General features: G+C 35.6%; 5 protein-coding genes and 1 long non-coding RNA gene across 6 annotated transcripts; 3 read left to right on the top strand and 3 right to left on the bottom strand.

Annotated features, from left to right (window-relative positions):
• The first annotated feature begins 25,322 nt into the window (after positions 1-25,322).
• LOC125498549 (uncharacterized mitochondrial protein AtMg00810-like) lies at positions 25,323-25,784 on the top strand. The gene has a single exon (XM_048646777.1). The coding sequence runs from the start codon at positions 25,323-25,325 to the stop codon at positions 25,782-25,784; it is 462 nt and encodes a 153-aa protein (XP_048502734.1).
• Positions 25,785-33,078: 7,294 nt separating this feature from the next.
• On the bottom strand, positions 33,079-34,324 carry LOC125498184 (replication factor A protein 1-like). Its single transcript, XM_057395977.1, has 4 exons — positions 34,208-34,324; positions 33,960-34,105; positions 33,670-33,790; positions 33,079-33,273 (listed from the first exon to the last, which is right to left on the bottom strand). Exons 1-4 carry the CDS (start codon positions 34,316-34,318, stop codon positions 33,079-33,081), a joined length of 573 nt encoding a protein of 190 aa, XP_057251960.1. The 5' UTR covers positions 34,319-34,324.
• A 1,768-nt stretch (positions 34,325-36,092) lies between these two features.
• LOC104886460 (uncharacterized) lies at positions 36,093-37,652 on the bottom strand. Its single transcript, XM_010670908.2, has one exon. It carries the CDS (start codon positions 37,650-37,652, stop codon positions 36,093-36,095), a length of 1,560 nt encoding a protein of 519 aa, XP_010669210.2.
• Positions 37,653-40,787: 3,135 nt separating this feature from the next.
• LOC125498381 (uncharacterized) lies at positions 40,788-47,159 on the bottom strand. The gene is made up of 5 exons (XR_007275366.2): positions 47,062-47,159; positions 46,721-46,750; positions 42,295-42,353; positions 41,040-41,255; positions 40,788-40,950 (listed from the first exon to the last, which is right to left on the bottom strand). It is a non-coding gene; the product is annotated as an uncharacterized LOC125498381 (long non-coding RNA).
• A 3,200-nt stretch (positions 47,160-50,359) lies between these two features.
• Positions 50,360-57,713, top strand: LOC104897094 (probable magnesium transporter NIPA8). Its single transcript, XM_010683915.4, has 14 exons — positions 50,360-50,756; positions 51,892-52,126; positions 53,024-53,108; positions 53,194-53,255; positions 53,447-53,532; positions 53,627-53,700; positions 55,243-55,345; positions 55,501-55,626; positions 55,733-55,832; positions 55,920-56,039; positions 56,384-56,474; positions 56,574-56,640; positions 56,808-56,907; positions 57,197-57,713. The coding sequence occupies exons 2-14, from the start codon at positions 52,034-52,036 to the stop codon at positions 57,419-57,421; spliced, it is 1,332 nt and encodes a 443-aa protein (XP_010682217.2). The 5' UTR covers positions 50,360-50,756; positions 51,892-52,033; the 3' UTR covers positions 57,422-57,713.
• Positions 57,714-65,276: 7,563 nt separating this feature from the next.
• On the top strand, positions 65,277-67,189 carry LOC104897093 (uncharacterized). Its single transcript, XM_010683914.4, has one exon. The coding sequence runs from the start codon at positions 65,703-65,705 to the stop codon at positions 66,696-66,698; it is 996 nt and encodes a 331-aa protein (XP_010682216.2). The 5' UTR covers positions 65,277-65,702; the 3' UTR covers positions 66,699-67,189.
• Positions 67,190-72,089: the final 4,900 nt, after the last annotated feature.

The raw sequence follows: 72,089 nt of genomic DNA, 5'->3' as shown, positions 1-72,089 counted from the left end.
TTTGTAAACTTCTGGGCTTTTAGTTTCCTCATAAAAGTAGGGGTAAAACTTTTCTCTTAAAGCAGCAATAAAGATTCCCAAATAAACTCTTTCATAATACGAGTCTAGTCTCATTCTCTTTCTACTATAAGTCAGTCTCATCTTTCAGATACATATAACTTGACCTACTTTCACACTCTCAGGACAGTTCACAGCCCCAAAAATCTTTTCAAACGCCCTAATCCGACTCTCTAAGAAGATAGGGTCAGCTTACCCCTTAAGGTACGACGGTTTAATCTTAGCTAGTCTCTCTAACACGTCCCCATCAAAATCGAGACACTCAACTTTTTCGAGTCAAATTCTTTGCCAAAAGGCGAATAGCAGAAGCTAAGGCATCATTATTGTTTGACACTCTACTTCGCGACTGAAACATAACTCTACTTTAGGTTCCAGCATAACTTACATGTCCATCTAATAAGGCAATATTTGATTTGATCATTAAAGATCGCATCAACAAACAATTCTCCTAAGTTTCAACTTGAAATGTTCTCTAATAATCGCATAATCGTTCATGTAAAATATATTCACATCAATGTGCAAGTAGAAACAAGCAAGCAAGAATATAATCACATGATCAAAAGATTAATAAAAATATTCCCATCACGTGCCCAGAATAAATTCTTACTCACTCATATAAAGAAATAATAACTTCTATTCCTCAATCAATAATAAGAATATTTTCCCAATCCAAAATAACCAACTTATTCCTCAATAATATAAAGAATACTCAATAAGGAAATTTAAACCATTTAGCTTGACTACTTTCCAACAACTAATCTTAAAGCATAAATAAATACTCTATAGAGTTACATTATCATTCATATCCTTATTTCCTTTATACGGAGTAAACATTTCATCTCCAAAGTCTCCAAAGTCTTCACTATAATAATAATAATAATAATAATAACTTGAGTTCCTAGATCTAGTAGATCTTCAAATACTTTTGGATTGATGTCCATTTCATCCATCTCTAAAACACTCACATCGCTCAGATAAAGTCTCCAAATAACATTGTAGATGTCTTTCAAGTTTGCACTCTAGTACAATCAAACTCTTGAATTACTTCATATATCGCTAACAGGGATCCTACTTTTAACACATAAAGCATAATGATCTCCAGGCTAATATAACTACAACTTCCAAGCTCATAACATCGAACATTCTCATCATCACTCAATATAGTTGGGTTATAATAGCTTCCTACTCTATTAACTTGCCTGACAATTCTATTAACTCGTCTGGCAGGCATGGTTAGGGATCTACAACAAATAAACCATAATGGTTTAGCACTCTCTCTAACGTGTTCCCACAATAATCAAAGGTAAAAAACAAAGGCATGTAAAATATAACACTTAATAGGCAAAAAGGATATAACAATTAGCAGGAAAAACATTCATGCATCGTTAGTAGGGAAGAAAAATAATAATGCACTTATTTGCAGGGAAGAAAATTTATAATGATGCTGAACTAAATTTTCAATGCAGGCATATAATATTTTTATCCTATATGCCCTTCCTATACTACCCATTCTCACAATGTCATGTTGTAAACTCTTAAAGGTATGAAAATAATGCAGGCACTTTTTATAAATAACATTACTTTTGTGCCTAAATAAGTTTTCTAAAAAAAAAATTTCGAACTCAAAGACATTCGAAAAAAAAATTTTACTCGACACAATTTTTTTTTTTTTTTATTCGGCTCCTAAAAAAAAATTTCCGAAAAACGAAAACGACAAAAAAAAAAGAAATTTCGAACTCCTCGACTTTCGGAAAACGAGATTTTCGAACCTTATTCAAAAAAATTTCGGTTCTAAAAAAAAATTTTGATCCTCAAAATATTTGTGTTCATTTTCGAAATGAAACGTAGGAGCAATACTAAGGTTTCTTCAAATAATCAATAAGCTAGGTAACTTAAGAAGCTAAAGTCACTTAATAGCTAGTTAGTTAGGCGCCTATAAGTCTTAAACTAACCTAAAGCTCTGATACCACTTTGTAACACCCCGATAATTCTCTTTTCAAGAAAATACTTTTATAACAATAACTAGAGAATTACCCAGGCATTATCGCCCGTGTGAAAACGTTTCGGCTTACTCAGAATTTTGCAGCGGAACTTACTAAAACAAAACCAACTTTATTAAACTTATGAAATAAGAGTCAAACAATGTTTGAACTGAAACACACCAACTTAAAGCTAAAGTCTGACAATATAAACTCCTAAAAACAACTTAAGTACTAATAACGTCACAAAAGCCTCTCCATTCCAGATCCCCAATGGTATGCATCTTCGAACCTGTAATGTCAATGCTTTCTTGACTCTGCTCCCCCGAAGGATCACCACAGGATCAATAGGCAAAGCCATGATCACAAACACAGACAAGCACGTAATCAGCAAAGCTGAGTACTACATATCAGACAACAATAATCCTAAACATGATACTACAATACAACTTGTAGAATAAAATAAAAATAACATAACAACTACAGATGACTCATACTGAACTAGACTCTAACTTTTATTTCTTCTTTAAATGGAATAGTTATTGGGACGAGTTGACTTTTCTGAAATAGGAAATACGGTCATGACTCCGTAAACCAGAATGACCTACGATATCGAGGAACCTTTGAACTAAAGAGGATGGTGATCAATCCAACCTCGAGAATACATATCACGGCGGACTATGTACTCCAACCCTTATTGTCCAACTCTAGACGTGCACCAGTCTAAAGTCTATAACCTATTCTCGTTTCGCTTTACGTTGCATTTATTTTATACTTGTGTTGACACCAACCAAGCACATAATACTCACAAATACTAATCACATAACATCACAAAACTCCTTTTTAATCTTAGAATTAATAAGTGTTCACAACTTAGCATCCAAGACTCTTTTAACTTCTTTTATTCTTTACTAACTTGCCTGTTGAACCTAGCCAACAGTAAACTGTACCTTTATATAGGTATAACTCAAAATTACCAAATAAGATCCTCGGTTCTTATAAGATAAATAGATAAACTCAAAGAATCCATGATTCCAATTTACTTACATTAATTCACTTACGAATTAATACCAAACTAAACTTAGTTGCTTGCATCAAACTTCCATACAAACAAGTCATACTTAAACATATTCTTAGTTTACATGTAGCATACAAGCAAATAACATGTAAAGCCATCTCAGTAAATCATATATATGAACTACAAGGTCCTATACATGATACTACATATTAAAAACATCCCTAAAGCATGTTTCTAATCATTTAGCACGTAGACTATGTACGTACCTCGTATAAACGTAACGGTAGGCCACTTTTAAGCACTAAAAGTCCCCTACAGTGAATTCTCCGCCTAAAACAACCAAGAAATCGAGTAAATACTTGTACTAAAAAAAATACAGCAACTTTAAAACGTCCCAAACCCTTCTAAACTTCTTTAAAAACCGTTTTTATAATTTAAACTCTCATTATTTTTAATCCCTAGTATAGATAAACTATTCTAGTGATTAAAAACCCTTAAAAACCTTAAAATATTAACTTTCTGAATTTCCAGCAACTATAAAATTTTTTAAACCTTCTGAAAATATTTTAAATGAATATAAAAATCGTATTCCAATCACAATTCATATTCATACTTTAAATATACGATTTCTAGTGATTTAAAACCCTAAAAAATCACATCTTTCATGATTAAAACTAAAAATAATAAATCTGAAAATTTTCTTTTATACATATGATCCGAAAAATATATATTTCATAATAAAAATAATAACTCAAATCGTAATCATGCAAATAATAATAAAATAACAATAAAAATTAGAACTTTAATGGAATCTTAAAGGAGAAGTAAAGAAAACAACCAAAATAAGAGGAGGAAAGAGGGGCGCCGGACTGAACAGCAGCAAGGAACCAGCGGCAGCACTGTTTTCGGCTTCAAAAATCTGTTTGTGACGTTTCTTGTTCAACAAGAAACGTTACTTAGCGAAGAAGAAACAATTTTTGAGAGAAAAGATGGAAGTCACGCTCAAGAGGAAGAAGAGAGAGAAAATGTCGAGTGAGGGGAGAGAAAGCTCGAAGTCACGTGCAAGTGAGGAGAGAGAAAATAAGTGTAGGGCAAAATTCGGGTTTTAGGATATTTAAATAGGCTAATCCTATTGGGCTTAGGAAAAGGAATTAAATAATTAAAACAATAGGCTAATCCTATTGGGCTTAGGAAAAGGAATTCAATAATTAAAACTTTGATGACTAACAAGATGGGCTTGTTAGGACTTTAGTCATCAAATTATCCTTTCCCTTTTTATTTCTTTTGGGCTTTCGATTCCATTAAGTTTCTTTTCAAATATACTTTTAATAATTAAACTCTTATTTAAAACACGCTTAATTAAAATATTACAAACTTTATTAAGCTTAGAAAAATATTTTTAGTTGACTTTTAAAATAGTCAACCCTTTTTAAAAGTCAAATCATTTTCCAAACTCATTTGGATTTAATATAATTACATAAATAACTTAATATATTTATGAAAAATCCTTTAAAAATGTGGGGGATTACAAGCGGGTAGCAGTTGGAGTATATCATGAGTAGCGGTTCTGGAACGTTAGTACAAGTAACGTTTGAGATTTAGAGGTAGCGGTCTAGCAAATAAACGCCATAAGGTAGAATTATCAACCAATGTTTTTTATTTTATTTTTCCTTTTACTGTTTATTAATTGTTTTATTTTATGGAAATTCAATGTTTGTTTTACAATAGTAGAGATGTACTTTAAATACTTATCTTAAAGATAATATATTTTACAAGTATTTTAGTTAAAACTGGTAATATAAATTTTTTGAGGGCTGAATATTTTCTTAGATTTATACATTTCTTTGAGCAGCTAAAAAGTCGTATACTCCTTTTTTTGTAACTTCTTTGAAAATATTGAATTTAACTATTGAACGAACATATGAAATTGTTTTAGTTCATTTCATATTAGAATAAATGTTATTTGTTGTCTTTTACAATCCCAACAGCTACTTTTAAACAACTAATTTAATTGTTTACCGCTGATAGCTACTAATAGACAGCTAGCAGCTACCCTCAATAGCTACAGCTACTAGAACCGCTAACATCTACTAGAACCGCTAGTTTTGCCAAATATGTCCATAGAATAACTGATAAGCTCCACTCTGAATAGGATTACAAAAATGTCCTACATATTGTATTTCGGAATTAAATATCTAGCCTTTCGCATACTTGATAAACGATGAATCAAAGTATCGAGTACCACATCCTAACTCTAAAATAGGATGAATATTATTAGCAAGGTGTGGAACCTGAGCTAATATTGCAGGGACCAATTTTGGTCTCAAAATTAAGACTTGATCATAATCGATTTTGGTTCCAAATATCTCAAAATTGTTATTAGTGGGTACTCATTGAATCAATTTTGAAATTTGATATTCAATAAATTTGGTTCAACAAATAGATAGTGTAGATACAAAATTGTATCTCCCTGTAACATTCCAATAATTCTCTCTTTTCCAAACTATTTCTTATCAATTATAAAACTTAGAGAATCATCAAAGCATTATCGCTCGTGTGATAACTAGGGATGGGCATGGGTCCAGGACCCGATCGATACCGGGTTGGATCCGGCCCATTTTTAAGGGTATGGGTCTAAAAATTTGAGACCTGTTGGGTCCGAGTCGGATCTGGGTCTAAGTGTCACAAAAAATTAATATTAAAAATTACTCACAACCTTTATCAGTTTATTATATTGGCAAATTAATATATCTAAATTCATCTAACTATTAATTTTTGACATTTTAAGTGTAATCATAGTTATAGTACGAATGGAGTATATATAATAATTTTGCCAAATACATCCCTTCAAAGTGATCACTTTGTTAAGTTATCAGTTATCGGAAGGTTTATTTTGTTTTAATCATCTTTTTTGCATGTCGCATCGTTAACACTATTCTTACAACGTTTCTTTTACAGGTCTGAACCCGAAACTGCTGACGCATCGCGAAGAATCCCAACGACTGTGCAAAAAATTTCTAGAAGCGTCGGAAGAGAACAGACAATTTAGAAGAATCTTATTCGCCAACCAAGACAGTTGTTCACCTATGGCTTCTGGTAAGTCGACTTTTACATCGTTCACTGACTCCTAATGACGTTTTCATGACTTTAACGACTTAACGTTCTTGACAGGATCTTCACAATCGCGCCCCAGAGGTTCCATGGATAGCCAAGCGTTAGCGGAAACGCTACGTAGGCAAAAGAGAGACGGAGAGATTTCTGCAAGCACAGTGTCTGCATCGATGTCGATAAAGAACGACGCTGCACTCGTCGTCCAACTAGACAACGAACACGAGACTGCACCAAAAGTGCGCAGGACCGATTTTTTGGCCCTTCCTGACAAGGGAGGGCCGTCGTATACCGTTACCGTTCTTAACGACTTCATGTCGCTGGAGAGATGAATCTGGCCGGAAGCGGAGAAGTTTCTCTTCCCCAGCATTGGGGAGAGGATAAGGGAACACACCCTCCTACGCATGATGTCAGATGATTTGGAGCTTCTTTTCCAGGTTCGACTTGCTCAGTCTTATTTTTATCTCGTTGACGTTAAGCGTAAACCGTAGTCGCTTACCTACATGTACTTAGTCATTTCGTAGGCGTCACAACATTTCCTCATGGCTAAGAAGGAAATGTCAACATTGCTGAAGGGTCATCAAACCATGAAGCTGAAAGCTGACAAAGCAGAACTCGACGTAAAGTCCAAAGAAGCAGAGTTGAAGGCTTACCAGACAGAGATGGTGAAAATGGAGGAGACTTTGAAGAAGAATGGTGAAGAGCTAGAGCAAATAAGGAAGAAGGACACTAAGCTGGAGAAGTCATCGTGTCTCGAGATTGACGTGCTCCAAGCTAAGGTCGACGCTCAGAAGAACGAGTTCGATTTGCTGGAAGATGAAGTGACTACCAGGGTAAGAGCTAAACTCATGTACCAAATTCTGATGAACAAAACGACATCGTGGTCCCCGCAAAAAGACATAGATCTTTTCCTCGAATGCCCAAGGGGAATAAAGGATCTAATGGACGAAGATGAGTTGGCAGCGACGACAGATTCGTCTCCCAGCATTGACGAAAGGGTTGCATCTTGTGCCGGTTTCGTCACGTCAGATGTGGCTCCTGAACCTGAGACATAGAAAGAAACACCAGTTGTCCTCCCATCGTCTAGTGCGCCAGTGGAGAAGGAAGTTGACAAAAATTTGGACGCATAGTCCTTCTGCTTCTTACTATGTTTATATCTTTTGAACTCTAGAAATTATTATCAAACTGTGTTTTAGGTCCCTCGAGGGAGTGGATTCTATCTTTGTACTTTTGGGTCACTCAGGGGAGTGACCATAACTTTGACATTTATGCATTTTGGTCGTCCAGTCGACTCTTTTGTTTAACGTTATAAGTTTTTATGCCTTTCGTTGTCTGTCGTTATTCTGACGTTCTATGGGCATGGTCAAGCGCTTAGTTTGTCTACCTTAGTCGTTCAGACGTAGGCTTTGGACTCAGAAATATGATGACTTAAAATATCCGAAAGAAATACGTAGATACTTACATGTAATGAGCAAGGCGAGCTTGTAGTACACTATGGATAACCATCGCAAACAATTTTAGGAACAGTCGTCGTATTGTATTTATTGGAGGGAAAAGTTGGGAGATCGTTGACGGTGACATCTTTGATCAACATTTATTACGCAGTGAAATAAATATTTTATTTGTCGCGTCGTTAGAACGTTACGACGTTATTGAGAACAAAGGTAAATAAGCCTCCTGAAAATACAACGCACAGTGAAACAAAACTAAGGTCGCTTATAGTCAGCGACATCGACATGATAACTTTGTCGTTTATTTGTTAAAAATAGGAAATAAAACATAGAATGTTACTTAGCTAGAAGAAGTATCTCTTAAGATGTGTGGCGTTCCAACTACGTGGTACAAGGCTTCCGTCGCGTCGGATCAGTCGGTAGGCCCCATTGCCTACTACTTTGCTAATCTGATATGGTCCTTCCCATTTAGGTCCTAACTTACCGGTGTTGATCTCTTACGTGTTCTGGAACACCTTTCTCAAGACCCAATCACCTTCGACAAATGATTTTACTTGGACGTTCTTGTTGAAGCTCCTTGCGACGACCTGCTGTTAGGCCGCCATACACACTAATACTGCGTCCCGCAATTCTTCTATGGTATCCAAATCGTTGAAAAACTCGTTACGATTCTGTTGTTCTGTCACTAAACCATATCTAGCAGTTGGGACGCTTACCTCGGATAAAAAACAGCTTCGCATCCATAGACTAATGAGAACGGCGTCTGTCCTATCGCGGTGCGTGGTGTTGTGCGGTTTGCCCATATGATGGATGGTAACACTTCTTCCCATTTGCCTTTCTTTGCGGTGAGTCGTTTCTTTGAGGTGTCGATGATTATCTTGTTGCTAGACTCAGCTTGGCCATTAGCTTGTTGATATCTTGGCGTTGACGTCAACAACGTGATGTTCCACTCGTCGCAAAAGTGTTTCGTCTTGTCGCTAATAAATTGCGACCCATTGTCGCATATTATTTTAGATGGGACACCAAACCTACAAATTATATTAGTGTATATAAAGGAAATAACTTCTTTGTCGCGTATCTGTTGAAAAGAGTCTACTTCTATCCACTTAGAAAATAATCGGTTAGTGCCAACATAAAGACCTTCTGTCCTGGGGCTGGAGGTAGTTTACTAACTATGTCCATTCCCCATTTCATGAAAGGCCATGGAGTTAAAGAAGGATGCAGAATTTCACAGGGTTTATTCTTCATACCTGCGTGTCGCTGACAGCTATCGCACTTGGTGACATACCTAATAGCGTCCTTCTTCATCGTTGGCCAATATTAACCCATGCGCAACCCTCTGTTGGATAGACTGCGTCCTCCTGAGTGTTTTCCGCACATTCCTTCATGCATGTCTTCTAGGACTTTGCCCCACCGATTCTTTTCTAAGCAACGTAAGTAAGGGCCTGCGGCTACTTTTTAAACAACACCCCTTGGATGATTACATACATTGATGCCTTGAAGCGGATTCTGCGCGCTTCTGCCTTGTCTGCTAGAAGTACATCGTTAGTGAGGTAATCGTAAAATGGTTTTGTCCAACTAATACTTACCTCTTCATGGCTAGGATCGTCCGTCACTGCGACGTCTTTAACTTAATTTAAGTCGTTGTCGTGAGCAGCAAGGTTGTCTTTATCATTAATTTGGGCGTGCTCCTCCGTTGTGGCGACGATTCTATTAACGTCTTTGGTGACTGCTGGACTCGCCAAATGGACTCTGGGAACGGAGGTGAATGATATGTATCTTAAGGAAGAGCCGAGATTAGCTAGTGCGTCTGCTTGAGTATTCTGGTCTCTTGGGATCTGCAAAATATCGAATGGGTTAAACATCTTACTCTTTTGTTGAGCTATTTCTAAGTACAGTGCCATTTTGGAGTATTTTGTCGCGAATTCGCCTTTGATTTAGCTGACTATTAATAATGAATCGCTGTAGACTTTTAGCGCTTTTGCGCCCAAGTCGCCTGCTAAGGTCATTCCTGCTATTAGTGCTTCGTATTCGGCTTCGTTGTTTGTCGCTTTAAACTTGGAATAGATGGCTCGTACCACCTTGTCCCCTTGTGACGACTTTAGCACAAATACCTAGACCTGCATCACGAAAGTTAGATGATCCATCAACAAATAAAATCCAAGCTTCATGGTCAATATGGTTAATTTGTGCGACTTCATCGTTTGCTAGTTTCCTAGCTCTGGGCTAAAATCCGCCACAAAATTTGCTAATGCTTGCGACTTGACAGCTTCTGAGGAGGTATTGGATGTCGTACCCACTGAGCGCTATCGCCCACTTGCTCATGCGTCCTGTTAATTCTGGTCGTCGCAAAACAGACTTTACAGGATAATTAGTCATAACTACAACAATATGCGTTTCAAAATAATGTCTAAGTTTCTTAACAACGACTACTATAACTAAAATGAGCCTTTCCAAAGAGGAATACCTGGTCTCTGCGTCTACCAGAGGCTTACGGATGTAATAAATCGAGAGTTGTTGGCTTTCTGCTTCTCGCGTTAAAGATGAGCTGACAGATACGCCACTCACAACCAAATAAAGCTGCAACGTCTCTTCGTCATAGGGCTTTGATAACAACAGGGTTGACGCGAGGTATTGCTTGAGCGCTTGCAATGCGTCTTCATGTTGTTGGGACCAATCGAAGCCTTTATTTTTTCGCAGCACGTCATAGAATAAATGACATTTCTCCGACGATCTGGATATGAAATGATTTAAAGCACCTACGTGTCTAGTCAGCTTTTGCACTTCTTTGATTTTTTCGGAGATTGGATATTGATGAGTGGTCTTATTTGGTCTGGACTGGCTTCGATTCCTCGTTGCGTCACGACATATCCTAGAAATTTTCCTGCAGCAACTCCAAACGTGCATTTAGTAGGGTTTAGCTTCATACCATATTTGTGAAGGACATTGAAGGCCTCTGAAAGGTGTTGGATGTGATCTTTTGCTTGCTTCGACTTCACCAGCATATCGTCAATGTACACCCTCCATCGTGTCGCCCAATTGATCTTTGAACATTTGATTGACCAATCGTTGATATGTGGCACCTGCATTTTTCAATCCAAATGACATAACTTTATAGCAAATATACCTTTGTCCGTGACGAACGCTGTTTTTTCTTGATCGTCGGGGTGCATCAAAATTTGGTTCTACCCAGAATATGCATCCATGAACGTCAAGAGCTCGTCCCTGTTGTTGCTTCGACCATTTCGTCTATATATGGAAGGGGAAATGGATCCTTGGGACAAGCCTTGTTGAGGTCCGTGAAATCGATACAGACCCTCCATTTGTCATTCTTTTAGCTTACGACCACGACGTTGGCTAGCCATACTAGGTATTTTACCTCGCGTATCTTACCTGCGTCGATCAACTTCTAGACTTCATCGTCAATGATTTGGTTTCACTCTGGTGCAAACTTTCGTCGTTTCTGCTTTACCAGCTTGTGATCGAGATCGGCGTTGAGTTTGTGCATAATGACAACAGGACTTATACCTGTCATATCTTCATGGGACCAGGCAAAACAATCTTTGTTAGTTTTCAAAAAGTCAATTATCTGATCGCGCATTTCTTGCGACAACGTCGCTCCGATTCGAACGACTTGGTCTGGAACGGTTGGATCGAGCACCACTTCGTCTATATTTTGCTCGTCGGGTGCTGATCCGTCCATTAATTGCAAGATTGACGCTTTTGGTGGTTTGAGTAACGAGCTGTAGCATTCCCAGGCGACTTTCTGCTCGCCTTTTATTTCCTGGACTCCCCATTTGGTAGGAAACTTCAACGTCTAGTGGTAGATTAACGGGACTGCCTTCATCTTATGAATCCATGGGGTTTCGAGGATGATGTTGTAGGCGGACAGGCAGTCTATGACGTTTAATCCGGTTGGCAAGTTGACGCCTTTGGCTAGCGTTGGCAGTGTGATCTCTCCGACAGTATGCTGGGCTTCTCCACTGAAACGAACTAAAACAGTAGATTTTTTAGTAATATCTTTTTCACACAATCCCATCCCTTCGAGGGCGTTCTTAAAAATGATGTTGGTTGAACTGCCTCCGTCGACCAACACTTGTTTCAATAGGCAATTACTGACAGTTAAGGATATAACCAAGCCATCGTGACGTTCTTCCTCGCACATATCGCATCGTCGAAGGTGATTGCCATTGCTTCCAGCCTGCGCTCTTCATCGGACCTGCAAGATTTATGAACGGCGGACGAGAGGGGTCCCTCTCTTGCTAGCCTTTTAGCTGCAGAATACGTTAGTCCACATACATCAGATCCACCTGAAATCACGTTAATTACCTTTAAATGCATCGGGGACGCGGGCGGAATTGGCTTGGCGGGGTTATTTTCGAAGGACGTCTTCCCTTTGTCTCTCAAAATGTCATGCAAATGGCCTTTGTTGAGCATGAACGCGACCTCTCGACGCAACGCAATGCATTCTTCTATTTTATGGCCATGGTCGTGATGGAACTGACACCATTTTGATTGATCTTTTTGTGCGTCAGGTCGATCACTCTTTCACGGCTAATGAATTGGTGCTTCGATCTTAGTCAAGGTGTTTACGACGCCTCCGACGTCAAGAGAGAATCCATAGGACTCAAGGTCAGGATAAGTTGGCGGCTCTGTCCTCGTGTCAGTACCTGCAGTGTCAACAACATCAGTAACGTTATGTACCTAATGCACTTCGCCAGTTGTTCTTTTTTGGAGCATAAGACTTATGATCATTGGAACTTTCAGGTGCATGACGCGTTGATATAGTGTTGAGGATAGCGTCATCTTCTTCCAATCGCATCTGCGCCGGTGCTCGGGCTTTGACTTCCTCGAACGTCTGGCATGGGTACTTCGTCAGACGATTGTTAGAGCTTCGACCAGAGAATTAGACCTTTCCTGAAACATTCAATGGCAGTTTTAGTGTCAAGATCTTTAATACTAATCATTTCTTTGTTGAAGCGATTATAATAATCGGTAGACGGATTCTCTTGGTCCTTGAACAACGCCGTATAGATCACTGGTCTGCTTCTCCAAGCTGCGGCTGCCTTTGAACTTGTCATAGAATTTGTTGACCAAGGTAGAGAAGTTGCTAATGCTTCCTAGCTTGAGGGACCCGAGCCATTTGAGAGCGGGGCCAGTTAGCGTGGCTCTGAAAGACTTGCACATGCAGGCTTCCACAAAATGTCAGGGGATTGACGCTTGCCACATTCTCTGCTTATATTGAGCAACATGCTCGCTTGAATCGGTTGAACCATCATAGGTGGCAATGAGGACGGGTGGATTGAGCTTTTTAGGGAGTGCAGCCTTTGAAATCCTCTCCACGAATGGTGATTCTGCATAACCATCAGCATGCTCGACAATGCCTGGCGTCGGTGCCCCTGGGAGCTAGGACATAAGCTTCATTAGGCGCCGATTTTGCTTCTCGATCAGGATCATCCGCTTTGCCATAGGATCCGCATCTCCGTCGCCAGGGTTCTTTTCGGAATCGTTCAGGGAACCTCTTCTTCGAACTCCGCGTCATCCTCAGATTCGACGCTGTTTAAATCGGTATAGTTTTGCATGAAAGGAATGTCTTCCATGTTGGCGCGACGTTTTGCTTTGGATGCTTTTGACGAGGCCAACTCTTCTTACAGCTTCTGGATTTTTTCCTAAGACGATGAGAAGTCAGAGGATAAACGTTCATTAGCTCTTTTCATTTCGGTCATCTCTGCTTTCATTGATCATAGAGCTTTTGCATCTCATCAAGATTTGGTGTTTCAGCCATTGGAAGAAAGTAATTAATCTAGTTGTGCCCCACGGTGGGTGCCAAATTGTTTATGCTGAAATTTGCCTTACGACAGAATTAGAGTTACGGACACAACAACCAAATGTTTGGACTAATAAAGTAAGAAATTAACGCAAGGGGAAATTCAAGGGAGTGACACAAGAAAATGGTGACGCGAAAAACCCCTATGAACGTTGGTAAAAACCGTGGGTGGAGATGATTCCACCAATACACTATATGTGATCGTCGTTCCAGATGAACAACAATCGTTCCAATCTATCTTTGTGATCTAAGTATAAAAGTGGTATGAATGTGAGTAGCGAATAGTTTTTGCTTGTATGCTTTTTCTCTGAATAATGCCTTGTGTTTTCATTGGCTTTTTCTGTGCTTAAGTACTACAATTCTAAGCTAAAACTTTACAATGGTTATTTCACCGGAATATAGGAGATTCTCCTTGTTATGCTCAACTTATTATAACTGCTTCCTTGCTTTGTGCAACTATTGCTGCTTTGTAACCCTATTTAGTCAAACATGATCAATCTCGAATCCTTCTTTCTCGGATTGTTAGTTGCTGGCTTTGTTGACTTGGTCTTTGCATCTTATCATTGTGGCTAACCTTGCGTCGTAGTGTTAAGGTCATTAAGTCATTGTGTCAACGTCAACCTGTAAAAATCAGCTATATATAACACTAAGTATTACAGTATGATCCGGTGAGCTAATGCATGCCGCTTCTCTTTTTTTTTTATATATATAAGCCATGATTTGCTCTATCTTATAATATATGTTGCTGGTGATGTGGCGCTTTTTTAACTCTTTTGTTTTGTTTTCTTTTTTTGTAAAATGTATATCATGTTACACTAATCGTGGCCTTTGGTCCTTTGCTTTGAAACAGGAAGGTGACGATAATGTAGTCTTGATGGGAACTACATAATCAATAGCTTACAACTTCGCTTCAACGCCCAACAATTTTTTTTATCAGAGAAAATATGGATCCATCACTTTGATGCCAACAAGTAAATTGAATGTTATTTTCCCAATGTTATGCATGAGCATCACCATAGAGCCATGCAGGGATCCACGCCAATGAGATTTGTAGAACAGGTTAAGCTTTTCTTGGAGGAGCACAATCATTCAATCACCACTAGGTGCACATGGAGAAGTCGACATTCTACCATGCATGATTTCCGTGGGAAGGACGCCTCGAGCACTTTGATAAAGGAATCGTCCTTTTTGACATCATTGTTGTGAAGTCGTCTTAGAGGCTGTGACACGTTTGTTTTGACCATGTAGGCGCTGCTTGATGGTGGTATTTGGTGTTTTCTTGCCACGATATTGGTGCTTGAAGCTTTCTCCAATTTTCATGTCTCTTTTTTTCAGGTCTCCAATAGAACTTTCTCTAAAGGCCCGAGACATGCTGCTTTGAAGGTGATGGTGCTTTAAAGGTTTCTCCATCATTCTAGACTCAAGATATTTTGGTGCTTATGAGCTTCTCTCCAATTCAATCTTAAGGTGTTGATGGCCGAATGTTGGTGCTTTGGAAGCTTTCTCCAACGAACTTTGATAGGTGATGGTGCTTGGAAGCTTTCTCCATCGACCTTGTTGCTTGACGCTTCGGGCAGATTTACTATGCTTGGAAGCTTTCTTGAGATCAATCTCATAGACCTTTGTTAGAAGATTGGCGATCTCAAAGATTTTTGGTAGAAGACTAGAACTTGAAAGCTTTTTGCAACTTCATGTGAAGCAAATGTGAGAATCTGTAGTGCTTGATAGCGTTCTCTAGATCTTCATTTCAACCTTTTGTGGATCACCGGTGCTTAGAAGCTTTCTCCAGACTTCCACGTATTTTATGAAGTATTGGTGTTTAGGAGCTTCCTCCAATCTTCAAACAAACGTCAATTGATTTTGTGCTCATCGTTCATCATTGTAAATCTCATATGCGAAGGCGAAACGATTTCTACGTTCCCATTCCCCCAAGTTTTTTTTGTGTGTGTGGCTGCACTCGAATAAGCTAAGATACTCAAGATGCCTACGTACCAAATAAGGAATTGAGATGTGCTTATTTGGATCAAGCCAAACGTAGTTCAAGGTTTTGATTTTTTTTTTTTGGGGGGGGGGGTTTGATTGCAGTTTAGTCTCTTGCTTAGGAGATGGGTTTTTTTGTTCTAGGTATGCAGTTTATACTCTTACTTAGGAGTGTTTTTTTGGGTATTTTTGTCCTTTTGTGAATTTCTTCTTTTTTTCACAAGGTTGCAGCAATGAACAACCATCGACATAGATGTCTAATCATAATTCTCTTCATGGTTGGCGATGGTCATCTCCATTTCGTGAGCTCGAGTTGCCAGTTCTTGGAATGTGTTTGGCTTAATTCCTTACAATATGTAAGCCAGGTCCCAGTGCATGGCTTGGGCGTATAACTCTACAGCAGACGCTTCAGAGAGGTGATATTTACACTGAAGACACAATGTTCGCCATCGATTGATATATTCTGTGACAGGCTCATCCTCCAGCTGGGTGGTTTGTGTCAACTCAGTCATGCTGACAATTCGGTGAGTGCTGAAGAAACGATCCATAAATGCTTCTTCCATTTGTTCGCAGTTGTCAATTGATCTAGCGGCTAAGTCGGTGTACCAATCGAATGCCACTCCTTTCAAGAATCGAACGAACTGCTTCACGAGTAGGTCTCCTTAAGTACCAACATTACTACAAGTTTCAATAAAGTGTACTATATGTTGCTTGGGATTGCCAATGCCATCGAAATGCATGAATTTGGGAGGTTGATAGCCCATAGGCATTCCTAGGGCATCAATTCTCTTTGTATAAGGATTGGTGTATTGGTCGTTCCCGTCAAAATCTCCACCAAGTTGGCGTTTGACAACTGTGGCTATCATATCTTGAATTTGTTGGAAGTTGAATGAATCGCCATCGATCGCTCCATCCTTTGCACTAGTCTTTGACTTTCTACTAAATTTGGATCCACCACTATCGCCTTCGCTTTCACCAGTTGGACGTTTCTCAAGTTTCTTTGTCAGAGCAGCAAGTTGTTTGCTTTGGAATTTGATTTGTGCTTCTTTTTCCTCATTCTCTTTGGCGAGTTTGTGAATGAGCATATTCATGTTTGATAATTCTTCCTCCATGGTATTTGCTTCAATGGTCATGACACTTACATTAACAACGTCCATCGCTCCAATGATTGACCCTGTTGAAGGATCCACGCTTGGAGGAAAGGATTTGTTGCTGTCATGAACAAATCTTCTCTTGGCCACCATGGTCGAATATATTTGCTTCATTGCTTGAATGGAGAAAAATATGAGAGGTAGAGATTGTCCCACCGAGCGTGCCAGATTTGTAAACACAAATTTTTTGATATGCAAAATAGAGAGTCAAAAGATGTGAACAAATGATAATTTTATTACTATAAAAATTTGAGTACAATCTCTAATATATATCCATTGATTCGATCTCCAAGAATGATTTGATTTTCTTGAATGAGGGCCTCCGGGCTTGATCTTCTTCAAGTATGGTTACTAGAACAGAACGACTTTGATGCTTGTTGTTCTTCTTCTAGGTTGGATGATTTGATTTGGATGTGCAGAGTGGGAGAGTTTATGAACTCTGGAGCAACTTTCTCTCTCTCCTTTTTAGTCATTTGTTTTTCTCTAGAGTCGGATTTTCTCCCCCCTAGCAAGTGAAGAGGAGAGCTCTATTTATAGAGTTAGGAGAAACCCTAGGGTTTTCACTTATCTTACCTCTTAGGCCTCATGGACATAGCCTTTTCATTAAGCCCATCGTTCATTTAATGGGACATGGACCCAATAATAGATGATTAATTAAAATAGGCCTAATTTAGTGATAAGTCCAAATTAATTAAGTTTGATGATCACCCATTAATAAAAGTCAATATTTGACTTTAAGACTTTAATGGGCCAATTAAATGTGTGACGTGACATATTTTAAAATTTTCATGTCTACAATTCTCAATAATATGCTTGCATCAATCTTCCATACAAACATAATATAATCTCATGAATAACATGTTTCACATAATAGCACAAAACATGCAAAACTAACATAATATAGATCATATATGAACTCAAAATAGTTCCTATACATCATACTACATGATTTCCATCCTTAAAATCATGATACTAAGCACATCAATAAATAGGTATGTACGTACCTTATGTAGACAAACTGGGTGGCCACTTTCACAACTTTAAAAGTCGCCTACAACGAATTATCCGCTTAATATAAATCAACATAACCAAAAATCTATACTCAAATAGTTTCCAACAACTTTTAAAATATTTTAAATCTCCTTTGAAAATATTTAAAAGTCGTTTCCATCATTAAAACTTTAATTACTAACACTTCCTAGCATAGTACTACTATACTAGTTATTAAAGTCCTTAAAACTCCATCAATAATATCCTTTTTAAAATTCCAACAACAGATAATCTGTTAAAACTCCCTTTAAATATGCTTAAACAAACTTAAATTTATAAGGATAATCAATTCGATAGTTTATAACATACTACTACGATTTTCCAATCTTTAATACCCTAAAAATCCATGCTTTGATAATTAAAATCATCTAAACATAATAAATAAATCTGAATTTTTATTTCTTCAATACGTAAATTATATAATCTTAGTTTCATAATCAAATCATCGAACTAAAACTTTTAAACATAATCAATCTAAAAACAAATCTTAAAAACACAATCTTTAAATAAAACTTGAGGAGGAAGAAAGGTAATCAAACCAAAACAAAGAGGAAAGAATCAAGAAGGGTGCCGGTCAAAGGTGGCGGCAGCAGCACGGTGGTTGCTCAGTGGTTTGATGAGGCCGGAGGTGAGGTTACTTGTTGAAGAAGAATTCATTTCTTGGAAGAGAAGGAAAGAAAACAGTGAGAGAGAAGAGGAGGAGAAGCGCCGGTTATTTAGAGTGAGGAGAGATAAAATAATGTGTGGGAAAAAAATTATGGGTTTGATGAATTTATACATGTGTTTTCCTTGTGGGGTAAGAAAAAGGCAATCGGGTTTAATAGAATTTAATGATCAGTAAAATTGATGTTTGGATCTCCTAACACAACTAGAAGTCCTTTTCCTAATCTAAATAGTGTTTGGGTTCCTCAAGCCCATTTAGACTCATTTTTCAAATCCAAAAAGTATTTCAAATGTTTTTCAAAGCATGCCTAAACAATATATTTTAACTTCTTTAAATCCTTAAAATAATCCTTTGACTTTAAAATAGTCAACATTTTAAAGAAATAAATTATTTTAATACTAAATTATATATAAATATATATATATACTAAAATATATTTATGAAATTCATAAATTTACGTGGGATTACACTTTCCATTAGTATTCAATGATGAAATATATCATCGTCCTAATTGGTCCAACTCAAAACAAGAGCAATCTAAATCGTTTTGACAAAATAAAGTCTATTTATTTATTTCAAGATCAATTAATTATTCATGATAATTAATTGCGTTCTTAAAACCCATTTTCGAAAAATCCAATTAATTAATTATGATAGTTTAATAAATATTAAACGTTCTTGATAATTATTTTAGTAAATATTATAAAAGATATTTTGAAAATTACTTTTTAATTCCTTAAATATAACTTATTTTCGGATCCAAAAGATAAGATTTAATGAGGATAAAAAGAATCTTTTACGGATCAGACAAATTACAAAATTCTGTCATATCTGCGGATGTGCTTCGCAATGCGTTGTCTGGCGCCGCAATGTTGAGCACGCGTAACATCTAGACAATAAAATACAGAAGTGCAAAAGCAGATGTCCTTCGCGCATCGTGTTGTGCGAAGCAACACGGATGCGTGCCGCATGTCGCTGATGCATCCAACGCAACAACCCTACGTGTCGCACATACTCAAATTTTATCCAATTTCTTTTGTTTTTCTATAAATAGACCTCATTTTCACCCGATTTTTAACACACTTTCCTACAAACTTTTTCTACGCTTCTTACTACAAAAATCACTCCAATTAATATCTTTCTCTCTATAGTACTCTTAATCATCAAACACTCAAACTCCATTAATTTCATATTTCAAGTTTTAAGATTGCACATCATGTGGATTGTTATTCAAAACCCAGGCGATAAAGTATAATTCCTAAGGGTCAATTCTAATTTAATTCTTATTTTAATAACAAACTATTTTTCACGATGGAGTTTTTTTAGGAGTTTCACAATGTAGTATTTAAAGGAATTCATGCTCTTTTGTATATTCTACATATCTAATCTTTCTGTTTCTTTTTATTTTAATACATTACTGTATCATATGCATGTTGTATGTTTAATGCTTTCATCACCATTCATATGTTTATTTTTGCTAATTACAAGGCCTGATAATTGTTTTAATGCTAAATTCAGATAATATGAACAATTGGATTAGGTTCATACGGATATTGATGGCATAAATAACATATCACAAAAAAATAGTCTATTGTGTTTAATGAACTAACATTGATTAATTTTATTGCATGAACATATTGCTTGGGTTTTCAATTGCCTAAAACTAGACATGAATAGAGTTTAGCAATTGGCAAATTTGATCCCTGATCACTTTCGTACCCTCACCCCCAAACTCAATATTCGGTTCATTGACCAATTATAAAGTCATGACGGAGAAATCCACATTTGATAAGTCCTTAAGTTGTCCCTATGATTTTATAATAAATATCCAATCAGGTTTATGAATATTCCTTTAAAGACTTGTTGACGACTTCTTTATTTCAAAACTAAAACCTTTACAATACCGAGGTAGTTAAATACGCGCTCACTCCCGTAGTAAAAAAAAAAGATGTCTACTGGTAGATGATATCAAGAATCAACTATTAAGTTGCTCTGGGGACGTGCAAAGTTGGCCACAAGATGTAATTTTAATATGTGGAGATGTCACAGATTATTCATTTCATTTCTTTTTTTCTACCACCCTTATATCTAATTCAAAATTTGGTACGCAATCTCATAATTATACCTCTATAGTTTTATATACTTCCTCTATTTCTTTCTAAGTGACTTGTTTTCTTTACTTGAAAATGTACAATAATTGAACCACAACTCAAAATGGATAAAGACTTCCACTTATTTACAACATTGTCACCACTTATATACATAATTGCCACCCACTTTTACTTTATTCACTTATTAATATCCCTTTAACCATGTAGTCTCATCTTTTTTTGTATACTCCTATGTATTCCTCGCTTTCTCTCTTAGTCACTATAAATTTCATTTAACTTAATTGGTAAAGCCTTTGTCGGGGTGATACCCATGATCTAAGATCAAATCCTGTCTACATCATTGCGCTTAATCTATCGTTTACACCAAACAAAAAAAATCTCTTTTAGTCACTTGAAAAGAAATGGAGGAAGTATTTGTGTGTGTGTGTGTGTGTTTTGAAAAAGAAGAATAATTGGTATAATCCAAGATTTCAGTTTATTATGCATTATAAAATAATAAAAAATCGGAGAAAAACAGGATCGACCCATAGCTCAAATATTGGTTCTATGGCCGCGAGGAAACAACTTTTCAAACTTATGGTCGGGGTACATACATGATAAGGACTTTGCGTTCATGTCTTTTCTCTGTGGATCAGCCGAATCAAGGTCAGTGACGGGCTTGGTTTAGAAATATCTATCCTTCGAGGTGTCTCGATGATACAAAGAAAAAAAAGGCACTCTGGTAAACTAGAGAAGTAAGCAGCCCTCGTGGGGGACTATAGTCCCCCACGAGGGCTGCTTACTTCTCTAGTTTACCAGAGTGCAAATTTTACTTCTTTTCAATATCATAAAGGTTTGGACCAGTGATATATATATACTGGTCCAAACATTTATGATATTGAAAAGAAGTAAAATTTGCACTCTGGTAAACTAGAGAAGTAAGCAGCCCTCGTGGGGGACTATGCTACATTGCATATATATATATATATATATATATATATATATATAATATAATAATATATATATATATATAATATTATATTTATAATATATATATATATATATAATATATATATTATATATAATATATATATCACTGGACCAAACATGTATGATAGTGAAAAGAAGTAAAATTTATTTATTTTTGCCATATTATCTGTATAAAAGTAATTGATAGAGAATATATTTAGGATAATATTTTCACATCAGTTTCAGATATAATTTTATAGCCTTATCCTTATACAATTTGGATTCCTCACATGGTTAGGATTATTATTTTGTAACTTCTATATATTGATTAATAGAATCACTCCAAGACTCACGGAGTTTCACAATATCTAACATGGCATCAAGAGTGTAGGTTAATCTCCTCCCTACACCAATTTCCTTCTCCGGCCATCTTGGACCTTACGTCCAATTTTTTATTTTTTTCAACTCCACCTTTGTGAGTTCTGTGTCTTTATTCCTCACTGCATCCCTGGACCTTACGTCCAATTTTTCTTATTTTGTTTCTTTAATTTTTTTCCCCACTCTCGCTTCGTCGCAGTGTGTTTTGGTTTCTTTGCCGGCGATTACTTACATCTAGTGTCCTACCTTCTTTTGTTTCACGCACTACTACCATCTCTCCATTATGACAAAAGATGATGAACCCCATACCCTCCTCCACCACCACCGCCTCCACAGTCACCCACCTCGCCTTTTCATCCTGCCTAAGCCGTGACCAACATCAAGAATGAAATTCCTATTATTCTTGATCGTGAGAAGGCCCAATATTCACATTGGGTTAAACTTTTTGAGGTCCACTGCCATGCGTGCAATGCACTAGACAATATCGATCCCAAAACTCCGCGTCCCACAGACATCTCCGCTGACTTATGGAATTGCTTAGATTCGATTGTGAAAAAGTGGATTTATGGTACTATGTCAATGGATCTCCTACAAACTATTCTCTACCGCGGCGTCACCGCCCAAGAAACATGGAATCGCCTACAAGCAATCTTCCAAGATAATAAACACACTCGGGCAGTGTACTTGGAAAATAAATTTAATGCCCTCCATCTCTCTAATTTCCCTGACATATCTGCCTACAGTCAACAACTCAAGAACTTAAAAGATCAATTGGCTAATGTCGATCAGATTGTTAGTGAACAAAAGCTTGTTTTGCGTTTAGTCTCGGGCCTCGCAAATACAGACTTTGATACTGTTGCCTCTTTAATACAACAAAGTGACCCATTGCCGTCCTTTGAAACCGCCCGATCCCGTTTACTTCTCGAAGAATCGCGTCGTGCTCAAGAGTCTCCCAATTCGGCCCAAAGCTTTGTCGCTTCCCATGCGACACTTTAAACTCCTGGCCCACAACAGGCCCAGTAGCCATCTCAACCCACCACTCGCGGTGGCGGCAGCCGGACTGGTGGTCGGGGTTGGGGACACAACAACATTGGCAGGGGCAACGGGCGTGGGCGTGGTCGTGGCTCAAACCAGCAGCCCTAAAAATATACACGCATTAATTAGCAAGCCCCATTATGGCCTGCCCAGCCCCCGAATTGGGCCCCTAGTCCACAACTTACCTACTGGGATCCTACACCTCCTGCCAACACTTGGGCCCACGCCCCATACCCCTACCCTCAGCAGCGAGCCCCCCAAGCCCCCCCGTGACACGCCCCAACATGGGCCAGTGGCCTCAGGCCCACACGGCTACTCACATAGCTCCCTATGGACCCCTTATGACCCCCACTGAACTGAGCCAGGATTTTTCCACTATGCATCTCCAACAACCAGATGACAATTGGTACATGGATTCCGGGGCCTCTTCTCATATGACTCATAACTCAGGTAGTCTCTTGCCCTTATTTAATTTAAGTACTAATAATCATATTTTAGTTGGTAATGGTAATCGCATTCCAATAACGGGTTATGGCCATACTACATTTTCTAGCACCCCTCTCGCCATTCGTGATGTTCTCGTTGCCCCACAAATAATTAAAAACCTTATTTCTGTCAGAAAATTCACTTCCGATAATTCCGTTTCAATCGAATTTGATCCCTATGGTTTTTATGTGAAGGATCTCAAAACGGGGACTACTATGACGAGACGCAATAGTTCGGGGGATCTATATCCACTCACCACCACTCAATCATCCACATGCCTAGCAACCGCCCTCATGGCTACATCACCCTCTACATGGCACAATCGTCTTGGTCATACCGGCACCCAACCTTTAAGCTTTCTTAGGAGTAATAATTTTATAGAATACAATAAAGAGCATGGCTCTGCTTTCTGTAATTCATGTCTTCTTGGGAAACATGTTAGACTTCCATTTTATAATTCTAATAGTACTACCTCCTTTGCGTTTGATATTATTCATGCTGATTTGTGGACATCTCCTATACGCAGTACTGATGGTCACAAATATTATTTAGTTTTGCTTGATGATTTTACTCATTATGTGTGGACAATACCCTTAAAATACAAATCTGAGGCTTATTCTTCCTTCTTAAACTTCTAACAATATGTCCGCACCCAAATTTGAACGACTCATCAAATCTTTCCAAAGTGACCATGGTCGGGAATTTGACAATGATTCGTTCAAACGTTTTTGTATTCAACATGGTATTGTCTTCCGTTTCTCTTGCCCACACACTTCCTCTCAGAACGGCAAAGTCAAACGCATGCTCCGCACCATCAACAATATCATTCGCACACTTCTCTTCCATGCCTCTATCCCTCGTCACTATTGGGTTTATGCTTTAGAGACTGCCACTTATCTCCTCAATATCTTACCCATAAAGGCTCTCAAAAACATTACCCCCGCCCAGGCATTATTTCATGTCACACCAGCTTATAATCACATTCGGGTTTGTGGTTGTCTATGCTTTCCTAATTTAACTGCTACTACTCCCCTTAAACTTGCTCCTCCATCTACCCCATGTGTCTTCTTGGGTTATCCTCGCAACCATCGTGGATACCGGTGCCTTGACCTTTCTACAAACAAGTTCATTATATCACGCCATGTAATATTTGACGAACAAACCTTCCCATTTGCAGCCACACATACATTGCCTCTGACCACATATGATTTTTTGGGCCCAGCTGACACTTCCCCCCTAAAAACTCACATGTTATTGCAACCCCCACTAAATTTCCAGCGTGCCACACACTCACCCCAACCCTCACCTCTTGGGCCAGGCCCAAATTCATCCCCATATCTTTCCCGCACCCCCCGCTCCTCTATTGTGTCACCCGTCCCTGCCCAAGGCCACACCCTCGAGCCCAGCCCAGTTTGGTACACCCCTTCCCCCTTGCGTGGTGTCCCACCTCTGTGGCCCACATGTCCTATCCTCATCTCCCCACCTGTGACCGACAGCAAGCATGGGATTTCTAAACCCAACCCACGCTATGGGCTGCTCACTAATCCCACTGGCCCTTCCTTCTTTCGATCACCTTTGCCTAAAAATCATAAACACGCCCTTAATGACCCTAATTGGAATGCGACCATGCAATATGAATATGGTGCTTTAATTAAAACAGGGACTTGGGAATCAGTACCTCGACCTACGGGGGTGAATATTGTTAATTGTATGTGGCTTTTTCGACACAAAGAAAAATCTAATGGTGAACTTAAAAGGCACAAAGCTCGTCTTGTTTGTGATGGCAGGTCACAGGAAGTTGGTGTGGATTGTGATGAAACTTTCAGTCCACTTGTCAAACCTCAGACCATCCGTACTATTCTTAGTTTGGCAATGGCTAGAAAATGGTCAATTCATCAACTTGATGTCAAAAACGCTTTTCTTTATGGTGATCTCAAGGAAACAGTTTATGTGCATCAAGCTCCCGGGTTCGTTGATCGCAGGGTTCCACATTATGTCTGCAAACTCAGGAAAGCTTTATATGGGTTAAAACAAGCTCCTAGAGCTTGATGTCAGCGGTTTGCAAATTTCTTACTTCATATGGGGTTTGTTATTACGAAAAGTGACTCTTCCTTGTTCACCTACCGTCAGGGATCTGACACAGCATATTTATTACTCTATGTTGATGATATCATCCTCACCACTTCTTCAGATTCCTTATGCGAGCGTATGATTACTCAGTTGAAGACTGAGTTCCCTATGTCAGATTTGGAGCCGTTGAGTTATTTTTTGGGCATTTCTGTTTCACGCACCCCGTCTTACATGCTTCTTTCTCAACAGAAATATGCACAAGAAATTTTAGAATGGGCAGGTATGAGTAATTGTAAACCTGCAGCTACTCCTGTGGACACTAAGTCTAAACTTAGTGCCGATTATGGTCCACAGTTCCAAGATCCTACTAAATACCGCAGTCTGGCTGGTGCTCTTCAGTACCTCACTTTCACGCGCCCTGATATTGCTTATGTGGTACATCAGGTTTGTTTATTTATGCATGATCCTTGAGAGGCTCACTATGATGCCTTAAAATGCATCTTGTGTTACATTCAAGGTATTATTGATAATGGGTTACATTTATATCCTTCTACTTCTCTGCGTCTGATTACATACACTGATGTTGATTGGGGTGGGTGACACTCGTCGTTCCACCTCAGGCTATTGTTGTTTTCTTGGAGACAACCTTATTTCTTGGTCCTCGAAGCGTCAGGCTACCTTATCTCGTTCTAGTGCCGAAGTAGAATACAGAGGCGTCGCTAACGTTGTTGCCGAGTCTTGTTGGCTTCGTAACCTCCTTCTTGAGTTACATTGTCCCCTCCGTCAGGCCACTCTTGTTTATTGTGATAATGTCAGTGCTATCTATTTGTCTACTAACCCAGTCCAACACCAGCGCACCAAACATGTTGAGATGGATATTCATTTTGTTCGAGAAACAGTTGCGTTGGATAAGATACGGGTTCTTCATGTTCCTTCTAAATCTCTGTTTGCAGACATTTTCACAAAGGGCCTACCCCGACAACTCTTTACAGATTTTCGTTCTAGTCTTAGCGTACGACCTCCTCCCGCTATGACTGCGCGGTGTGATAGAGAATATATATATTTAGGATAATATTTTCTCATCAGTTTCGGATATAATTGTATAGCCTTATCCTGATACAGTTTGGATTCCTAACATGGTTAGGATTATTATTTTGTAACTACTATATATTGATTAATAGAATCACTCAAAGACTCACGGAGTTTCACAATATCTAACAGTATTGTGTAAATAATTACAAGTTGGTTGGGTATACCGTATATGGAACTAGTTCCCATCAAGTTCAGGTTTCTGTTCTTCAAATTTAATAAGTTAAGCTATATTGATCTTGAAGCTCACATGAGTTCGGGGATGAGAGTACGGATTAAGCCAATAGCCTAAATTTAACCATATATAGTAGGACTTTATATCATTCGATTCAATTTGTTTGTTATAATAATAAATGACGACATAATTCACATTGAACCATTGATCTATATATAGCATATAAAGACTAACTAAAGGATATAAAGTTATTTAGCTATTAAATGCAAGGTATTAATGATGTTATTATGGATTAATGGTCAAACTTTCACTTTGGAGCGAGAGTGAGAGATAACCTAGTGGTTAGAGCTTCCCTCCCGGTTCCAAGAGATCCTGGGATCGATTCTCACCCTTGGCAAGTTGGGATCCTCTTTATTCCCCCCAACTTGTTAAGGTTTCTCCTTATGTACCTTATTAAAGAAAATTGCAGAATACTCAACATGTACAAAATTATTTTACAGTTTTTTCACCATATATCCCTAATAATTTTATTTTCACCATATACCCTCGCAAGTTTCCAAATCCACCATATAACCCCCACTTTTCAAAAAATACATCCACTTACCCTTAATGACTAACGATGTTTATGTCCGTTTGTCATTAATCCCTAATTCCTCCCTAACTCTAATTAACTAACCTAAACTTAAGCCAAACCCAAACCCTAACCCTAGGCTATGTTCAGTTCACCTTATTTTTGCTTATTTCAGATCTAATCAGATCAGATCAGATCAGATCAGAAAAAATAAGTTCAGATCAGATCAGACCAGATCAGACCAGATCAGATCAGATCAGTATCATGCTTATATTTAAAAACTCATTATTACTATTAAATATCTTTCATTACATATTAGTAAAAATTATAATAATTGAATATTAATAAATACTCATTGAGACGAATCAAACAAGACCCCACATGACTATATTTTTTCTTATATATTGAGAAAAATCTAAAAGATTATCTCTAATTGTGAATAATGTCAAGATTCTAAGTGAGAAAGATAAAAAAATACAAAGGGAGTGTTATTATTTACTAGTACATTTGTTCAAAAGTTATTATTTTGTTGTTGTTCTTTATTAATTATTAATATTGGTAATTATTATTAATCTTGTTGTTACCATTATAAATGTCATTGTTTACATTATATTAAGTTATTTTGTTGTTATTAAATAATAGAAAATTAAAAGCCACGTGTTAAGAACATAAGATTGACGCAAAAATAAGAAATATATAAATATGATACTCAAATTCATGACCAATGAAACTACTAAGTTCGGATTACATTTCAAAATAAGCTAAGTGAGATACAAATTATAAATTTAGATTCGGTACACCTCTTCCTACCGAATTCCAAATCTTTCTAGCTATTTGAAGTTGCACGCTATTTATTTATTTTATGTGCAAGTCATAGTTGTTTGTGTATCTTATTTTATTTTATATGAAAAAAAAGTTGAGTTTGCCGACTTCTCAAGTGTGAAATATTTTTTTTAAGGGAAAGTGTGAAACATTGTATAAGTGCTCTTATAAATTAATGACTTGAGTTATATAATTATTTTTAGTAATAATTATTATTATTATGATTATAATTATTATTGTTGTTCTTATAATAATATAATAATAATAATAATTATTATTAATAAAAGTTGTAATAGAAATAAAATGATAATATTAGTAATACTATAAAGAAGATCTTATAATGTATTGCATAATAATGAATTACAAAGTAGTAATATAATAGTAATAATATATTTTATAAAAGATAAGATCTTGTAAATCAGATTAGATCAGATCAGATCAGAAAAAATAAGTTCAGATCAGATCACATCAGAAAAAATGAGTTCAGATCAGATCAGATAAGTTCAAATCAGATCACATCAGAAAAAATGAGTTCAGATCAGATAAGTTCAAATCAGAAAATTTCAGGTGAACTAAACATAGCCCTAATCCTAACCCTAATTTATACCCTAACTATAACCACCCCTCCCCCACCACTTACCCTTTCCCCCCTCCCCACCACTCCCGAAGCCCCCTCCCTCCTCCCCCGCAGCCTCCTCCCTTTCCCGCTGAATCGCGCAACCTCCTCCCCTGTTACTTTCCTTCCCGTTGAATCGTGCAACCCTTTCCTCTTCGCGTCTGCCACTCCTCTCCTATGTTCCCGCTTCGTGTCTATCTCCAACTCCTTCATCGCATCTCCACCAGTCGCACACGAGCGCAATTAGACCAGTAGGTGGTCACAGACGCCAAGAGGAAGATGAAGGAAAGAAATAGTCGGAGGGGGGTTGCGTAATTCAGCAGGGAAAGGGGAGGGGGCTTCACGATTCAGTAGGGGAAGGGGAGGAGGAGGGGGCTGCGGGAGAGGGGGCTCCGGGGGTGGTGGGGAGGGGGTTGGTGGGGCAGTGGGGGAAAGGATAAGGGGTGGTTCGAGTTAGGGTTAGGGTATTAGATTAGGGGTTAGGGTTAGGGTTAGGGTTTTTCTTAGGTTTTGGTTAGTTAATTAGAGTTAGAGGAAGGGGGGATTAGGGGTTAATGACTAATGGCTTTAGCCTTTCATTAGTCATAAGGGTAATTTGATATATTTTTTGAAAAGTAAGGGGTATATGGTAAATTTAAAAACTTGTGAGGGTATATGGTGCAAGAAAAATTTATCAGGGACATATGGTGAAAAGACCGTTTGTTTTGTTATGTATCAAAAAAACCTTTAGAGATCTTAATTAAATTACAAATACAAAGAGTGGTTAAAACAATACAATAATATTTTACAGCACAAATGGTATCACAGAAAAACTACCTCATGCCAAATTGTTAGTCAAATCATAATAATAATCATCAAAATACACGATAAGATTGATAATCAAAAAGTAGGATCTGAATATACTCGTTTGCCACCTAGGTGGGTGGAACCTCAAATGTTGGAATGAACTTTAGAAAATGGAAATATCTAAATTTGGAAAAACTGATTCTAAACCCAATTTGGATTTGAAAATGAAGATCCAAAGTAAACTCGATATGACCCGAACCAACCCGAATCAACAAGACGCGACATATGCTTGCACTGAAAATTTACTTTAGTGAATTGACTAAAACATTGATGATATGCAATCAAAAAGTAACACAAGATTTTGATTTTCAATGATTTAATATTATTTTATTATAATTTGATTAAACGTTTTTTTAATCTCCAATTTACAACTAATTCTAACCCATTATTTTATTATATTGGGTTATAAATTTCAACTTGTCATTTTTTTAGTTTATCTAAAATTCCTAATTTAACATATTTTTATTCAATTTAATAATATTGATTCGACCAGAAATTAATCTAATTAGTAACCAATACACCATCGACATGAATACCCTTGTACTCGAACTTTACCCAATCCCGGTTGAATCTTACTTAACAAAAAATGCAAAGAGCATAATTTCACCTAAACTCAAATAAATTCGGTCTGACCCAAAAGTAAAACAGACTTGAAAATGAACTACAGACTGACACAAATCATATCCAAACAACTCCATCACCGTCCATAAAAGTTATGGTGTTGATGGTGGAAAACCCTTTATAATAGGATGAATAAAGGTTTAGGGAGGAGATAATCCCAGAGATAGAAATCTGTAAAAGAACATGCTAACTAGGATTGTTCGTAAGTTGGGTTGGTGTGGTTCCGCAAATATACAATTAGACATTTTTCAAATGAAATAGTACCGCATTTTTTCCCATACCGCACCACACACAAAACATTTTGGTTTGATGCGGTGCGGTTTAACTATTTTTTATTCCCGATATAAGTTTTGTAACCATAATTTTTTTAAGGAAAAATTAACATGAATAATCCCAACTTTCAGCTGTCCTCTCAAAATAATCTCAACTTTGGATTATTCTAGAATAATCTTCTCAAAATAAACCAAACTATCACTTTTCTTGCCTACACTAATCTGTTTTAGGTCTATAATATATAGAAAATCAATAGTTCAAATTCTTTTGAGAAGGTACCCAATAAAGTTGGGGTTATTCTAAAATAATCCAAAGTTGATATTATTTTTAGAAGACTAATGAAAGTTGGGATTATTCATGTCAATTTTTCCATTTTTTTAATCTTTGCGTATCGTTTGGTGCGGTGCGGTTTAGCCAATTTTATATGGACTATGGTAGAGGTTTGTAAACTTGTTGCTGGAAATTAGTTAATTAGCTACAAGTTGTTGGAAAAGTAACTCATAAATGACTAAAATATGTGGTACAAAGTTGGTGAAAATCCACTACGTAGTTCTTCTAAAACTAGATAATCAGATACAAAGAGTCCAAATGTCCAACGTAAAATAAGTTTCTTTTATGTAAATAGTTTTGCGGTTTACTTTTTACAAAAAGTAACTCACGCCGAACTGCAAAATGCGGTTTGCTTGAAATAGTGATGGCCACTGGTGCGGGCTGGCCGGGCTGGGCCGTGGGCCATAGCGGGTCGGGCTGATATTTCACGGCTCAGGACCGGACCATGAAATTCATGGGTTGGGTGGGCTGGTGCGCGGGCTAAAAAATCTTGGCCCACACCGGTTTGTTACCGATTTTCGCAGTTCGGGAAGCGCTTCTGACGGTTCGTGGGTCTAGTGGGCTGGACCGGACTGGCGAGCCGACATGAGAATTTTTTGAAAAAATGATTGAATCGTTGAAATTATTCATTATTGTTACATAAATCTTTAAAATGAATTAAAATATATACAATTATTAATATCAATGAATAATTTCATTATTTTTAAATTTGATTGAATTATAATATATGCAATTTGATTAAAATATATATAATTTGATTAAAATATACACATTTTGGTTCAATATTTACTTGGACTGGGCTGGACCGGTTTCGTGATCCAGGCTGGGCGGTTTTAATAGCGGGCTTTAGTGGGCTGGGCTTGAGAAATCTGGCCCACGACCCACCCACCAATTTCACGGTTCGAGTTGAGCTGGATCGAGCTTTTTCTAGGCCCGGCCCACACAGCCCACGAGGTGGGCTGGGCTGGATGGACTGGATTGGCCCGCACAGTTGGCCATCTCTAGCTTGAAATCACAAACCAACCCACAATTTTGAACCCGCAAACCAACCCAAACAGCGAAAAAACGATTTGGATTGCAATTTAATACGGTCCATACCATACTCTAAACAGCCCTAATGCTAACTGGTGGGAACTGTGAAGTGTATTTCCTCTTATCCAATAAAAAAAAAGAAAAGAAACAAAGGGGTAGAACGTCATTGAAGAATTGAAGGAATTCGTTGGTAAAAGCTAGCCAACTAAAGTAGACAAGTCCATCGTGGTAGCCTAAGAAAATTATTTGTAGTAAACTAGTAGTCATTAACAAACGTGACACACATAATACTTTTACGCACTAATAATAAAGAAGAAACAAAAATATGTCAATATAGGAAGTAGCTCTTATACACGAGAAGCAAAAGGCCCAAAAATCAGATCGATAAGCTCCAATTTTATACTTTTACGCACTTATCATTCTAGTTTTAATTATTATAACTAGTTATTAGGCCCGGGCTATGTCCCAGGTAAAAAAAAATTCATTTATTAATATTGTACTTTGATATAATAGCACTAAATACTACTTGGTCTAGTGGTTAAAACTTTAGTACATGAACTTGAGGTCACGGGATCAAAACGATAAAACCTATACTATGCAATTTCTAATTTTTTTTATTGTACATAGATTACATGATCTAAAACTCCCTAGGGAGAGCGCCACGTGGCACCGTTCCTGATTTACGCACGCCTTTTAATATATTAACGAGTGTGTGGCTCGGGCTATGCCCCGGGGGTTACTGTTAACATTTTTGTATGGTTTAACTTTTGTGTTTATCATTTGTAATACCATGTAGTTAGTAAGTTGCTTTATGCACAAATAATTTTGACCAAAATTCATTGTCATTCTTACTTTTGAGACAGTGGAAATATGTCAAGTTTTTGTTAAACCAATACTGAAAACATCATTAAGTGGATAACAATTTTTTTTTGGCAGACAATGCCCTTATTGTAGTAGCTAAACATCATAATCTTTTTGGTCGTTGCTTCGATTTGAGCTTTGCTATATACTTGGTTGGCTACTTTTTGGCGGTTGGTTTGTCATGTTGATCTTCTTCCCTGCATTTTTGTTATATGTATAATACATGTGTTAGTTTTTGTAATGGTTGTCATGGTAATCGGTTGTATTGATTTTGTGAGTGTAATGTCTTACACAATGTTTCTGTTCCTCTTTTTTGTGGTATTTTTCGCTTCTTCAGTTTTGACTTTCTATATGTGTGTCTCACCACTGTCATCGAGTACTTGGCTTCCTTGGCTTCCTTGGCTTCCCGTTTCGACAACTGTAGGATGTTTTGCATTTATGATGTCTTCATCTTGGCCTTTCTCCTGCAATTATGGATATCATGTATGTGTTAATCGGATACGACAATAAATAAATTTATTTTATTGGTTTATACTTTTTTTATGCTTGCCATATCTTTGTGTTGTTGTTCCTCGTATGATTTTTCTAGTTGGTAGTTTGTCTCAAATGTCCTTTGGCAAATCAATTCAGTTGTCTCACTCCTTGTGCTGAGCTTTACCCTGAATGCAAATTGTTTTCCAATACAAATTCCTAGTCGGTCTTTCACCTTCTCATTGCCATTTTCCTGCCAATCAAGAAACTCACTAAGTTAACAACCAACTTCTTCAGAAATTCTATATTACTCAATTACATAGACATGTCAATTAGGCTATAAATCATGGTTGTTTATGAAAAAGTGTGTAGAACATGGAACTTTAAGATTTGGCCATGCACATAATATAAGTTTCTTAAGAAGTAATAAAAAAACCAAAAAAGGTTTATGGTGCCAAATTTAGTCCATAACGGGAAGTTGAATCTTATTTTAAGTACTTTTTCCTATTTTAACATTTAGCTTTACTCTACGAAATTGTATAAATATGAGTAAAGAATCATTGTAATGATCATTTAGATAACAAACACATTATAAACACAGATGCAAAATCTTTGAACTTGGCGTGATATTTCTAAATTTTCATATTACCTTTTTCTGCAAATCCAACAACTTGTTCACTGGGCTCCCAATAACTCTTTCAGCTTCATTATCGAATAATGCGAGTGGAACACATGCACTCCCGTCATCGATGTCAACTGTTAGAAGATACCTGTAATTATGAGGAGGTAAACATAGTAATTTATTAGTCATGAGATTGGAGAGGAGAGGCAAGTCAAGCAAGAAAAGTCAAGCTTTGCATAGAACATCGCGTGTTAATGGTTTGGATTAGACTGTAAGAAAGTTTATTGTCCACCATCAATTTGTTAGTGGGTGTTTACCTTATCTTTGGGTATTTGACCACAACATCACACTTGGTACAGTACGAAGTCTCATCGATCTTGGTCTTGCATGCGTCGCACGAGTTGTAATGCCATTTTTTGTGAAGATCTATGCTTGTAATTTTGGCATTGCAAGTAAAAGTCTCCTGTAGATTTTGATTGTTAGTTGAGTATTTTTTTTTTTGAGATATTTGGTAAAGAAAGTTTTTAAACTACCCTAGATTAGTATGTTATGAGTCATATGTTACCTTTTCTCCTGGGTCCTTTTGCAAAATATCTTCTAGCTTTTTTCTGTTCCGGAACATGGCTTGTTCTGGTGGTTCATGTGCTTGTGGTTGCAATGCTTTAATTGTTTCCATTTCATCCCCCCTATTTATGCATGCATGATTTGGTTAGTTGTTTTTTGTGTGGATTAATGTTTGTTTGTAGAATAGATTATTTGGAATGTTATTTAGGTTTTTAATGGCGTACCTTTGTTTAAAGCCTTTCTGATTCTGGAATGTCTTTGTTGAAGTATATTTTTGTTGCGCTAGTTGAGTTCAATTGGTATCTTCCTGTAAGACATGTGAATGCTAAGAAAAACTTAAACTTAGAAAATCTTAAGTTCAATTGCATTCGTCATTTTCATCACTCACCCGTTTGAATTTCGTAAATCTCAATAATATCAACATCAAAGATAAATAAGGAGGAAGATGATGATTATATTTAATGGAAAGATTAATTAAAGGAAAACCCATTACAATATCTTTTTTCAGTTTTCAAGTTTGAGTAATATAGAATAAAGAGTTTGTGTTTTTCTTTCTTTTACCTTGGTACATATTCACTTTTGTCGAAGTGATGATTACTATTTTGCAGGTTATCTCTTTTGTTTTCTCGGTGTCAATCAAATCTGCTTTTGCTCCCCACAAAGTGACTGTCACCTTCAAATTGTTGTATGAGTTGATTAGTACATTAGGGTAGTGAATCTCTTGTTTGAAATCCTTGTTTTTACTATCGGAAGAAGGTGTCTTACTTTGGATCTTCGATATAAATTCTTCTTATTGGACTCTTGTTTTGTCCTACATTGACCCAGGTTTTTTCCTCAACTCCAGTTAGCAAGCCAACAACATCTACATTTTGCACACCAATAACCAATGAGTATAAGTTGTTAAATATGCGGTTAGTATAATGAACTAGTTTTCTAATTAGCATAATAATTAGTACATTAATAAACAATTACCTATGTTGTAGTCACTTTTGTTGTTTCGTTCGTTCAATCGATCAAGTGGGTGTATCATAAACACTTCATCCTGGATTGTAGCTTGAGTTTCTTGTTCTTGAAAGATAGTCGTGTAAGGTGTAAACCTGATGATTAGGTCATTTTTCACGGGCAAGTGTTGTTTGTTGTTCCTAGCAACTTCAAAATCGTTTAGAGTGTGTATTTTTCCTTCTGAGATTTGATCTTTGTAAGCCTGTATCAAGTCTCTTCTCACAGTTGCTACAATGAGTCCTCCCTGTATATTTTGTTCATGTTAGTTATAGTTTATTAAACAATATGTTTTTTTTTTCATTTCCATTACTCGTTGGTTTTTTTTTCACCTTAACGGACTTATTATAGATTCTACGTTTTTCAAATATCAATCTCGTACAGTTTGTGTTGGCACATTACATTAGTTCCCGAACGCAAAGTAGGACCATATTCATGAGTCGTAACTTCAATAAATTACAACCGAACATGTTGTGTTTAAGGAAGAATACTATTTTTCTGTAATTTTCTTTTACCTGTTCTTCATAAAGTAGCATGTCAAACGAACTTGGGTTGCTTTGGTTGTACACCACATCCCATGTTCTTATCACTCGCGCCACCAATGGTTCCCCTCTGAATGTGGGCTTCAAGTCAAGAATATGTTGTCTTTTTTATTCCATTTATCAATGTTTTGATTCCTGCATGAGAAAGGGTTAGTATCAGCATTATCAAATATCAATTGTTTAATTCTAAACTGGACAACATGGATACTTTAGAAAAGAATATGGAGATGTAAAAGTATATATGGGAGTGACAATATATAGTAAACAAACTTGGGAATGATTTCATGAAAATGTAGTGTAGGCATCGCTTTTTATATAACAGATACTCCTGACATAAGTTCATTTTTATACATCTCTAAATATTTCTTTATAGACTACATTTTTTGTCATTGCAATTTGCTGATCTTCAGCATCTGTCCTTGGGATGCATATTTTCAACCCTTTACGTGCAGTGACTCTTGAGACAGCTACATATAGCTGGCCATGCGTGAATACTGGTTCTGGCAAGTACAGACCCACTTGATCAAATGTTTGCCCTTGGCTCTTGTTGATTGTCATTGCAAAGCACACTTTTATTGGAAATTGACGTCTCTTTAGGGTAAATGGCAACTTCTGATCAGATAGTGACATTTCCACCCTTGGTATAGTTACCAGCTCCCCTGCCTTTGTACCTGTAATCACGCGTGCTTCTATGACTCTTTGTTGTAATCTTGTGGCAATAAGGCGTGTGCCATTACACAACCCATCTCTTTGGTTGATGTTTCTCAACAACATAATAGGGCATCCCACCTTTATGTGTATCTCATGATTTGGTACCCCCGGGAACTTAAGGCTGTTAAGGAACTCAGTTGGGTACAATGCTTCGAGATTTCTTCCTCTTATGACTGTTCGACACACTCTATCTGCGCTCTTGTACACCATATCCTCTCCTGGAATCAATGCTTGAATGTGTTTGTTTATAGTGTCCACCGTTTCATTTTTAGGAGCTAGTATAGCCCTTTGTTGGAGGTACTTTGGATCCATGTGGTTTTCCAATATTCCAGGGTAAACTTCATGCACTAATACAACTATGGGATCTTCATCACTCTTTATCAATAGATCTTCGGGTATTTCTATCCACATAGGTTCCTCCTCATCTTCCTTTGAGATTGCCTTTATCTTTCCATCTCCTACATTTAGCACCCATTTGTAGAAGTATGCAAGATCTCTATTATCCTCGTCATTGTTTGTTTGTCTGAGCCGCATGTTAGTCCTCAAGGTGTAGACAGTACATTGTGGCCATATGATTGTCGATTTGCTAATCGATGCATAAACTATTTCTTCTCTGCCTCCATTTTGGACGACTGGCAGTGTTTGCCGGAAATCCCCTCCTAAGACGAGTGTTTTGCCTCCAAATATTGTATCCTTTGCTGATGGGTCATACAGTTGCATTATATCTCGAATTGTATGGTCTAATGCTTCGAATGCATGCCTATGTACCATTGGGGCCTCATCCCATATTATTAGTTTTGTTTGCCGTATGAGTTCTGCGAGATCAGATCCTTGCTCAATGTTGCAGCACGAGTCCTTGTTGAGATCAATGGGTATCTTGAACCGGGAATGCGCTGTCCTCCCACCCACTAATAGGAGTGCTGCTATGCCAGATGATGCCACTGGAAGTACTATGTTGTTTTGAGAGCGTAGCTTTGACATTAAGGCTCTCCATAAATAAGTCTTGTCGGTGCCACCGCTACCATAGACAAAGAAGATTTGGCATCTGTTACCGTAGACAGCTTCGAGGATGTTATCATACACCTGTTTTTGCTCAGCATTCAAGCCTTGCTCCAGATCAACTGAATCTTGAGTCAATGATTCAGTGGCATATGTTAGCTCTTCCAACAACAATCTGTTTCCAGCATCTTGCATTAGGGCCGCATCTGGTAATGGAATTCCGTGGTAGTCGGTGAGGGTTTTATTTTCCCTGTTTAAGATTTGTTCTATTTCAAACAGTATAGTTTTGAATTTGCTCTTCAGTCAAACTTTGGTTTGGAATACCCAACCTTTGACATTGTCGGAAGAGGATATCATCTGATAAGTCTTTCCAATGCTTATCCCATAAAATTTTTGGTTCTGAGACTTCACAAAAAAGTAGGATTATCACAAAAAGGTCGCGTAACTATGCACCAGTACTCCATGTGGCTGCTTGGAAAAGTCCCTCATGCCATTCATTATCTCCATCGAGGAGTCCGAGGGCATTGCATGCGGCCTTGTATGTGGGGTAGATGATTCCACCTACAGTTCTGATGTCCTTGAAACATGTGGCCCCTTTCACAATATTAAGAAGCATCCTTAAGTAGTACCTCTCTCCAGAGGCGGGGTGGGCAAAGTAAATCCTTCCAATGCTTCTTCCCAGTTCTCGCCTTTTCCATTTTTTCTTCTCACTCACCCATACCCACTTTGTCGGAAAGTCTACATATGTCAATTCGTGCGCTTCTTCAAATTCCTTATTAGCTGTCATCCATTCTGTAAGTGTTGTTTTCTTTGTCCCAACTCTTTCGAGGACGTCATCTAAGTGCTCATGGTCCTCAAAAATGATATCCTGATGATTTTCTAAGTGGAAGGTTAGTCGTTGCACTGGGGGATCCTTGTATTGAATATTGAATGCAAAAATTCGCCAACATGCTTCAGAGGCAGACACATATCTACACTTCAAGTAATCCATAATCTCATCTATGACTTCCTCTTGTTCATTACGTGTGCGACCATCATCATTACTTGTAACTTGTTCAATCCTTGCAAGTGCCATATCAGGCCCCTTGTTCATATACTTGAACAGGTATTTTAGCGACTGGTCTTTGTTGCACTATTCTACATTAATGTGGGCTTGAAATTTCACCAATAAGTCGATGTTGTAAGGGATGACAGACCTATTGTCCAAAGTTTGACCATTTTTGGTTGCCGTTTGACCATTATTACGCCTCATATGAACTGGGTAACCCTCTTCATTGAGCGTTGTTTTTGCCTGAAACGATTTTGGGTAGTATTTGGAACACTGCCATTTTGCATACATGGAGATTTTTCATTCATTGATCCACAAGGTCCATGCATCATTGATTGCACAACTATTTCATATCCCAAAGGGTCATTTTTCGAGTCTGGTAGCTCTGCAGATATGATTTTGTCTATGTCTTCAGATGTAGAGGGCTTATCTTCTGAATCTAAGAAGAGTAAAATGTGTGCATGCGGCAATCCCCTCTTTTGGAATTCAATGGTGTATATGACTGTCATGAGATTTTTTAAAAAGTTAGTTATTTTGTTTACTTTGAATTATGTATTCATATAGTTACGTAGCATAGTATCTATCTATATATACCTGCCAGTGTCTTTCCAAAGTGTTCTCTCACAGTGAGATCGCATATTAATTCATCAAGCTTGATTTTAAAAACTCGAGCCACCACATCCGGGCGATCTTCTGGTCGTTGTCCAGGTATGCTTGCTAGGAATTCTGTAATCTCTTGCCATTTCGGATTACATGTAAATGTTATGAATAGGTCAGGTGGTCCAGCCCATCGGCAGATGACCATTGCGTCTTGGTAGTTTTGCACCATGTATCTAGGACCTCCAGTGAATGAAGAGGGTAAGACAACTCGACGCCCTATTGAAGCTGGTGTTGTATCCCCTCTGGACACAGAATCAGTCAACCCGCAAAGGACATCCTTTCTGATTGTCGTTTGGTTGTTGCGTATAAAATCCAGCCTCACTAGTTGCAAGCATGTGAATGCGTCGACTATCAATTGTTGACGTAAACGGCCACAAAGAATCAGTGTGCGAGCCTCATTTAGTCTTTCCATAAAGCGGAAAGCATAATACTCTCTCATGGTGACAGTTGTTTTTTTTTTTTCGAGTTGTGACGTGAGAATCATTGTGTGGGATGTCAATTCTGTACCCATCTTCTCCATATGGAAAAAGGAGTGGATATTGTAGGGCCATGAAACTTGGGTGATTTTCTGATATCCTTTAGAGACGATGACTTTTCTCTTCTACTATCACATCTCGGGGACCTCTTTCATTGTCATTGTTTCCCACAATCAACGCTGCCAACTCATTGCTACTTGGTAGGTTGTATTGTCTACCATCTTTAGAACGGGTAGCAATTAAGCGAACCTGCACAGGTTGCATATCGATACCGGAGAAGCGCTCCTTAGCCATTCTGAAAACTTTGGCTAGTTCATTGTGCTCATCTAACATTCTCGAAAGGCCCTCAACTATTTGGGGGTCGAGATCACCTGGGGCATTGTTCGTCAATGAGCTGATCCTGTTTCTTACTTCATTGCTTGGATCATGCACATAGAGTTGGGTGAATCTTGGTTGTTCTCCATCAGGTGGTAACAAAGACCCAATCTTATGGTAGTTCTGACCAAGGATTCTGAATATATAAGGACCCCTTCCTCGATTAATTTTCCTGTCTACTTCCCCTCCCATTGATGTGAATGCAAATATAGAGTTGTATGCTCTAATGCAATCCTTGAATTTCGTTGATGTCCCACTATTAGGGTCAAGGAGCGACTTTAAGTACCGGGGTGGTTCTTTAAGCAACGGCAGTTTGACTTTTCCTTTTTGACAGCAAATATTGTACTTCGGATGGTCTTTGGCCCTCTCTCTTTTTACTCGTTCCTCTATCCAAACCCTTGCACCGCAATCTAGGCAGAAATGTTTGGGGCCACCAAAGTTCCATGGTGTTGTGTACTTTCCTTTTAAGAAGTAGAAAAGAAAAACATGGGTGAACTTAACTTGGGTTAAAATGTTTTTTAAAATTTTTTTTGTCATTACCAACGGTAAATTAGGATGTTCGGGCTTACTTTGAAGCAGTACATGTGTTGTTGATGTTTCACCTTGTTCTATAGTTATTTGTTGGGTGTTACCATCCACTGTTTTACATAACAGTTTTACATTTTTAATAACCAGTTAGTTAGTTAATACATGTTTAAGTAAATTTAATATTGCATCTAAAATATAATAAAGGTACCTCTAGTTGAGGTCGTTGGGGTGTGTATGGGTCTGTCGGATTGTGTTTCATTAGTAGACATCATAGTTTCATCTGGTGGTACTTGAGAATTGACTCGACGTCTTGAAGAAGATGTGGATTCTCTATTGTCAGTTCTTGTACGTCGTCTTGTTGGCGTACTTGAACCAATCTCACTATTGATTCCTTTACTTGTCTCCCCTACAAATATATTTTTAATTTAATTTTGTTATTATGTGGTATCTTCCATTTTTGTTATATATCATTAATTTTAGTACATGTTGACCAACCTGTTAATGTTATAGGTTGGTGTGCTCTTTGCACCTCAATCAATCTTGAGGGCATAGGTGCATTTGTCCACCTGATTGGTAGATGCTTTGGTCTTGAATTTGTCGTTATATTATGGCTCATGCTAAGATTTGTGGCTCTATTTCTTCTTTGTATGAGAATGAAGCTCGTAGTAGTCTATTGTGTCTTGCTTGATCTTTTGTATCCATACCTGATTTCTTTTTCATTCATGGCAGTCGGTTAGAAATACACAAAGTTTCTCCTTAACAGAAGTTTAGTTCTTTTGATATAAAACTTGCATTTGTTTTATTAAATAGGCTAACATACATAAGTTAATAAAAGTGAACCACGTAAACTAAAGAAAGATCATTGTGTTCTAACTCTAAAATTGGACCTAAACCAACGGGAAATGAAAGTCATTCCTCATGAAGCTGCAGCTTTTTATAGTTTTTGGGAAGTTGCATCAGATTGATAGTCCAATAGGTCCTTGGCCTTGCGTAGCTCTTCAACTAAGGCTTTGTTTTCCCAGCATATATCCATATAGTTTTGCTTTAAGGTCTCGAAAATTCATTTCTTCCTTTACTCGTTCAATATCTGCTATACGACGTTTTTTCCTCTCACGGCGAACACTCTCTAGGTTGAAATCAGCTATTTCAAATTGGTAGCACTCCTTCAATTTAAATATAGCTAATTGGGCTGCATGCTCAGTAGCAATTACCAATTCTTTTGATTTTTGGCTCTTTATTTTGGTTGTCGGACCGTCTTCTGTGGTTCTCAGCTTTATCGTTGCTGCATATTGTTGTCGTCGCTCCTTATAGTGTTGTTTGTACAGTGGTGGCGGTGAACCATACCAGTTGATGATAGTGGTTAAAAGAGTCGTGTAACTTATTGTGAATAGTTTTGTGGGATTATTCATAGTGAAACTGTCAAATGACATGGGATAAATTAATAAAAATTATGAAATAATATAGTTAATCAATCATCATTTTTGTACGCAATGACAACTATTGTTTTTCATTCAATCAAACAATTGAGTCATTTAATCATGATTTTTCTACGTAATGACAAATATGTTTTTTTCGTGTAATAATCTAGGGCATTACCAAAGAACAAAAACTAATTAGGTATCAAACAAAACTTAAATTTGGGCAAACAAAGTTCTTAATATTCTAGCAAGTTGAGTGGGATACGACATACTTGCAATACTATAATTTTAGCCAGGAAAAAAAAATATATTAGTTCAAGGAAATGAAATACCTTTTGATGAATCCAAAAGTGTGTTGATTTCTGTTGTGTTTAATATTCACCCAAAGTTCCTGTATTCAAAAAGTCGCACTCATTACAATATTTTTATAATAATCAACACTAATCTGGCTCTAAATTATTAATTTCTAAATGGTCCATGTTTATACCTACCTATGAAGCTAGGAGCTATTTATTGTCTTGTGGAAAAAAGAAATGCTAATGAAAATTTTCATAACATTTAGGTTTTGGAATTATAAAAGTGTAATGATAAATGTGGAGAATTACATAAAATATGAACTCTTTACTCTTTAGTCTTTCCCTGCACCCTTAATTATTTCTCTATCTTTCTCCTAAAACATATTTATCATCACATGGTGTGTCTAATACAATTACTCAAGAAACAGTAATAAGATCATATACTTATATTCAACAACTATCGTTTTTAAGGTTATTTTCTTGTTCTTTTTTTATTGGGAAATTCCCACTGGTAACCCTGTACTATGGAACAATTGCAATCGTAAACCGTTTTTCTTTTGAGTTTCAAAAATAACCCTATACTTAGTAATATTGTACAACTGTGACATTAATGATGGTTTAATCGTTACTTCAACCATTAGTATTATTGGTTTACCTAACCCAGATTAACCAACATTAACTAATACAAATAAAATGTTCTTCAATACTTCATCATAGTGAAGAAAAATCTAATAATACTAGTGGTTGAAGTAACGATTAAACCATCATTAATGTCACAGTTGTATAATATTACTAAGTATAGGGTTATTTTTGAAACTCAAAAGAAAAACGGTTTACCATTGCAATTGTTCCATAGTATAGGGTTACCAGTGGGAATTTCCCTTTTTTATTTGGAGTGACTACAAAAAAAACAAAAGCATAATAATACAGAAGCTCCAAATAAATATATTAGCTTTGAATGTATCATGTAATATTATATCCTAATGCATTATTTCGAATCTTTCCAATATTAAAATGGACAGAAAACATAAAAGGTGTATCTTTCAAATGAAAATTTAAAGGGATATATCTTTCCAATATTTACACTCGCTAGGAGTTTGTCCTGATAATATGGGTTACTAAGAGGAAAAGAAAACCAAAATTTTTCCACTTACTGGCCTTCCCTTATGTTAAGGATTTACATCCTAATTCTTTTTTAGTTAGTAAAATAAAACCCCCAAATAACCTCTAGTGGCCAGTGAGGTTTGATCTCATATCCTTCAAGGCATAATGCCAAACCTTACTTGGTGGATCTACATCCTACCTATAGTACGTTCTGTACGAAGCAAACATTATTCTTAGCTTACATACAATCTGGATTAACTAAAAATAAGTACATACTCAAATACCCAATTGTTTATATTTATTTGCTTCTTTAAGTTATCACTTCTCACTATATATTCACCTTAAAGAAAATAGAAAAACACAATAACATAAGATAAATGTGTTCAAAGACTGGCCAAAGAAGCAATCTATATTCAAATTTCTTCTCCTTATTCCTCTTAAGCCTCAAATAAGAGATTGTGTAGAGTCTGTAGACACCATGGGACTAAAGGCGTAGTAAGCCCACTATATATTCAAAATATGTGAACAAATTCACTCCAGAGATGGGCAAGCGTTTTGTAATGCAAGAACAATTTTGTCCCAGTTTGAAAACTCTGAAAGCACAAGACAAATTCATCAAGGAAAAGACATTCAAGTGTCGATTGTACAAATTATAGTTTATGCTGAGCTTCCCAAAGAAGCTGCCCATAAGGAAACTTTATTGTTGGACTTAAGATATTCAAATATGGGTGGGTGAAGAATATTAGAAATACATGTGGAAGTCTAAGCAAGTTATTGTATAAACATCATATGAGAATGCCAGAAGAAGACAAACAAATTAGTTAATACCCCTAATACCCGCCCCTAAGAGTCTCACTATTTCTTTCAAGAAAATCCAAGGTAAAGAAAGGCAAGGGAAGAAACAGAAAAAAAAATACATCAGTTGTAATGGAACTCTTTTTATAAGGTCTACTTATATCCAGGCTCTTAATCTTGGCGCAAATGTATCTACTTCTCAAATCTGTATCGCAGCATGAGATTTAGATATATAAACTTTGCTAAAGCATCTTTAGTTCATCTATCTGTCCAACATAGTTACCGTTGAAGTGCAAAATAATGCTAAATCTCTTTGTTAGCAATCACACTTTGGTTTCCAGCTTGTGGATTTTTTTTGTGTTATTGTCTGAGTTTGTTAAATCATAAACACCAATGCAAGTCTGTCTCTGCTATATGTTGTCTGGTGAACCTATGACTTTATATTTTTGTTTGGTTTTGTACAATGATCCTGACTTGGATATACAATAGTCCGCCCTGGTCCTTTGAAGGTATGTTCAACATCTCCTTAATTTACTTCCAGTATTAAACTTTAAAATCTGAATGATATGGTAGAATACTTATATATCAACTTAGAAGTGTGGATGTATAATTTGTTTCCACAAGAAGAACCTGGTGGGCAACGTGCTCTGATATTTGACCAAGGAAACAGAATTTCTCAGGTAAACTGAACATAATAGAAGAGATTAGAATTAACATGTAATGTGCTGAATTTTATACGTTTTCACTCAACATCTGATTCACATTATTACTACTACTATTTTCTTCAACATTGTTATTTTTTATTATTATGTTGCATTAACAGCAAGCCTTCTACACTCATCTATTGACAGGTAAATCATGGGCTCTAAGATATCAAAGATGCTTTTTTTCCTTAGGTGATGAAACTGGCATGGGCCATTAGGCCAAGGCCGTAAATTACACCTAATGAAACTTGAACTCATGATCTCAAGGTCATGAGCACAAGCTATAGCCACTGAAGGCAATCTCGGTAATATGACCTGGGGTACACAAATACACAATGCATGCATATAACCACAAAAGTAGAGGAAGGGAAGTGCTAGGATCTCAAAGATAGCTTAATTATAAGGCTTAACACGATCAAGCACTTAGTAAGATAGCATTATCAGAGCTATATGATATTCTGATGTCATATGCAGATCCAATCCACCATTCCACGGATGCAGTCTTATATCTAATTTATATCTAATTTCAGTGACAGATACTACATGCAGACCACAGGTCAAACTAATTATATTGAATTGAATGCAGGATGAAAAGCATACAATTAACAGATGTTCTACACTCATCTATTGACAGGTAAATCATGGGCTATGCTTCATGTAAAATAGTTTTCTCGAATTTTTGCCACTGGTAGAAGATGGGAAATGTCATCCAAATGCTACTGTGTAATATCCAAAAAGATAAAACTACCCAAGTGATACAAAATGAAGAAGCTTGTGCATTGTCTTTTGTTCATTAAAAGGCCGAATATATTTTCTATAGGATAAATTTGGAGGTTATCTAAAACTTAATGCTCAGCTAGCCAATATTGGTAAGGTTCATTTTGTAAGGTGGACCTCGTGTTTTTGTTAGACATGGGGGATATACATCTCCAGTGTTCGTTTTCTCATGTTTAAGAGAGACATTTATATGCATTAGAATTGTAGGCTTGTAGCTGTCACTCCCTGCATGTTTAACACTTTCCCCATCTTTGGATAATTGATCTGCAACTTTCTAACAATTAAGTTCTTTTTGAGGTTCAGTTTTTTCAAGAGCATCATAATATGCAAATTCAACACGACTTATATCTAATTTTAGTTACAGATACTACATGCAGACCACAGGTCAAACTAATTATATAGAATTGAATGCAAGATGAAAAGCATACAATTAATTAACAGAGAAAAGTACCCTATCTACATGTACTAATGATAAAAGCCTTCTAGAAATACAATGTCTATAGAAACCAGCCTATCATGTCTTTAGATACCAATACTCCAACATTGTAACACACAATGGAATGCAAAGACTACTCCCCTTTCCGGCTTTCAGACAGAACATAAAAATTAAAAAAAGGGACAACCTTTTCATTTTTCAGATTTAAGGATTTTGTATATCCTAGAGGCCTGGACTTCTATTATTTCAATGGTGCACAACTGAAGGCTGTCTGTGTAGAACAATGATTGGTTTTAGACAAATTTTCTTGGTCGTATGTTTTCTACTCTTATTTCATCTACTACATAATAAGATCTAGATTATATTATAATTAAGTTGTCCCTTATATGTTTTCTTTGTACAGCATATGAATTTCCCCCTCCCCTTCCCCTTCTCCTTCCCCTTCTCCTTCCCCCTACCTGACAAAATAATACCGGCAGTCAAATCAGCAACTTCTACCACACAGTTCATCCAATTACCAGCAATCTGACTCCATCATCACTCATAAAAAATCACATATTACAACAATCACAACTATCTAACAATATCAATGAAGCTTGTGAACACTGATCTACAAAAGAAAATAAGAAAAAGATGAAAATAATACCTTGCAAAGTTAAGTAATTGCAAAAATCCTCTGCCCATAAAAAAACGAAGAGAAAACCAATTAATTAAATAAACAAAAGAGAACTGAAAAATTAAGTTCAATCTATCCCAGAAAACAAATGTCAGATTACATAATACCTTTTTGAAGAAAAATAACAGAAATGAAAGGATCATACATTAACCCTATTCTTTATATATAGAGATAGGGGAATATTTCAGTTACAAAATTATGCAGTAATTGAATGTATAATTGAACTTCAATGTACAATGAGAATACTAAGAGGATTTAGGAGTAATTCGTGAATTAATTTGTGATTATTTTGCTAAGATTAACAATCTAACCTTTATGATGTTGCCCTCCGAAATCTGACCTTTGAACTCCATTGATTGTTTCGTATTCTCCAACAGCAATAATAAGAGTGGATTAGAGGCAAGGAATATTCGAAAGCCATTAATTGCGAAGAGGAAGAACACTTTAATGTTCATGGTGGATTTCAAAAGGGAAATGGAGGGGATGAATGGAAGCTTGGAACGCTCGAAGTAAGTATTGAAACTGAGTATTAACTAAACTCTTACCTATAAATTTATGGAAATACAAATCAATAAAGAAGGTTGGATCAGATGGTGAAGCACTTGGGTTTCTTCACATGAGTCAGTAGTTCGGATCTGGACTTCAGCAAATTTTTTTAAAATAATGGCACACGTGACTCAGTTAGCTAATACACACGTGGCAAATTCTGATGATAAGAGGAGGGTGCCACGTGGCGCATCAACAGTGTCACGCACACCTTTTAATATATTAGTATAGATATAGAGAGTTTTTTCTATCTCTATTGGAAAATCTTTTATCAAATTATTGGATTATTTATCTCTACTAGTAAGAATTTGGAATTTGATTTGTTAGTCTTTTTTTGTGGGAGCTTATAGTTATGTTTTTATCGTTGTTTCAAATATACAGTCCATTGATGGTTTGCTTTACAAATTTGCAATCAATATTAGATTTTTCGCACGCTATCTACACGGTTCAATAGAGTGATTTCTTCTAAAAATTATATCTGAATGCTAGACACTCTTATGATTCAGCAAAAAAATACGAGGCTATATTGTATTGTCAGATCTGATTTATTATTATCATAATTATATCGTAGAGAAAATTTGAGCAAGTTAGGGCCGGTTCTCCCCAACTTATTTTCATTTCAGTTCAGTTCAATTCAATTCAATTCAGCTTTGGACAATACTTTTAATTCACATATCACAATTCAATTCAATTCAGCTGTTTCATGCCGAAAATAATGAACCTTTAATTGTGTTTTTATTTTCATTAATATCGATTATAGACAACGTATGACTTTTTACTTGCAATTAATGAAATCTATCTTTGTCCTTGAAGAAAGGCCCAACAATCAAATGAGTAGTATGCTACAAAAGCAATTGCCTTCAACAATCTTCCAATTGCTATGCACTAGGTGACTAGGATAATGAACAAAGTAAGAGTGTATTCTTATCACCTTAATTATCCTACACTTTTATGACATGAACTTATATTAACTTATCTAAGCTTTATGAAGGTTTATTTTATAAATTGTTAAAACCTGAAACTTGTTTTCAAGGTGAAGAAAATCCCCCTAAAAAGGATTTACTTGTATTTTTACGCGAAAAGTATGTAGCTGTTTTTGGAAAAAATTGTACCAAATAAGGAACTTTCTAAACAAAATTCCCTAAGATTTAATAGATGATGTTAAGATAATTTCAACAAATTTGGATAAATGAATTTCAGAAGAAGAGATTATACATAAAGTCATATTAGATCGATCAGATTGTTATAGCTAGTTACAAAAAATAAAATATTACTTCCTTTGTTTTTTTAGATGTAATATTTGGCTTTTTGATTGATGGATTAAAATAATCAAATGTTCCATGTAAAAAAAAAAAAAAGAAGAGGTAGTATTATTTATTAGAATAACTAACAAGAATAGGCACAACTATTGGGCATCAAACAAAAATGTAATCATTTGAAGGTGATAGTGAAAAATAAAAGAGTGAGAATAAGAAAAGCCCCATGATTATTACTACTAATATCAAGCAAAGTGCCAAAGTTTATTAGACAACTAGCATTTTTGGCACGTGATGAGTGCGTGCATAAATTTTAGCATTTATTTTGAGTACACATAGGTATTTAAAAAGATCAATAAAATGTCATTCACTTATGTTGAGTCACAAATTTATGCGCAACATATTGTGGAATAAAAAATGTCATTTTTGAATTAACATATTTTTACAATAAAACCGTAGATTTTGAACTAATATGTTCTTTAAAACAAAGTTATAGTGAACTTTATATGTTTAAAGAGTAGAGTGCTAATGTTTTATATCTATTATCACTCCCTTACCATTCCTTATATAATAGAAATTGTAAATAGTAGGCAATAAGCAATATTTTATGAGTGCATAAGTTTGATATTCTGTAAAATAATATGCGGTGAAAATGTAATGTTATTATTATCAATATTGGTGACCATTTTTGAATTGAAGATTCTCATTTTGTCAATGATCTTGAAACTTTTTTGTGTAAAGTTTTTCAATAAATTCATTTTTTTTTACTTGTGTCTTAATTAGGTAATTATTTGTTTTAATCTTAGCTTTTTTAATATGAAAATAGCTTCTATCTTCTTTTTTTTTTTTAATATTTTTTTTTTCTTAAGGGTATTTTTGTATTTTCAAAAGGGGACATCATGCCTCTCCCTTCACTTATACAATAATAGAGATATTAGCGGACTAACTCGCTAGTGAAAGTAAAATGTTATTATTCAAATTGAATCAGGATAATCTAAGTTTCAATTTATTTAAAAATGTGTTTTGTTTACCTGAAAAAAAACCTATACTTATTTGAATTGAACTTATTAAAGCTGATTGACCCTTATTTGTTATTGAGTGTTGTTTTAGACCTAAAAATTAACACACACTAAATCGAATAATGATAAGTTTATGAGAAGAGAGAAACAATATGATTTTATTAAAGTGTGTTCAATAATGAACAAGGACTACAATATATATAGGAGTAGATAGGAATTCCTATTCGGAAACGATATGTAGAAGATATATTATTCTTAATACTTATCTAACACTTATTAAAAAAAATCATAAGATAATATTTGCCTAAGATAATATTATATCTTAACTACTAATCTATCCTGCAAATATCTATTATATTTTTAATGTCCTACTTTATCTCTAACAAATAAAAAATTGAATGTCCTATCAAACTAGTCCGAATATAATCATATTTTTTTTTATCATATCGTTAGTATCCTACTTTATCTATAACAAATAAAAAATTAAATATCCTATCAAACTAGTCCAAATATAATCATATTTGTTTTTATCATATCTTTAGTATCATAATATCTCTAACAAATAAAAAATTGAATATCCCATCAAACTAGTACGAATATAATCATATTTTTTGCACTGAAAATTTGGATTTTCAATCTTGTTTTTCTAAAATCGGATCCAATATCGGGTTTTTGCCCACTAGCTACTTTAAAGTTTTAAGTCCTATCAACGTCATCTCCAAATTGACCGGACACCTTCGTATTCGTGGCCTACCATCTACTCCAACAACTTTACGGAAATAAAACTAAATCTCAACTTAGTTTATGTTAATCAAACCCAAACTCTCCTTAAAAACCCAAACCTTTATTTTTCTCTCTCCTCTAATCTTGATCTCTTTCTCTCCGACATTTTACCTACAATTTTTTGGTGGGTTTTTCGTTATATAATTTCATACTCATATTATTATTACTTCATTATCCAATCAAATAATCAATACCCACTTTCGTAATTTTTGTTTGATTTTAGAGGGTGGAAAATAGAATAATTTCCGTAAGATCCGGTTGTTTTTAAGTACGGATTAATTCTTTTTTTTTCTTTTGGACCGATTTACTATTGCGAAGTTTTCCTTCGTTTATCTTTAGCTTCCATTATATCTGGGTTTTAACTTTTAATCCTTCTTCCTAAGGTTGAGGCTTTAGCTTCAGGTAAGATGTTTCTTCAACTTGATCTTTCAAATTTCGGTACTTTTTAATTTTCAGTAAATTAATCAGCTGTATAATGGGTTCCTTTAGATTTTCTGTTCTTTTATTCTTTTGGGTTGTGGAATTCTTTATTTATACCATCAACTGCATTTGCTTTTTTTTTTTTTTTTTTCCAATTTTTTAAATTTTTTCTGATGATATATTTTGGGGGATATAGAATATCTGAAGTGAATTAATTAGCTGCATAATTGTAAAATTGGGGGGGGGGGGGAACCCTTAATTATGTTTTGGGTTGTGCAATCAAATGAATTCCTATCTAGCTGTTTCTAATATGGAATTTAAGTTTCTTTGTTTCTTAATCTATACAAATATATTAAAAGGCGTGCGAAAACAAGAAATTGTGCCATGTGGTGCTCTCCCTAGGGAGTTTTAGTTCACGTAATCCATGTATAATAAAAAATTAAGAAATTGCATAGAATAGGATTTGATCCCGAGACCTCAAGTACATATACTAAAGTTTTAACCACTAGGCTAAGTTGTATTTAGTATTAATAAATGAAAAATTTCTTACCCGAGGCATAGCCCGGGCCTAATAACTAGTTAAATTCTTATAACTTGCTTTCTGTTTTCATCTTCAATGTGAAAAAGTTTGCACCTATTATATACAAAAGGGTACAACTGCTTGTTTTGCCAATTTTTGGCACTCATTTATGGGATCTAGAGTTCTTAACTCTTGGGATTGTATAAAGTTTATTTTTATTGATTTGGGCCTCAGTGATCATTCCATTGATTTGCTCCTTGGCATAAGTGCTAGCTTTCACTCCTGGTTGGCTACGTTCATTGCTTTTACGAATTGGCGTGAGTTAATTGTCATCACATTACTGATTTCTATGCCTTGATATGTTTGTTCTTGAGATTTTCTGTTAGGCTATGGTGAAAACTGCTTTATGGCCTTTTTATGATAAATCTGCATAGGTATCTCATGACCTCTATAGAGTCATGTCATAGGCTGTGGCCATGGTGATTGGTGGCGGTGTTATTATTATTTCAATCTTGAGCTTCTCCTGATTCTAGCTTTCTATAGATCTTACATTGATGCTCAGAAACTGTGGTGCTAATAGTAATGACCTATGGACAGGTACAAGGTGATGATGTCTCTGAAGTTTTGATGATGGACTCAACCTTGTGCATCACCTTTGAAGAAGGCATCTGCTGTAAACTCTGCAACTTCAGGACCACCATAGTTTCGATTACCTATACATAAGGGCTTCTTGGACACCATGGGAGAGTGGGTTATTGGAGCCTTCATTAATCTCTTTGGAAGTATTGCTATAAACTTTGGAACTAACCTTCTCAAGTTAGGTCATACAGAGGTACACTATTGATGTTCGAATTTCTATATAATGCATTTGATCTTTCCTGCTCTAAAAGATCTGTAAGGAGAGCATGAAAACTGTAGTTAAGTTTGCTTAGGATTAAGTTAACTTGGTGAACTTAAGTGATGCATATTTTTTTTCAATTCTAGTTGATAGATTTGGTAAGCGTTCCCGTGATATATACTATTATAGTTCTATGAGTATTGAGGAGTAATTTATTAGCATGAAGTGAGTTTTAACTTGGGTATGAAATTACTGATGTTATAGTGCTGCTATACGTAACATTTGATCTGCCCATAATTGATAATGGTAATTAGATGATTGAATTGACTCTCCCTAACCATACTGTTCTATCCACTGATTTAGCTTTTCTGTACCCACCTTTTTTTTTTTTTTTTTCCGTGTGTTGGTTACTTCCAATGTCGTCAATGATGTAGAATTGTTAGCCTCTTGAATCTTACACAATAGTCAGCATGCTACACCCTATGGAACAGAAATTAAACATCATGCTTTTTTGATGGTCCAGCCAATCAAAAATAATTGTCAACTTAACTAATGTCTTATTGTTCGATTTTATTTTATTTGCATGTTATTAGTCCCTGAACTTGTCCATTTTGAACACCATTGCAAAACAAACATTTTAATTTGTGTGTATAACCTTAAAAAGAAACTTATTGTAGAATGGAGGGAGTATCTTCTAAGGTCTATTGGTTGGCAAAATATCTTCTTGTGCCTAAAAAGGTGGATGCAATCAACTGTTTACTTAAGCATACATTAGGAGATGCATCTGTTTTGAGATCGAGTTTTCTGAAAGGTGAACCATTTGCATTTCTGGGGTCTAATGCCTTGTTTTTAGCTGGTTTTGATGATCCTTTTTCTGATCCTGCTATCCAGAGAGAGAGATTTGTGCTTGAGAATAAGGAGACTAATGGGAAGATTGTCTTAAAGCCCATCACTCATTTTCAGACGTGGAGAGTAGGTAAAATTTCACAGCATCTCTATTACTCCCAATTTCCAAGGAAGACATGTTCTCTTATAATGTGATCTTTTAATCTTATTCACAGGCATTCTATTTTTCGCTTTTGGGAACTGTCTGAATTTTATCTCATTTGGATATGCTGCTCAGGTTAGTTGGCTTGATATCAAAGGGCGAATAAATCCTAGTCACACAATTATAGATGAGAAATAATAACTAATTTAATGTGAATAGTTGGTTTCTGCTGCATGCATGTTCTGATGTGACCCTAGCTAATTTCATTCCTCATATTTGCTCTTCTCTCTCGACCCTAATTTTGTTGTGTTTCTTTCGTTCGACAGTCACTTCTTGCAGCTCTCGGATCAGTTCAGTTTGTGTCCAACATTGCATTTGCGTATTTTGTTTTGAGCAAAAAGATTTCAGTAAAGTACGCCAATCTGATCTTGGAGATTATTGCTATCAGATGCACTGCAGAAGCTTACCAGTTGTTTTTGTCTTTCTCACACGTGTGTGTTTTGCAGGGTTTTGGTAGCCACAACATTTATTGTTCTGGGAAATGTTTTCCTTGTTGCTTTTGGCAATCACCAGTCACCTGGTAAGACTTAATTTAGTTTCAAAGAATAGATTTTTCCTGGTGTATGTTGATCTGCTGGCTTCTGCAAAAAATGAATCTTTTTAATCATCGTCTACTTCTTAGTTTCGTATTATCTGATCCTTAATTATATTTGGTACAATACTCTTGATGTAATTAGTAATTACACCTTGCAGAAACTTTGTTAAAAAAGCAACATGGATTTACCAGTTGTATACAAGATCATGTAACTAAAATACGGCATGAGAAGATTGAATTAGCCCATCTATCAAGTTTGCTCATATAGAAATTACTTAGATATTAATATATATTATATTAAAAAAGGGAACTTTTTCTCTTTCATATGGAAGTGTGAAATCGTGCAATATCTGTAGCAGGATAGGTCCTCATGACTATGTTTATAACTGTGTTATTTTTGATCTTGAGCTTATAATGTCAATATCTCACATGAGGTGTGAATAAACCAACTGATGTGGCTATGAGCTTTTGTTTCTTGTAAGCTTATATTTTTGGAATATCTTAAATATCAGGGGTCGTGTCTCTTGGTGTGACAGCTTGGCAGGCTTTTGCTGTGGTATACATTTGAGGAGTTGTGGTTTATTTTTCTTTTTCCAATTATTCCCCAAGGTGGTCACGTTCCCTAAATTGCATTAAAGAGGGACTTCTCGTGTCAATTGTTGAGGGGTTAAGGTCTTGATCTGCCATAAGCTCTAGCGGATGGAACTGTGTAATCGGATACAAGATGTGGGAAATAGTCATGTGATATGGCTTTTTTTTGTTTGGTTGTTTCCATGTTTATAGCTTTGTTATAGAAACAGGTTCTGTGGATGGGCTTGCTTTCTTCTATCTAGTTGATTCTTTCGTTGTTGAATGTCAACAATGGTTTTGGTCTCTTCAAGTATGCTGTATTCCTACTATCCCCTTCCCATAAGCTCAACAACTTGGTCAGATCATGTTCTATGTTATGTCAGATTGGAGCAAGTTAAGTTTTTTTTGCTGAACAAATAGTAAGGGAACAAGAAGGTTTTTGTTTTTATGTGTTTTATATCTTTTGATGAAATTTATACTTTATGGCCTGTGGTTTGGACAGACAATTTGTTCATTGGGTTTGTAAATGTGGGTGCCTAGCAACCTATTAGTTGGCTTGGTTTCATTTAAAAAGGACTTTAATTATCATGGAGGGAAACCATGACATAGACGTGTGCGCTTAACCTATTAGTTGGCTTGGTTTCATTTAAAAAGGACTTTAATTATCATGGAGGGAAACCAGGACATAGACGTGTGCGCTTAAGTTAAGCTATTCATTAATAAAAAGTAAAATGTCTGCATCAGTTGTATGTATCTCACGATGATCATCTTACGATAGCAAAGAGATGATTTGAAATGATGCTATTCTGCTGGATGTATATAGACTTTGTTACTCTAATGCTTGCTTGTTTGTCATGGTGATTATTTGACTCTGTTGATTAAATAAATGAGCAATTGTGCATTCATGCAGTTCTTTATGCTTGAATGGCTTTTTTATTATATCTTTCAAAATTTCAGTTTATACACCAGAACAGCTGGCAGAGAAGTACAGCAACATTACGTTCCTGTTGTACTGCTTGACGTTGGTATTTGTTGTTGCCATTCATCACTATATCTACAGGTCAGCCTAATGGCTCACACGATGCTCTACAATTTTTCTGTATGCATGTATTGCTGAGAGCTTTCTTTTGTTATCCTTTCTAATCTGAATTTTAATTCAAGACTTGGCAAGACTATTCCAGCATCTTTTTTAATGGTTATTGTTCTGATTTGCAGGAGAGGAGAAATCCTTGCTACTTCAGGGCATGAGTTGAAATCCTATTGGCAAATGATGATTCCTTTTTCCTATGCCGTTGTTTCAGGCGCAGTGGGATCATGTTCTGTTTTGTTCGCTAAGTCTCTGTACGATATTCTTCTGCAATTCTGATCTCTATTGTCTTGATGATGGCTGACTAGTTTATAATTTAGGATTGATATGGGTTTCTTTTTTTTTTTTTTTTTTTGGCAGCTCTAATCTTCTGAGATTGGCCATGTCCAGTAATTATCACTTACATACTTGGTTCACATACTCCATGCTTCTGTTGTTTCTTAGCACAGCTGGTTTCTGGGTAGGACTACAGCTTTCCTTCAATATTTGAGTGTGGTGTGTGCTCTTTCGAGACATTCCTGATAAGTTATCTCCTTTATCGCTCCAGATGGCTAGGTTGAATGAAGGACTGGCGTTCTTTGATGCAATTGTCATAGTTCCCATGTTTCAGATTGCGTGGACATTTTTCTCTATTTGTACAGGATTTGTGTACTTTCAGGAATATCAGGTGCTCCTCCCCTCCCCTCCCCCTTCTTGCAGCCTCTTTTTCATCTCTTCTGAGCAGACATCTATTCCTGCGTGTTTGTATTTTTTAGATTTTTCTTGCTATTAGCCATAAATTGCTTTCTGTGCTCAGAGAACTTGCGAAATTACCCCAGTAGACTCGTGAGATATACAAAAGAGGTGTGTTTGAACATTTGGTACATGTCAGAACTAAGAAGCATCTGGAAGGTGCTGGTGTTTTGATGTGCCCTATACATGTGCATGTAGCTTGAAAGATATGTTGCTGCTTAATTAGATTTTCATGTAACATTTAGAAAGGGAACTAATTATATTATATTGCCTTGGCAGGTCTTCAACACACTACGAACATCAATGTTTATTCTGGGTATGATGTCTGTTTTCATAGGCATCACTTTGCTTGCCCCAGATGAGGCAAAAGGTATGCTGTTGATCATGATAATTGCAACTAAAAATGAAGTACAAAAAATAGAACCTTTTCTATAAATCATGTGTGACTTGAACATTGGATTTTTGTTAGGTGGTGAAGTCAAAGATAGTTCCTTGGATACTCTCACATCTTCAAGTGTTGCAAATGATGGGGAAAGGTAATAAAAAAAGCTTCTATTCAGGTTCTCTCTTGCTTACTAACAGCGGGCCATTTATCAGATTAATGTATTTTCTTTGTCTTGAAAATGTATGCTTCTCACTAGAAGGAAGGAATGTCATTTTCCTTGCTGATTTTTCTGCCATTTGTTGCATATATTTATGCCAGGTTGGTGCTGACATCATATGAGGATACACAAAGCAAAGAGGTGAAGCCATTTATACACAAAATGTTGACCAAAGCTGCAGAAGTTATGCTCAAAGCAAAGGTGTGCAGTTTGCTTCCTTAAATTTACTAGGTTATAATAGTACTATGTTACTTGGACTCTACATTATACCTTAAGTACCCGTTTTGCATACTCGACACTCAAACATGGGCATGGAATTTTTGACTTTTGTTTTTTGGCGAAAATCATGGAAGACTTCTCATAAAAATAGACGAGTCAAACACATAGAAACATTCTCGTGTTTAACTTGAGCACATGAGTCCGAGTAGCATAGGTTTAAGACAGAGCTGAGCCTTTGGGTGGTTGTTGAGATACTATTGTTTCCTTGCAGACTACTTGCTTATTAGCATTAGGGATGGGAGAGAATACGATGAATGCGTCCTCGGTTCTAGTGATGCCTATGTTATCATCAAAGATAACAGGATTTAGAGGAGGAAGTACGGTTGATCGAGCCAAATTTTTCCCTATGAGAAGCACTGGTTGGGATAAGATCCCAATGGACGAGGACAGCGCAAAACTACTGGAGACAAGTTCACTGGTTGCGCAGAATGTATGATAGGATTAGTTATATGGAAGTTTGAAAGAAATCAAATGAAGTGATTTCTTTTCACACCAATTTCTGGCATCACATTTGACACCAGAGTGATGATATAGATATATGTTGCTTCTTTCCATTTTTCTTGTAGCCTTGAATCGAAATGTATTTTAATAGTTGTACATACTCGGTTCTCTGATCCACGATATTCCTTGTATAAAATTTCCTAGTAAATATGTCAAAGAAATTGATATACAAGTTCTATTTTTTCAAAGTAATTGTGATATTCAGCTTCCCAGCAATTTACCACCAACTCTATGCTCTAGAACCTTTCTTTGTTGACTTGAAGATTATTCTTTTTTCCTGGCTGCTCTGCTTCAACGCCCGATTTTATACTAACTTACCATGAATTAATAAATATTGTCGAGTTTACTTGTCTTCCGTGCATTTGGGTTGAGCATTTCTTCCATCCATATCATTAGCCATAGCAGATTTACTCACTTCATCACATCAAATTGGGAAATTTGATTTTAATCTCTAAGCTAAACAAATTATGTGCAAGTGACATATTTGTAACTAAAATGCTACTTATGTATAGTCGTAGAAGTTAAATGGTCAATTGTGATTTTCATTTTATTTCACAGGAGAAATATCACAATAGTATATTTAAATTCTAAGATTGTAATTTGTACTTTTTCCGATTCTTAATAGATGTATCATATTGATTTTTTTTTTATACTATTTAATCAACTTTGACCATTTCTAATTACTAATTTATAAAGGTAAATGCCATGAATAATTATGTTTATGAATAATTTTAATAACTTTACTAACACTAATATATTGAACTCGATTTAGAAAATGACTTGGTTGTTAGAATTTCTTCCATTATCACGATATCGAGTTATAGGAGATAAGTTGTTTTTTTTTGAAAGAGAGGAGATAAGTTGTTTAGTTGTTATCTATCACTATATTTGTTTCTTAATTATTACAACATATGAAAATGGCACACAAGGAAACTTCGTGTGAATTTTGGCTTTATTGCTCATGTGATTAACAATAAAGTAAAGTTTCCCTAAAAAGTTACTCAAAATAGGAATGTTGTAACCTGTAAGCATTTTAAAGCTTCTAAAAAAAACCAAGTTGCAAATATTAAAACATGGATGTAGAAGTGTTTTTTAACTAATGGGGTAAGTGGAGTATGTTTTTTTGTACATATTTAGGAAAGAAGCATTCAAATTTTAGTACGACTATTGCTAAACTAAAAGTGTTCAAAATAATTTACGAGGTCTGAAAAGCTATTAATAATAAGCATGTCAAAATTTTAAAATTAACCATGTAAAAAAGAAGATAAACAAAAACATGCAAATTCTATTAAAATTAATATGCTCGGTCAGATACTCATATTGTCTGACATAAGACCAAAAAAGGGACATTAACTTAAGAACTTTTTCAAGCAACATACAAAATCATAGTTGATTGGAAAGTAACTCAATATTTTTTTTGACTGGAACAAAATTATTAGTTTTCACAAACAAACCAAAAGAAGAGATAATTTAGAGTGTGTTTGGTTGGACAGAAAACATCTCCAACGAACCTTGCAACCTGTTCTTCTTTCTGCTCTAGGATTTTTTGTCAAGTTATCTCGCTTGTCAAGACAACGGTAACCCTCTTTTGCACATAAAAATCTTCTAGATTTCACAAGTCCGTCCTTCTTACTCTTGTTTTCCCAATGTTTACGAACATTAATACCTATCTTTCCCCCATAATTTAACCAAAAAATCCAAGCATCGTCCACCGAATCAAATTCCATGCCAATATGAGGGATCCAAATTTCCGGCACATCTATATGACCATTTAATTCATGGTTTGTAGACAAGTCTTCCATTAAATCTGAGACACATGAATCACAACGGATCATTTCAAGGTTCAAGAACAATAATACTAATAAATATATAATATATGATTTAGTTGTGAGTCTCTTTAACCATTCTGTCAAATACTAAAAAAATGATCAAGAATGAAGTTTTTTTTTCATGTACTTAAATTAACTAGGAAAAATACCATTCTCTGCATCTATGTTTGTTGTATAATACTACCCTCACCCCCAAAAGAAAAACTAACAAAAACAAAACATCAATAAACGCCTTATTCAATGTAGTATAGTATACCCTTCTCTAAAGTTGTTGGTTGTATACATAATATTCATAAAATTATTGAATTACATAAGAATAGAAAATATAACAGCAATAACATAATTAACATTGACACAATAATTTGCAATAAAAAAATACAAATTAAACATAAATGGAGTTTTTATTAAACTTACATGGCTTCAAAGAAACAGAATCCACACCACTGAAATTATATAATCAATAATCTTCTTCGACAGTTTAGTCGTGTGATGCAGATTTTTTTTTGAAAAAATTATGATTGGTACGGTAGTGGCAAGATATAGATTATAAGTTTCTCAAACTCTTTCATAGTCCATCAATGGAGTTTGGGAATGTGTATGGCGGAAAAACTACGTCTCCTTTGCACATTTCCTTAAGTTTTAGATGTTTATTTTATTTCCTTAAATAAAATGATTTGTTTTAAATTAATAACCGTAGATTTAGATGGAGGGATGAGATTACACGAACTCTACCTCTAGAGTTCTCTAATAATTCTAGAGGATCCGGACTCCAATGAAAAGTGATCTTTCATGAAAATTATTATTCATTTGATTTTCCTTTTGGTGGTAAGGAAAGTAATTTTCCTTTAAAAACCCATTTTTCTTTGTTTATGTTGTGTTATTGTTTTTTTTTTAATCTAGAGGAGGATGAGATCCAAAATAACAAAAAACATGTTGTGTTATTGTTTGATAGAGTGGGGGAGAGTATGAATTCCCTTATCTCTTTAAGGGAAGTAATTTTTCACCCTTGGAAAATGAAGTTCAACCAATATCTTCCTTTTTTTGATCCAATCCAAACCAAATAGAGGAAAATAAAGAATATAATTTTCCTGAAAAATACTTTCCCTTAAACCAACTACTCTCTTAATGTTAATTTTCACAAAATTTTGGGAGGAGTATGAGGAATGATAGACATTTAAGAGTTAGATACATGTATACATCTATCTATGATCCTTCAAGGAATATTCCGTTTCAAGAAGCAAACAACCTTTAACAACGTGGAAAAGAAGGGAGGAATTAGTTTTGAGGAATTAATATTATTGTGGATCAAAACCACTTATTTAACATAGTGACCATTTTTCCCACATAGTAGCTTTTAAAATCTTAAGTTATACGTACTATATAGTTACTATATATCATAGTGACCGTTTTTTTTAATATAATCACTCAGTCTTACATTAGTTTATCATACTGAAATTTTCACTGTCACATAATAATTTTTTTTTCCACATAGTCAAACTTTATAATCTCTACATATTCGTCTTTTTTATCTAATTTTTTTTTTATATAATGACATATTTCTTTCATAATTCACATAAATTAACATTAGATCCACCCTAATTTAACGTGGACCAGTTCTATATAAGTTTTTTTTTTTTTTACAAGGGAGAAACATCCCTATAGGCTATAAGTGGAACAATATCCCTAATCCCTAAATAAAAGAAAACAGAAGAAAAAAAGAAGCAACAGTGTAACCCAGGTTAAATTCGATGGATCTTTCCATCCTTGACTTCTTCTTTACTTCATTCATCCATGATCCAACACCAAGTCCAAGTCCAAGTCAACTGGCCCATTTCTTAGACGTGTCATATCTTTACAAAAGAATTGACCGTTGGAAAGGAAATGATCACAAACTTTAACTCCTCCCATCTAGTGGTGTCAAAACAGGTTAGTAAACAGGTTCTGGGTATACCCACGGCGAACCAGGTCATACCCGGACAGGTCAGGATTCTGATTGTCAGTGCCCCAGGTCATGACAGGTCAGGTTTTGTTCAACTGGGTCGAACACATTTGAATCATTGGATTCCCGGGTGCCGAACAGGTCTGAACGTTCCGTTTACAAGTCGATCCATTCTCGGGTATAATTGCCCTTTGACATTTTTTTAGCCGGGTTTGCGAAGATCGTATTTAGGTTCCATGTGCGGTTGAGTTAAGTGAAATGTACTCGGGTTGAATTAGTAATGATCTTACTCATCTTAGTTCGATCATTGTGAAACATCGGGTCCATTCGCTGTTGAACGCCAATTCAACTTCGGGTAACTCCTGATCGGGTCATCTTGATTTTGTTAATGAATCATATTAATAAAAGTATTAAGATCGATATATATATATATATATACATATGTGTGTGTGCGATAAATATAAGGATGACAACGAAAAATCAATAAAAACACTATATTGATTACCGTGATGTTTAATGTAGTCTTTTAGTCAACTCTTATTTATCAACTGCGTAAAACGACTCTAATGAGTAAAGGAGTAGAACGACTATTCATATGTTTTAATATTATATATTATAACCAACGACAATAATAACGAGTATACGATCAATTCCAAACTTTATATAAATGATTTATTATTGTAAGCATTATGATTGATATATAAGTTTGTAAATAGCTATGATGGTAATGAGAACAATACTACAAATAAACATCAAATGAAAATGATAATAGTTAATCATAAGAACATGTAACAAGTAACAACCATAAGTTAAGTAAAATAGTTAATCATAACTTATTAAACAAGTAAAATATAGTTTAATACTAGTATAAGATTAACAACAATAACACTCCCTTGTCTTTATAAGCTATAATATTATTTAAGTTAATTGTTTTTATGTTATACTATAGTTTAATACTAGTATAATATTTGTGGTCTTCTCTTAACTTTGTATATATATGTAAATGAATCGTATTAATAAAAGTATTAAGATCAACATATATATACATATGTGTGTGTGCGATTAATATGTGGATAATAACGAAAAACCAATAAAACACTATATTGATTATCGTGATTTTAGTGTATTCTCTATCTTAGTCAACTCTTATTTCGACTAATCAACTGCGTAAAACCACCCTAATGAGTAAAGGACTAGAGACGACTCTTCATATGTTTTAATATTATATATCATAATTCATAACCAACGACAATAATAACGAGTACAAGATCAGTTCCAAATTTCATATAAAGGATTTATTATTATAGTAATACAAATACGAAGAGGAATAATAACAATAACAATAACAATAACAATAACAATAACAATAACAATAACAATAGATAGTATAACAAATGATAATCATACATTCATAGATTTACAACGACGGTTCATATGACTATATGAGGTCTACCGCCTACGTGATTATAACGCGGGTTCATATGTTGCACAATACTAATAATAGTAAATTATATCCCTATATCATTACCCCATATAAAAGCTAACTATAACTTATTAAAAGTAACATCAATAAGTTAATTGCTAAAAAGTACTTACTAGTTACTAAATATAGTATTTATGGTATTCTCTTAACTTTGTATATATATGTGACTATAAAGAAACTATTTTATCAGTAGGCTTAAATGTATTAGGACGATTATAATATTGGAACCATTATAGCGAACGTGATTGATTATTTGATTATTAACGAGTATGAGGAGCATCGACTCTTAATATGCTCTAATAACTTAACTACCGATAACATAATGAGAATTATATATTAACAACAAATATACGATCAATTACTAGATTTATATAAAATATAAATGACTCGATTATGGTACGCATTACGATTTGAAATAATAATAATAAAATCACATGATAACTATAATAATAATAATAATAATAATAATAATAATAATAATAATAATAATAATAATAATAATAATAATAATAAAATCACAACCGTTAGATTAGTTGTTATAAATAATAATTTAGTAGGATTATTTGTTTTCTTAAGGCAAAATCCAAAATCATCTAATGGGCAAAATCTAAACCGTTAGATCATCATAATCAAGGGCACTCAAGAAAATAACACAAAGCACACGGATCATGAATATTAACCGTTGGATACATGTCATGAAACAAAATGAACCGTTAGATCGTCTCCTACCCAATTACCTTCTCCCATCTCTCCTCCAAACCTAAAAATCCTATTTCTCTATGTTCAGCCGCTGCTCTTTCATCTCCTCAAAAAAAAAAAAAAAAAAAAAAAGTCGCTGCTTCTTCCTTCCTTTCTCTGTCCTTGCCGGAATTCGGACGCCACCACCACGGCACCACCCTTCCTCCCTTTTTCGATGCTCTTTCTCTCTCATCTCTCTCATGATCCTCGCTGAATCGACGCTCTTCGCTCGTCGTCGTCGGTCCTCGATCTTCGTTCGTAGTTCGTTGTCGTCAGTAGCACCAACACCCTCTCGTCTTCGCCGTCGTTAAGCTACGATTTTCCGAAGTCGAAGCTCCTGTCAAGTTCTCTAATGCTCTGTTTGGATGACACCATTTCATTTCAAATGCTGTAATTGGTCCAAATGCATTGTTTGGATAAACTAGGTATTTGGATTTGCATTTGGACCAATACCATGCCATTAAAAAATTAACTCCATCCTTTAGAATTTGAAATCCATTCTAAAATCTAAGGATTTGAAATTCAGTCCAACCTCACCATTTGTCCATCCAGTCAAACTCCCCTTCTCATTCACTCTTTCTTTTTTTCTCTTTCTCTCTCCTCTGACAACAACATAACACTTTCAAGCTCAATCTAATTATGACGAACAACAATTGCTAAAAATACTAGCAAAGAAGACAACAAAGTTGAAAACTAAAAGAAGACCAAACAATGAGAACTTTTGGTTCTTGTTTGCAGAGACAACCGTTGCGAACTAAGAATTTTTTTTTTTTTTTTTGGAAAATTAAACTGAGAGAACCTTGGAGATGGTAACAGATTTGCTGTAATGAATTTATGATCTGATAACGAAAATGGTTGTGAAAAGATGAAGATTAAAGGTTAAAATTAAAAGATAATCAATTGATGAAGACAGAAACCCTAATTTTTGGGTAAATTGATAGAGGGAGGGAAGAACTTAGTTAAAGGAGGAGATGGAGGTAATTTATTATTTATATGCTAAAGTGAAATTTTAGAATCTGGTTTTATTTTTACTGATAGAATTTAGAAATCTTATTTTTTTCCCAAACAAATGATTTGGAATTGAATGTCAAGAATTGAAATGAATTATTTGAAATGATGTATTTGAAATGAATTCATTCTATCCAAACACTACCTAATTTCATTATAATTCTTGAATGATTTTCGATTTTTATTTTTGTAGTTGTTTTTGTGAGATCTATCAAATGTATAATGCTGTGAATTTTTCCTTGAATTATTATTGTAATTACTCATTTCAGTCATGTTTCTCTTTGATGAATTAGTTTATATATTCTTAATTTATTTCAATTTATGAACATTTTTTTGTTCCTTACTTTTAACTTGATTCAGATTGTTGTAGTTTTATGATGAATCAATTTGGTATAATAGAGACATCAATTTTTTTGTTGTGAGTAATTTTTTGTTAATGGTTGCTGTTGAATTTGAAGCATGGGAGATGTTCCTGATTCTTTGTCAACTTCATTCCTCTTCTCAGAATGTATTTAATGTAATGTATTCCATTGTTTCTCGAATGCTGAAGAATTGCAAACTTAGCTTAAGATTCTTATGGCTACTTTTTGCAATACTGGTGTTAGAATGCCCATATTGCTCCCACCATTCTCCAGATATTAAGTAATATTGTCGGTTTGATTAGCTATTGTCATTTATTTTAAATGTCAAATTAAAACAAGAGAGTAATGTACATAAATAATTCAAAAATAAATAAAAAATAAAATATAAACCAATATATGATATTGAAAGTGTAACCCTCAAATAGTCAAATTAAATGTAATTTAATTTTTTATTTAATTAATTATTAAATGTAGGCAAATTTATAAATTAACATATTTAAATGATTTTGTAGATATAAAAAAATAATTGAATTTTAATAATATCTTGTTGATTACGGTCGGGTTCGGGTTTGAAAGCAGGTCTGTTTGAACAGGTCAGGATATAATCTTGTCAGGTGCCGGTCAGGTCTGAGTAATCCCAGGTCAGGTTTCGGTCAGGTCTAGGGACTGACCCTCACAGGTCGAACCAGGTTCAAGTCAGGTCAGAATCAGGTTGACCCAGCGGTCAGATCTGTTTCTGACACCACTACTCCCATCAACAAGTTAAACCAAATTTTCTTTCTCTACCAAAATCTATAACTACTTATAAGTTAGGTTATATTGTTAACAAACCCATCAAAAAAAAAAAAAAAAAAAACATGGAATTAGAGATCAAAGTAATGTGCTGCAAAGGCTTAACAGCGTTCAATTTCTTCCAAAAACTGACACTTTATGCAGCTGTTTCTATAACTACAGAAAATGACAAGTTACTTCTTACCAGAGAACAAAAACAGGAGCATAAAACTCCTGTTGATGATAATGGGGATGGTAATCCAGAGTGGAATTATTCTATCAAGTTCGATTTACGGTCTCTAAATTCGATCAACGATTTATCTCTTCTATTCGAGATGCGAAATCAGGGACAGTTGCAGTTCTTATGGGATAAAACCATTGGAGAAGTTCGAGTTCCGTTGACGGATTTGATTCAATCTGGTATGCCTGAGGTTGTCAGATTTGTTAGTTATGAGGTCCGTAATCCTGAAGGTAAACATAATGGGATTCTTGATTTTTCTTATAAGGTAATTACTAACAATAATAATACAAATCATGATAACATAACCGGATACCATCATCATCATGATCATCAATCTCATGAACATGATGCAAATTCAGATGTTCATGTGATAGGATACCATCATCATAATCAGGAGTTGCAATTGAATGAGGGTAATACACAAGGTGGTACATATACAGAGACTCATATGATGGGATACCAATACCATCATCATCATTATAATCATCATCTGAATGAATCTGCAGCTACAAATTCTAATTCAGATTTAATTCAGTACCCAAAGATTGATTTGGAGGAATATAATTCAACGCCATTATTAGTTTATCCTCCGCCACCATCATCATCATCGTCACCATCATCATCATTTTCATTAACAGCAACAACTTCTGCCCATTATTATACACCTGCTCCTGCTGTATATCCACCGCCTTCACAACAAACGTGGGCTGAGCCCCCTTCCCCGCTATCCCATTATCCGCCGCCTCAGCAGCATCATGTTTATCCGCCGCCACCACAACCGGAACCATGTGGGGACCTGCATTGGGGTTACTATAGGCCACCTGGCTATCATTATTGGTAAATTTATGGGGTGTCTAAGAATGGACAAATTCGGACACATGATATAAGTCCGAATCACAATTGTTTCACATTGTTGGCAAATGAAAACTAAACTTGCCAGGTGAAATAATTTTGCCTTATTTGTGCAGCTATGTGAAAAAAAAATAAGTGGAATTGGATTGATTTGGTTCAGAATTGTTGATTTTTAAGGAATTTAAAGAGTAGGCATTTCAAGATGAAGGGAGATTGACAAGAACAGGATTTTAATGGATGGCGGTATTAATTGTGGATCTGCTGTATGAATATAGTTATGGATAATTGATTCATGATTACGAGTCTGTAAATGTTTTTTTAGTTGTGTGATACTTAGTAATTACATTAATCATATCCATGATTCACTTCTTTACCTTATGCTTGCAAATCTTAGGATATATACGCTGCAATCTATGGGTTATGTTCATGTTGCATCCTATATGAAAGTATATTTGGATTGCTCATGAGTTTTTATGCATTTTTTTTAGTGTAACTAGCTGGACATCTGGACCCTTGTGCTTGAACCTTGATTCAAGTTATGAGCAGACTTCCTATATTGTAACTTGATGAACTTGTTCTCCAAGCTGTCAAAGCGAATACAGCTGAAATTGAGAGGATTAGATAAAATATATTTGTCACCATGATGTTATCAGACGTGAGATGTCCATTACTCTCCTCAGGTCAGCTCTCGGATTCTGTGTTAAATTGGCCTCTTTGCTGCACCAATTATATCAGACCGATATGCATTCTTCTTGTTCTTTATTTGTAGACTTGGGTTCCCATACTTCAGAAAGCATTTGCTGTTCCTCATCCTCACCCTGAGTCTGAGATTCAATCATGTGAGACTTGTACTGGTGCTCCTTCTGCGGCTGACCAAGGTGCTGGGTACGCAGTTGATAAGCCTGAGCCAACTAAGCACTAGTCTCTAGTCTTTCCTGTCCTTCTGGTATCTTTGTGTGCTACAAACTTCTCATTAGCTGCTCTGCTGAGGCCTGAGGCCAAAAACAACTTCCGAAGGTCATGCCTTCTAACCACTTAGGCACGTACGAAGGGATCGCCTAGAGCCCTGGTACTACGTGCCTACATTTACATCACTTAGTGCTAATGACATATCTAACAATCAAAAGATCAAAGTTGTTTTTAAGAATATCGAGAGAATATGAGATTTGGAATTCTGCATCTACCCTGAGAATTTCTGTCATTGACCTTTCCACAATTTTGTTTACTCCATGCCCACAGAAACCCGCCTCTAGGCTCCAAGTACATATGTTCAGCATGAGCCAGGCTCTGAAATCTCTCACAGAACGATTGCCAAATCCCATAAAACACCATTTCCAATTCTAAACAAATTTATATACGTGCAAGTCCACAGATTCTAAGAGCTGTAGTGGTCATGAAGTTCCAGATATGAAATACCCCGAACTCATTGGATAGTTGGACTTACTATTAAAAAGATTGCCAAATCCCGTAAGATAATACCATCTACAACATTTTTGCTTGAAATATCCGAGATGAAAGCATTTGTTAATTGTTTGAAGTTCTGTTTTCAGCAAATTTTTGTCCCCAACAGTTCTGATTGAAGAGTAAACACGAGGAAAAGAATTTAGTTATTACCTTCAAAGTACATTTACAGTGAGAAAAAGAGTTTCAAACCTAATAAGCATAAACTGCAAAAAATTAAGACCTATGCACTTACTATTAGCAAGACTGAAAGAATTCAATCAAACAAGATAAAAATATTTGTAATCCTACAGTACATTGTAGACAAGGTTTTGCAGCAAAAATCATCTCTACAAGAAAGAAAAAAAAGCCTATCAGAAGGCAAAAAAGGCCTGCACCCTGTGGGGGTGGGCTCACAAAGGAGAAACTTGACTGGGTTTCCCAAAAGGAATCCAAAAACCGTCACGTTTGAAGGTAACCTCATCTACTTCTATGGAAGGACATTACAATCATTTATCACTAAATACCTCTAAACCATCACCATGATAATCCAAGAACAATCATATAATCGGAGATCTCACGACCCCTTAATCGTTATCATGATTATTGTCGTTGACCAAAAAATTTCATCCACTAATGGATATTGAAACCCATCATTAAACTCAAAGCCTTCATCCATGTCTTTCACATTGCTAGATCAACTCGAGGTAAAAGTTCGGGCTACGGTTTGGATTTGGCCTATACAATCCTATGTGCACAAACTTTGGATCTTGTTTTGCAAACCAATTAAAGTTTGAGTCCAAACTAATCCAATCCGAATTTTCATACACTAGATTGGACCCGATCCAAATTATCCAATTTTTTGTAAACTTTGTTTTTCGATGAAATAAATTTGGCATGAGCATCAATATAAGTGTTCGATAATAGAAGTGATTAATACGATTCCATAAAAATTAATCAATAAACTAATAACAACTAATACTTCATTATAAACTTATAAACTCATAATTCGTTATAGTAGAAGCTTCAACTACAACATAACACCATGTTCGAGAACATACAATGTTCAACTTTACAACAGTAAGTTAGGGTTTTAACTTTTAGGGGAAAGAAAGAGCTGCAATACCATTTGGGCTTTTTAAAAAGAAAAAAATCAGTTAAGCCCAATCATAAATATACAATATAATGCCTATTTACTATTTAGTTATTTCTGATTTTTGGATCAATCACCCCAAATCCGAAAATTCGATTTTTCAAAAATACTCAATGCGAATCCAATTCGAACATAGTGCAAGTCCAATCCAAATCACTAATTCGGTCCGGGTTGGATTGGGTTTTCATTTTTTATCTAAATAACTTTCACCCCTAGTCGTGCCATGAATATCCGATGATGGTTCTTGCATAATTTTCCGAGTCATTAAATATTATATTTGATCCATTACTTAGCCTGATTCTCGCATGGTTCAAACTCTTGTTCAGTGCCAATGACATGATTCATTTGCGGTTACTGCATCATCATCAAGTTCATGTTACTATAATAGTATGTACCCGGTTGTTCAGCCATGTTAGGTGTAGCAACTTTGATGCAATAAGCGGAAATACAGACAACTATTTCGGTGTTACCTAATTCCCTAATTCCCCCCATAAATCGTGAATTGAGAAAAGCGAATTGTGGTTGGTTTTGGTTCATTTTTGGCTCATTTTGGGCGAATTGACGAATTCAAAAGGCGAATTAAATAGCGAATTAGGTAACATTGACTATTTTCCAACATTAAATATCCAAGATATCATACATTAGATTAATGAAAATTCTAAGATGGTCTTTTTCGAAACAAGTAAGCAAAGAACATCCTGGAACTTGCTTGCTACAACAATGGAGAGAGCACTATATCTCTAAAAGGCACCGGTCTAAGGGGGGATGATTAGGGTTTTTTTTGTCACACAAAATACTGATAGCTTAATAGTTACTCACTTTAGATATAGTTGCACCATTTGCAAGGTGTTTACTATTCACATCTTGTACCTCGATTGTCTTTGGTGATTTATATTTTAAGAAAAACATAATCATATGAGAATAATGAGATCTAATTAGATTCGTCTTAATATATATTATTTTAATATCAACTTTTCATAATTTTTATTTATTGATAATTAGAGATATTAATGTTTGAAACAATACTTTGACAAACGTGAAAACATGAAATTGTGCAACTATTTCTAAAAGATGAAGTATATATATTAGGAGAAATAATATCTCTAAAAGATATTCCTTCCCTTATCCCATATTAGCTAAATATCCTAAGGATGGTAAGCACTTTGGTTACTTTTCCTCATCTTGTTCTATTACTTAAGATTTGTGACCTAATAAGATTATTTAAATATAATTAGCAATAAGTATAATCTAATTAAGACTTACAAATTGTAATTGACCACCTATAATATTTGATTATATTTATATTCATAAATAATCCTATATTAAAAATGGTAATTGCAAACTTGATCGAAGGACAACTCCTTCATTAATTCCCCCACATGTCCTGAAACAAGTTTGCAATCTTAAAATCCCTTGTCTATCTGATTTGACTATATGATGACATCTTATATCAACCACATTTAATTTCCATCAAATCTTTTCTTGAAATCAGAGTTCGAACTGCAAAACAAATGACTATTGTAGCGTGAATTTTTACTTTTCACCTATCACGGTGTGAGCTCATTAGTTGACTACCCCATTGTTAAGGTTTTATTGAAAATATGTTTTTGAAGTCGCTAATAAGTCTTTAAAGGAAAACTCATAAACCTAATTGGATATTGAAACTGTAGCAACATCTTAGGGACTTATCCAATGTAGATTTCTTTGTCTAGACTTCATAGGTGGCCAGAAACCAAAAGTTGAGTTTGGAGGTGAGGGTACAACACAATCATGAACCATGTTTCCCATTGTTGGCCTATACTAAATATCGATTCATTACAAATTTTATGTAAAACAATAATCATATAATATTTTAAAACACCTTAAATATAATTAGTCTAAGTTGGTTTAGAAAAGAAAGACTAATTTTTAATGACAAGTTATTATGCAATCATATTACAAGGTTTCTAGCAAGTTGTCCAAATCATCTAAATTAGTTAGAATAATTCTTTAGGTCTTATTTATCAATAAGTGGGTGATAAAATTATGCATAGAATAAATAAAAAAATCAGGGATATTCTATATAAGAATAATAGTCAAGAGATTATAATATACAACAATCACGATTATCAATTAAAGATCTACATCATGACAAGAAGCTGTTAGTAACTTCAAGATAATAAAATAATTGCATTATTTAAGTATCCTCAGCAATTATACATATGCGACTTAGGTCGAAGAGTGTAACGACATTCAGGCGGAGCAATCGTGGAACCAATAACGTATTATGATTAGGAACTGAAAAAGGATTTGAAGTATTGAAAGTGTTTAAGTGCTTAGTGGTTAAGGGTGTATCTCGGAAATATTCCTAAATTTTTGTGCTCGTGAAATAATAATGGAAAAACCGTAATTGATTCGTGAAATCACCCGTATTTATAGGCAAAGAGAATATGCGCCGCTTCACGCGCTCCCTACGTTGGGCGCAGTTCGACGTGTCAAGCGCAGATCCACGTGTTAGGCGCACATTGGCGCGCCTATCGTGGCCTGCCCAATCAATGAACGCTGTGTACACGTGTATATGCATATTTAAAAAGATAAAAAAGGATCTTGCGTCTCACATAGGGAATGTGCTAGGCGGACTCTGTGTGAGTCACAATTCCACGTGTCAGGTGCACATTGGTGCGCCTGACACAGTTTGGCCAATGTGCTGGACGCACGTGGCGCGCTAGGCGCATCCTTTGCGTCCAACTTATTTGTCATCCTTTTTTCATTGAACGCGTTTTAAAGATGATATTCTATCCTTAAATC

The sequence above is a fragment of the Beta vulgaris genome, chromosome 6 (genome assembly GCF_026745355.1).
Source record: "Beta vulgaris subsp. vulgaris cultivar EL10 chromosome 6, EL10.2, whole genome shotgun sequence".
NCBI lineage: Eukaryota > Viridiplantae > Streptophyta > Magnoliopsida > Caryophyllales > Amaranthaceae > Beta > Beta vulgaris.
The sequence above is the reverse complement of the archived record's forward strand: the minus strand, read 5'-3'. Positions and strand labels throughout refer to the sequence as shown.

What these genes read in the sequence shown, in the direction of transcription:
- LOC125498549 (XM_048646777.1), top strand. Translation starts at nt 25,323, where the DNA reads ATGGGGTTTGTTATTACGAAAAGTGACTCTTCCTTGTTCACCTACCGT.
- LOC125498184 (XM_057395977.1), bottom strand. Translation starts at nt 34,318, where the DNA reads ATGGAAACAATTAAAGCATTGCAACCACAAGCACATGAACCACCAGAA. An exon ending in AAAAGGACCCAGGAGAAAAG is followed by an intron (nt 34,106 to 34,207) that starts GTAACATATGAC and finishes CAAAATCTACAG; the next exon opens with GAGACTTTTACTTGCAATGC. An exon ending in GTCAAATACCCAAAGATAAG is followed by an intron (nt 33,791 to 33,959) that starts GTAAACACCCAC and finishes TCATAATTACAG; the next exon opens with GTATCTTCTAACAGTTGACA.
- LOC104886460 (XM_010670908.2), bottom strand. Translation starts at nt 37,652, where the DNA reads ATGCAAGATGCTGGAAACAGATTGTTGTTGGAAGAGCTAACATATGCC.
- LOC104897094 (XM_010683915.4), top strand. Translation starts at nt 52,034, where the DNA reads ATGGGAGAGTGGGTTATTGGAGCCTTCATTAATCTCTTTGGAAGTATT. An exon ending in AGCAAAAAGATTTCAGTAAA is followed by an intron (nt 53,533 to 53,626) that starts GTACGCCAATCT and finishes TGTGTTTTGCAG; the next exon opens with GGTTTTGGTAGCCACAACAT. An exon ending in TGTACTTTCAGGAATATCAG is followed by an intron (nt 56,040 to 56,383) that starts GTGCTCCTCCCC and finishes TTGCCTTGGCAG; the next exon opens with GTCTTCAACACACTACGAAC.
- LOC104897093 (XM_010683914.4), top strand. Translation starts at nt 65,703, where the DNA reads ATGGAATTAGAGATCAAAGTAATGTGCTGCAAAGGCTTAACAGCGTTC.